This window comes from Pinus tabuliformis, chromosome J (assembly GCF_031772625.1).
Source record: "Pinus tabuliformis cultivar Carrire ecotype Pingquan chromosome J, CPIR1, whole genome shotgun sequence".
NCBI classification, from domain to species: Eukaryota; Viridiplantae; Streptophyta; class Pinopsida; order Pinales; family Pinaceae; genus Pinus; species Pinus tabuliformis.
This window is the reverse complement of record NC_142295.1, coordinates 1,483,766,467-1,483,838,555: the sequence shown is the minus strand read 5'-3', so window position 1 is coordinate 1,483,838,555 and position 72,089 is coordinate 1,483,766,467. Positions and strand designations below refer to the sequence as shown.

The 72,089-nt window shown below is 36.1% G+C and overlaps 2 pseudogenes; one reads left to right on the top strand and one right to left on the bottom strand.

Moving 5' to 3' along the window:
* Positions 1–18,418: 18,418 nt before the first annotated feature.
* On the top strand, positions 18,419–33,704 carry LOC149232997 (U-box domain-containing protein 34-like; annotated as a pseudogene).
* A 4,663-nt stretch (positions 33,705–38,367) lies between these two features.
* LOC149232996 (putative pentatricopeptide repeat-containing protein At5g52630 pseudogene) lies at positions 38,368–41,134 on the bottom strand (annotated as a pseudogene).
* Positions 41,135–72,089: the final 30,955 nt, after the last annotated feature.

The window sequence follows — 72,089 nt, the reverse complement described above, 5'->3', positions numbered from 1 at the left end:
CTAGAGAGACACATAAGTCTTTTATGAGACCTAGACACTTGACTTGGCTGGAGTCAAAGGAAAACAGATCCTTGTATGGTCTTGTTATGTCTAAATTCAATCTCTCCATGACTGCTTTTGGCATAAGATTGTGAGAGGAACCTGAGTCAAACATTGCATTATGTAGTATTTTGTCATGAATATGTAAACTGACATAAAAGGGCAGTACCCCTGTGACTACTGTTTTTCCATCCACTTCTGGGCCAAACAGGAGTTCTGGGGTGTCATCCAGTACATTGACATCATCTTTGTTGCTAGTGAGTTGAAGGGACCTTTTGATTTGCAATTTATCGCTGTCATGCTTGGCTAATTCCAAGAGAGGAATAGCTATTTTTATTTTTCCAATTTCTGTTTCAAGATCAAAAGGTTTCTCAGATTGGGTCTTGGGGTTATAGGTTACAGTTCTTTCCTTTTTCATTAAGTCTCCTTCTAGATTTTTATCTTGACTTTGAGATTTATCCTTTTTACTCATCTCTTGAGGAGTAACATTTAAATTAGGATGAGAAGATGAAGTGTCCAGAGACTGCTGTCTTAAGGACAGTGGCTTAGTGATTTCTTCAACAATCACTTCTTCTGTAGGTGAATTTAGTTTGTCACTAGGTTGCGTGACTATAACTCTTTCAGGCTGCTGATTATCCTTTTTCTTTTCAGGCTGGTTGACATTTACAGTTCTGCTCCTTAGCTTGTACTGTTTATGGACTTCATAAACAGCAGTGTCATAGCCTTGTTTAAAGTCAAAGGATTCACCTGATTTAGTTTGGAACAGTTTGATTTCCTCATCCTCATGATCTTCTTGTGTTAGGAAAACTTGACTTTCACCATCCAGCCCTATTAAATTAATCTCAGGATCTTCATTGGGCTCTGCTGAAGTGGAGGTTTCAGCATAATTTTCTTGGAAGGGGGGTCTGATTTCTGGATCAGGGTTTGCCCTGCCAACGTTCGGGTTTGGATTTCTCCTAAAATTTGGATTCCTAGGAGGATTGTTTTGTGGTGCTTCCCATGATGCTTTTCTTTCAACTGATTCCACCCTGTCGCCCAATCTTTTCATGCTGTTGAGTATGGCATCAAGCTTTTGATCAAAGGCTGTGGGTTCTTCTTTGTATATGCTTCTCTTTTCTAACCTTGCCTTGTTTCTTTTGGCAATCAGGTTTGCTTCTACTGTGACAGCAGCCTTTTGAGCATCTTCAAGGGTTTCAGGTTCTCTTTCCTTCAACTGATATGCCATGTCAGGATCAAATCCATCAGGGAATTTGTACAAGGCCAAATCAGGAGGAGGTCTGAGGTTTTGTGGTATTGCATTGTATACATTGTTGAATCTAGCACAATACTCCAGAACGGTCTCTTGAGGACCTCTCTTGATTGTTTCATATTCAGCAAGTATGTGCAGGGGATCTTTCTTCTTCTCCCATCTGGTAGTAAAGGCTTGATACAGTTCATCAGGAGTTGCAATGGAGTTTGCATTCAGGGATCTAAACCAGGTTCTTACATCCCCAGTTAGGCTTTGAACAAACATCCTCATTCTGACACTGTCATCATCTATTTCATAGGTCTCAAAATGGTCTTGCATCTTCTTTGCATGCTGGACAGCTGTCAGAGGGCCATTGGAGTCAAAATATGAGATTTTGGTTTGGTAGTCTTGAGGTAGAGCTACAGCATTAGCTGGTATTCGCAAGGGTGCATATCTGTTAGCCATATTTGGAGGGTTGGGTATATTAATAGGGGCTGCTGGGATAATAGGAACAATGGGTACCACAGGGGTAACAGGTGAAGCTGAACCTAAAGTGTGGTTCAAGGGGGTATGTGCAGTGGATGAAGGTATGAGAGGAGAGCTTTGAGATGTAGATGGTGAAATAGGGGAACTTGGAACAGACCAAAAGAGGACTTTAAGTGGAGTAGAAAGGTTAGGAAAATCTGTAACTGAGGTCAAAATAGTAGGCTGATCCTGCCTTTGTTGCTTCCTGATGTTTCTAGGGATGGTATTTGGATTATCAACAATGATGGGTGGGTTTGGGTCAGGATTAGCCCTAGTATGCCGAGGATTTTTCTTAGGAGCCAGTTTCTAACTGTTTTTTAGGATTTTGTGGGAAATTTTTATATCTGAAGGGACTGGATGAAGATTTTTGGAATGGTTATATATTCTCAGAGCTAAGATGAAGATTCCCAAAACAAGCTCCTCCTTAAAGCTGTTAATGTAATACAGAAACAACTTAAAGGCTTCTTGACTTATTTCAGGCTTGATAGCAGCTTAAGGAAGATATATAGTAATTTAAGAAATCTCAAGCACTCCCCAGTGGAGTCACCAATTATGTTAACACCCAGGTTGTTCCCTATGACTCCCAAGGGAATACGGCCGGGGTAACCACTAACCAATCTTTGGATCACAGTTTCTAGCCAAACTGTGATCAGAGAGGGCTCTCTCTTTATGATTTGTCTATGTTATGATGGTGTTTTTAGGCTAGCTATTATGCTCAGGTTTTGGTTTATGTTTTGGTTGAAGGATTTCTTTCAGGTCTTATGATATAGTGTTTAGATAGTGAAATACCATTGGGCAATGGAGTCTGGAGTTGCGAAATGATTTGATACGCTGGATTGGTGGTGTTCAAACTGCAGGGCCTATTGTGTATTTTAGACAAACAAAATTAGCTTAAATGGTGATGTATGTCAACCAACAGAAAGCAATTAAGAATTTTCTATTAAGTTGGTGAGGTGAAGGTGAACACACTGCACAGGAGCAAAACTTGAATTCCTGTGACAAAGGCCACTGTGAAAGGTGTATTCTGAAAGTGCAGCAATTAAGAATTACACTTATCTAGATTACAGCTGAAGAAAACATTCATAAACAACATAGATTGAACTCAGGGTATTCAGTGAATAAATCCTGGAATTTATTCTTTTTCCTTGTTGCTTAGTATTGAAAATCAGATAACATATATGGAATTTAACAAAACAAGTAAATAACAGAGAGAGTTACAGAGACTTATTGTATGGTGAAATACACAGGAATCCAGCAGTTATCAACAGACACCAGAACGCATTCAACACTTCAGAAATCCGAGAAATTCCATCACTTTCTTTATTAAACTTCTGAAAGGATTACAGCATAAGTTTCTTTAGGAGAAATCAACAACAACCTTGCAAGCTCAGGCGAAGGGGACTTTATAGCAATGTTTATACAAAATATCTCAGGTATTGAGTCATCTGAGAGAGAAAATATCTTCATAAATGCGTACAGAAAGTAGGAAAAGAAGTTATTGCAACTTTGTATGCAGCATAAATGCTCTTTATGTCGGTCAGAGGGTAATTTGACCTTTGGAGGTCATTGAGTCGGTTGAGCCGTTTTGCTTTAACGCTAAATAATGCGTCTTTATTTCTTGCTGCGCTGTATTTTCTCGGCCCGGCCACCTGTAGTCTTCTATTTCTGCTTTGTTGGCCGATCCATCTGCTGAGTTGGCTCAGCTTTAATCCGCCGTGCATGCTGATTTTGTTAAACTTTGCTTTGCATGACAACTGATATTTTTAAGAAACAAAATTGTTAAGTGACTCCCTGTTTACAAAATCTTCTGTATTGCGTTTGTCCACCATTCTTGCGTAGGGAGTTGATGCCTGAGAATAGCATCCATTGTCTCCTCTGCCTCTGTGTACTTGAAGAAATTGGGAGCCACCCCAAACAGGTGATTGATCTCATTCATTATAAAAAACAGATTCTCGACTCTGTTGTAAAGAGACTGTCCTGTGGCTGGCCCTGTTTCCTCTGAGGTGCTGGGCTTATCACTGATCTGGCTAGTGGAAAATGTATTGACCCTTTTAGCATACTGGTCATGTGTGAACAATCTCCCTGCGCTGTTCAGTAAGCCAGGGAGTCCTCTGCTTTCTAACACTTGAAACTTTTCTAAAAACTTGTTCACCTCAGTCTGCATATCCTGGGTTCTTCTTTCCAAGGTCTGCACAAAGTTTCTCAGTGTGAGAACCCTTTTGACCATTTGGATAGTGTCAGTTATGTTTGTAATTCCCATGGCAGCTAACTGAGAACTTGTTCTGTGGTTAAGTACATTGATCATTCTAGTGGCTACTTCAGGCATATTGCTCAATTGAGCTCTTGATCTGTGAATCTCCCTCTGTGCCTTTGGGATGAGCTCTAGTTGCTAATGGATAGTTTCAATATATGGCCACTGCTCATTGATAGATTGACCAATGTTAGCCCATAGCACTATTTTCAGTTCGGCCACCACTTTATCTAACTTGAGCTCATTCTCTAGCTCTTTTATTTTGTTTTTGAGGGCTTTCACCTCCCTGTCCTTCTCTGCCACAGTTTGTTTGGATTTATCATATCTATCATTGATTTTAGCCAAAGATTCTTTGGCTGAATTGAGCTCCAACATTTGAGCTTCCAGGACTTGGATTTCGTTCTTCAGCTTTTGCATATCTAGGCTTTGGGCCTGCTCTGTAGTTGTTGGCGCTGCTGAAGTAGATGTTGCTGTTTGTTCGGTCTGTTGAGGAGGAGGTGTAGTGATAGGAGCAGTTTCCTCAAGATTGATGATCGGAGGAGGAGGCTGAGAAGTCTGCCCTTCTTCTCTTTGTTTCAGAGATGCCTGTAATGCTGCCTTTGCAGCCTCTGATTCTCCCAACTTCTCTTGTGCTTGAACCAGCTGTTTATAAATGGAGATCAACAAATCTGTGGTGTCCTTCTCATGCCTTTGTTGGGCTACCTCATCTGTCTAAGGGTGAATGGTAGCTGGGATCTTGATTTTCTTTCTCATGGCAGCCATGTCAGCATCCCTCAACTTCAAGATTTCCTGTATCCCTGAAATATCTTTGGGATCATGCCCAATTTCAATGATTATGTCTTCCAGGGACCTTATTCTATTGTCCTTTGCCTGGGATGATGCCTTCTCCAATTCCAGTTGAGAGGCTGTGGCATTGAGGCTGCTCTTTAGCTTATAATTTTCCAATGTTTCATCTGCTAAGGAGGCATACATCATCTCACCAGTTTGTTTGTGCAGTTCAATTTTGTCCATTGGGTGTATGTCTTTGGCCATGACCTCCAGGTTGGTCCTGAGGTAATCTGAGGCAGATTGGGGCTGCAGTGCTGTGGGCAAAAAATGGCTCATAATCATTTTGCCTTCACCTACATCACAGGCAGACATAAGTCTCTGCTGATTAGTAGGAGCCATGTTTAGTAGATGATTGTACAGCTGTATTTTGATAGGCTCATTCCTCCTTTTGATGTCTATGAATTGCTATTTGATGCTTACTTGTCCTTCTTTTTGCTGGCTGGAGGAGCTGACCTCCCCTCCCATAGTCCTGTCCTGTTCCTGCTGGAAGGAACTTGCTGAAGCTTCTCTGCTGGGTGGGCCCATGCCCAATGCCTGTCTTATTGCTATGTCCTCCTCTAAAAAATCATTTAATCTTTGTCTCTTTTCTCCCTGGTTGATAGATGAAGTGAGGGGAGTTTCTCTATCCCTTTTTCTGCTTAAGTCCTCCTTTTGAGGAGTTTGGAGGACCGAGGCATTGGTGGTGACTTCTGGCCTAGGAGGCACTATGTTCTGAGCCTGTTGCTCAGTGGAAGTTGGAGTATCAATCACTCTCTCCTGCTGTAAGGGCTGCTGTCTGTCATGTTGCCCTTCTTCTTGCTGCAGATCTTGTTGCTGTTATTTCTCTGCCTGCTGCTGCTCTTCTTTATCTGTCTGCTCTGTCTCCATTTCCTTTTCTTTGCCTCTGCTGGATATATTCTCAGTGGCCTTGGTAGTTTGCTGCTTGGCAGTTGAGGAGGATTCAGCTGCTCCCGTTTGTGTGCTTGGAAGTGTGAATACCTGTGAACAAAGCTCAAGGTCAGCCAACTTCTTTAGATTCCTTAGTGCCCTCTTGTTCAACTCTTCTTGTGACAAGGGCTCTTCTAAGGTCCCTCTCCTCCATTTGTCTTGGTTTGCATATTTTTCAATGTGAGGGATGCTATGGTGATCATAGGCAGATAACTTATATTTGAGCCTCCTCATGGATATGAAATGATTAGGGTCATAGTGTACCCATATGAAACTGGTTTGCAGGCCAAGGGCTTCAAGCATTCTCTCTGCTTCCCTCCATCCTTGCTCCCTCTCGTTATAGATAAAATGGCCAAGTTGGCTTTTGACTTTCAACTGTGCTTTTTTGCCTTTCCCTGAAAAGTGAAGCACGTCAACTCTGCCAAATTGCCTAAAGTACTCTAGGGCAAATAGCCTCATAGGCACATACTTAGGTAGTTTGAAAGGAGGTAGATCACACCCATATATCCTGATGACAGTGTGGTTCTGGTAGAAGTACCAATCCCCAATGCTGTAAACTTTGGACAGCTGAAGAATTCTCTGCATGTCATCAGTGAGTCTCGGAGGAGGTGAGCTCATCAGCATTGCCATACCTGGATGGATGAACAGGTCCATGAATTCACAGTAAGTGTATGGAGACTCAGGTCTAATGTGGAAGACAGATGACCAGTAGACCACTGATCTGGGATTGCCTTGGGCATCCATTCTTTTGATTGAAAAGTGAAACTTCTCATGTTGATGGTACAAGATCAAATGGTAGATGTAGGAGGTGTATCTGAACATCCTATCTCTCCTCAAATTCATCAATTGCTCATGAATCTTGTCTGATATGTAGGTGGCATAGTCATAGCAGATTGGTGACTTGCCAGGAGCAAACATAAGCATCATTACCAGCACAGTTGCATCAATATGCTCAATTGAACTATATCCCAAGATGGGAGAAATCATATCTGCAAGGTCTCTGCCCAGCTCATTGAGGTATACATGAAGAATTGGAGGGCCCATCACAATGTTAATTTTGATGTATAATTGATTAAATTTGACAATTTGAGCATCTGTGAGTTTATCCCCTTGTTTTATCAGGTTTACCAGTGATAAAGGAACCAACTTCTTCTGAGGGTTGAAGCAAAGCATGTCTCTGATAGCTTGAGGGGTAACATAGAAAAGTACTAAACCAGATGGGTCAACAACAGCTCTCTGAGAAACATCATATTGTTCAGCACAGAGGTGGATTAGTTCAGGGAACTGGTTGACCTGAGGGAGCTTAAAAATAGGGAGGAAAGAGTCCCATAAGCCCAATATATCTGTCCCATTTTCATGCTTGGCTTTCAACTCATTCAACAGATGAATGTGGAATTTGCTGCTCATAAGCTTCTCTTCTGTAATTTGGTAATCCATATCTGCCAAGGTTTGCCATTTCAAGTTCTTTTGAGGGGCATTCAGAGGTTGAACATTTAGTACTACAGGTGTCTCCATTGCACGGGAGGATTTTGAATCAAGTGCAAAGTGATTTTGATTGAGCAGGACAGTACAGAGGAATGCCTCTGTACCAGGGAGGTGAGATTATCAGGAACAGAGAGTGGTTCTAGGAAATAGCAGTTGAAATACTATTTATAGTGCAACTAGGACCAATATTTGGCCTTTCCTTGTCTCTCTCAGTGGTTAAATTTGGTTTGAATAAGTCTGCCGCGATTGCGCAGACAGAACTTAGTTTTTCAATAAAATGTAGGTAAAACAAGGCTTGGCTATTAGTTTTCGAGGTGGTGGTTGAAAATTAGAGGCTCTGTAGAGGAATTCACCGGTGAATTTATAAGTTTTATCGTCTTTTAAGCTTTTTGAGTGATTTATAGAGAATTCCAGGCGTACGGAGGATAAATGATGAAAAATACCTGGTAAAACAGCGAGCAGAGGTTGTGTGAGCAGGCAGGATTGGTGCTCTGGAGGTCTCCTGGTTGATTTAGCAGGTTGGCGGTAAGTCGGACGTGAACAGCACGCAGCAGAGAGAATAAAAATGAGCGAAAATAACGTAAAAACATGTTTTTCGGCCATAATATAGACTTTTTGACAATTTGGCGCCTTTTCTATGATGACGTCAGCATGACGTCATTGGTGGGGTCAGGACCGGCTGACGTCATAGGTGAGGTGGCGGGCTCTGATTGGTCCACGGGGATGGTGAAGTGGCATGCCAGGTCGGCAGGTGGTCGAGTGCAAGGGTTGACGTGTCGGCATGGTGGCAGTGACGTGGGATGACGCGGAGGTGACGTAGCATAGGCGGAAAAAGCCGAAACCGGAAACAGCCAGCGGTTTCATATCGCACCGCTTATGGTACGGGGGGGAATCTGTCAGACGTACCTCCGATGAGCTGTGGCGAGGACGCGTGGCAGCCGAGTGACGTAACCATTTTACGGATATCGGACGATATCCGTCGGACGTGAGGCCCGCTCCGATATCGATGCTGACCGTCGGATCTGGAGGGCTTGATCCAACGGCCATCGGGGAAGTGACGTGACCGGTGTATACGGCGGGTAAACGGCGGACGTCGGAACCGCTCCGATGTGATAAGAGCTGTTGGATGCTCTGGATCAGATCGGGCGGCTGTCGGGGCGATGACGTGATAGGTGGATAAGGCAGCGGGCGGAGGCATCAATACATATTTTTAATGTTTTTTCTATATATTTCGAAAATCGAATATATGCGCAAACTTTGGTTAGGAAACAGAAAGTGGGTTTTTTCGGGATTTTTGGTAGTTTCAAAGGGTTTTCATGGGTAAAGGGGTTTTATAAGGTTTTTCTTGGCAAATAGCAGTTTAGTGAGTGGAATGACTTGAGGAAAGGGAGGGTAGATGAGGTGTAGGTTCATCCAAGTGGCCAGATGTCACTTTGATCCCTGATAGAGAACTTATTGGCTATAATGCCAAAAGGAGGGATATTTATACAAATTTTGGGGTTTATACACCATGGTGTTTAATACTAGTAGGGGAAAGGTGATATAGGGATTTACATAGTAAAGTTAAAGTCAATATGGATGGGGGTAAATGAAGGGGGAAAACACTGAATTTGTTTGCAAAACACTTGGTTTAAAGAGTAGATCAAAATGAAAAGATTTTTACACAAGAAATGTGGCTTTTGAATGAACAAGAACCACCATGAAACCATGATTTTCTTCCATGGATCTTAGCTGAAGAGGGGATGTTAGCAATGAAATGAAGGGGGAGAGGGAGGTTAGTCATGCTCCTTGTTGTAACTTGATGAAGATGAACACCTTGTCCATTGATAGATTTTGCCTTGGAAAACACAGTTCACAAATCTGTAATGGTAAAGATAACCTTTCTGCAACCCCCAACTACTTACCCCAGTATTTGCCTAACATTTTTTACTTCTTCTTGGAGGGTGCACTTGGACTTGCAGACCCTTACTTGCCTTTTCTTTCCTTTGGCTTTTCCTTTGTTATTTCTATCTATTTCTACCCTTATCTCTTCCAAGGTCCCAGATTAAGCTGTTGGGAGCCTTTTCTTCTCTACCTGAACTACTTGTCTGCCAAGATTAAACAGTTTGGACAGACTTTCTTCTCTAATCTACAACTGCAAATTTAAACCATGGAATGATCCAGATTAGACTGTTGGACCATCCATCAAAATCTTAAGTCCATACCAAGCTATATACATAGATTGGATTCTCTTGGAAATATGTGATCTTTGAGTTATCAAAGCAGAGCATATTTGGTCCTTTCATAGCCAATCATGAAATATGAAACCTATTGGTATAGGTAGCTAACAGAAGGTATTGGAGATATAAGGAGAAAAAATGTGATATCCGTGGTTGACGTGCATAGTTCTTCACAAGATGTGTATGAGATTCAAATCGGGTGAGTTGTCTAGCCAAATTCAACATGTCAAGTAAAATATTTCTGCCCAAGACAAGTGACATTCATTGTTGGCGTGTGCAGTTTTGGACAAGACATGAATCAAATTAATATTCGGTGAGTTGTCTAGGAAAATTCAACGTGTCAGCTTTGCCAATCCCGTAGCTGATGACTCGAAGAAATTTATTGGTGTGATGAAGTGAATTTTACGCGGATAGGTATACCATTTTACCCCATAGACCTACATAATTTTTTTTAATAAAAATTATTAACATTATAGATTTAATAATTTGCAATTTTTTTTTAGGGTATATGCATACATTTTAATGGATGAAACTAATGGTTTGTAAATCATTTTTTTCTTTAGCTCACACTGTTAACTCAATTAAAATTTTTATGTTATGAATTAATATATATAACATGAAATTCAAATTTCAAATTCCCTATATCAAATCTTAAAAAATAAAATTAATTTTCTCTTATAATTTCCAAATCATATTTTTCTAAGTCTTAAAATTCAAAGTTTAAATCCCCAACATCATGTAGAAAAACTAAAATAAATTTTCTCTTTCAATATGTATACTATATTTTACAATTTCCACTTCGATCTTGGAAATTATCTTGTACTAATCATTGAGATTATGAATTAATTTAAAATCATTATGAATTCACTAGGTGTTCATGCTTCTTATTCCTTTCTACTCTAACTCCTCTCTCGACGAGTCACTGTAATCTAGATTAGTATCTATCGAGTAAGCAACCATCTCTATCACGTCCCCTTCGCCTGACAGCAAGTGCACATTGCTTCGACCTTTGTTGTTTCACAATGTTGGCTATCGAACTTCGAGGTGAATTCAATTTACAAGGATTTTCACAATGGGGATTATTAGTTCTAGGGTTTGATTTTCGCTGCTATGAAGCCCATCCCATTGAGTTTGCAAGAGTCCTATGAATGGAATCTTCTAAAATACAAAGGAGAAATTATTATATGTATATATCTATATATATATATATATATATATATATATATATATATATATATATATATATATATATATATATCTTCAGGAGGAAGGAGGTTTGTTTATTTTCGAACGGATAGCCACGATTTATTTTTTAAGGAATATATTTCATCTTAACATCTATCTACGGTGGAGATGGCCTAGTAAAATCGGCGGCGAAAGGAACCAAACAATAGCCCAAATCTTGTAGTCTAGATGCCATCGAATACTGGTGACGCGTGTGTAAATTGAATTTACGAATAACAACCCAAATCTTGCCATCTAATTGGCATGTAGATTATAGAAAAGGATTACAAGCATCGGTGGTGGGTAGGTCGACATTTTCGCAGAGGAGAAGCACTTCATCCCTCATGATGCCTCTCCTATCAGACTGAATTTTCTCTTGGACCGCAAAACAATTCGTTCTCTTGAAAACTCGACCACCACAATGTTGTAGCTGAGAATAAGTCAGGAAAAGTCCCAACGGTTAGAAAGCCAAACCAGTTATGCCTTGTATCGGTGTCACAACCAATGTCAGTGTCATGAACTTCCAAAAGCAAAGGACAAGTTGAAAGTCTAATAAAACATTTTTTAAAATTAGCTTCACTTGTTCTATTGTTATGAAACCAACTCACAAAAAGATAGAAAAGATAGATCAACGACTTCAAAATAATCCTCTTTGAGGGGGCAACCTCCTTTACATTACACAAATGAACAATTATTAGATGATTCAAATGACAATGCCTCCTTTCTATATATAGGAGTCTAAGTGGTCTCAATATAATCAAAGCCTACATAATAATAATATTGTAGGGGCACAACAATAACAATAGTGGGCTTCTAATGCTTTTGAAATACATGAAGATTTTGGACCAGGGACCGACCTGATGCGCCGTATTAGGTTTTGAGAGAATAGGGCTTTCAGAGCCAAGGAGAACGGAAACGGAAGCCTGGGAGGCGAGAGAAGGGTTAAACAGGTGCAGAAGGAAGATTCGCAAGGGTAAAATGAAATGTGGAAGGGAGGAAGAAAACAGACGGGGCTGAAGGTCTCCATGGAAGGAAAATAGGGGAGGGGAGAGATCCCCTCCTTTAGGAACGTAGTAGCACGCGAAACAAATGGAAGTGGACTGCAAGGGACGCAGAAGGAGATCAACAGAGATGCGCCAGTGCTGGGGAATCGATGGCAAGCAAGAATGGGAAGCAGGTGTTTACCTAGGGCACAGAAAAAACCAAGGTATGTAATCCCAAGTAACAAACTTGAAGATTATAGATGCTATATGAGAGATCATGCTTTGATCTGTAAGTTTATAGGGTTTTGGCCATCTGAAAAGGATTTAACAAAATGGATACAACAAAGATGGAGGCCAAAAGGGCATATAGATCTAAAACTAGGAGCAAAAGGCTTTTTCACAGTCATTTTTGCAAACCTAGAGGATAAGGAAAGAACTTTTGAAGAGGGGCCATACTTTATGAATAATGTAGGCTTATTTATGAGGCACTGGGAGGATAGATAGAACCCAGATAATGAGAAACTGCTGGCAGCTCCCATATGGGTCAGACTATTTGGATTACCAATGGAGTTTTGGGATCATGATATATTGGAAGGGACTGGTAACTTGATCGGAAATTTTGTTAAGGTGGCAGAGTCAACCAAAAGAGGGAGGTACACATCTTATGCAAGGATATGTGTGTACATGAATATAGCAGAACCTTTTCCGGAGTATATAGAGGTGGAATACCATGATGAAATATGGCAGCAGCTAATAGACTACGAGCATATTCCCTTCAGGTGCAGAAGATGCCACGAGTACGGACATCTATTTAGGCAATGCCCACAAAACAGAGAGGCGGAAGCAATAAGGACACAGGAGGAAGAACAGAGGAGAACAGAAGGACCGGATACCGGGGATGGGGGATTCAAGGAGATCCAAAGGAGGAAGAAACCAAGCGTGGAGGGAATGAAGATTCAACTAAAAGAGAAAAATATAGCAGTCGAAAACCAAAACAAGTTTCAGGTCCTTCAGGATGAGGAAGATGAAAACGAGGGAGGAAGGATGGAACAGGAGGATAACGAAAATGCACCAATGGATATCATAAAAGAGACAACAGAAAAAAGTATAAGTCAGAACAGAGAAGTGGAAGAAGAGATGGGTGAAAGTCAAGGGAATATAGTATGACAAACGATGACTGGATCAGATAGTCAAAAAGATAATGGGGGCGAAGAAGAAAGAATAATGAAGAAACTGCTTCAAGAATGGAAAAACCTAGATGAAAGATTCATTCCGGAAACACAGAAACAACTATATAAAGATACATTCCAGAAATATAAGGAGAAGAAAGATAGCACCTCAGAGATTCAAATAGATCAAACAGGATCACAGGGAAACCAAAGCCTGGGAATGGATGGTATTGGAAAGGGGGGTAGAAAGAGAGGAAGACAAACTATAAATGAAAAGATTCAAGTAGTAGGAGAAATATTAGTTAAATCAGCAAGGGTGATACCTCTCTCAGAGGTATTTCAACAACCATCAAAAAGTTATAAATGATAGTCACAAGCTCTAATATCAGGGGACTCAACAGTAAAGGTAAGCAGAGTTATTTAAAGGAAAGATTGAAGAAAGATAAACCGAGCATAATGATAATCCAGGAAACAAAAATGGGGTATCAGCAGTTGGTAGAAATTATGAAAAGGACTAAGCCACAATACGAGGTAATGGCCCAAGATCCAGATGGAACAACAGGGGGTCTGGAAATCATCTGGAATCCTGAGGAGGTAATTTTTGAGAATTGGATTAGTTTTCCTAGAATACTGACAGGCATGTTCAGGCTAACGGGATTGGAGAAGCGAATTCTTATTTCAGGGGTTTATGGACCACACACACCTAGGGAGTGGAAGGAATTCCTCAAGAATATGCAAGCCATTAGAAGAATTATCCTTGGAACTCCATGGATAACAGGAGGAGACTTTAATATGATTAGAACGATAGGAGAAAAGAAAGGTGGTGTAAGGAGATCGGATCAGAGTATGGAAGGAGTTCAATGAGATGATTACAGAACAGAGGTTGGTAGATATTCCTACAATTGACGGTGTCCATACATGGAATAATAGGAGGGGAGGAAAAAACCAAATTGCCTCGAGATTAGATAGGTTTCTTTTATCTGAGAAAATTTTGAATCGGGATGTGTTTATAGAAGCTAAAATTTTGCCAGGCCTAGGTTCGGACCACTGGCCGATCAGATTGGAAATTGATATTAAGAAAAACAATGGTAAGAAACCATTTAGATTCGAGGCCTTCTGGCTTAGAAATCCTCAATTCTTACACAAAGTGGAAGAATGGTGGACTCAGAGTAAAGTTAAAGGGAAGGGGAAGATGCATACCATCCAGTTAAAACTCAAAGAAATCAAAGGGAAAATCAAAAAATGGAACAAGGAAGAGTTTGGGAACAGCATGGAGGAAAAACAAAAATGAGAGAGAGAGATGGAAGAAATACAACAAAAATAATTCTGGAAGGGAGGGATGAGGAAAGAAGTAATGAGGAGGGAAGAATAATCGCCCAACTGGAAGAAAGAAGGAAACAGGAAGAGATTTTGTGGAGACAAAAGTCAAGAATAAAATGGCTGTGCGAAGGTGAAAGAAATACCAAGTTTTTTCATCAAGCTATGGTTCAGAACAGACAAAGGAATCAGATCTTCTCTATCAAAAGTGCAGAGGGGGAAAGGATAGTAGAACAGGGAGCTATTGAAAATGTTTTAGTGGATTATCACAAAGGGATCCTCACAGAACCACAAAGAGATCGGGGAGAAGCAATAGAATGTATTTGCAAGGAAATTCCAAGATTAATAACAAATGAGCAAAATAAGGCTTTGATGAGGGCAGTAACCTTGGAAGAGGTGGAAGAAATCGTGATGAATATGAGCAAGAACAAAGCACCAGGGCCGGATGGATACACAGTGGAATTCTATCAGGCAGGATAGTACTTTCTAGGCCAGGAAGTCTTGGAAGCTGTGGAGGAATCAAGAATGAAGCAAAAGATATGGCCAGGTATTAACTCGACCTTTATAACCTTGATCCCTAAGAGCAATAATTCCGAGGATGTTCAAGGTTTCCGCCCAATAGCCCTGTGCAATGTCATATATAATATTATAGCTACTCTGATAGCGAAAAGATTAAAGCCTTTACTTCCGAATATTATTTCACCAGAGCAAACTGGCTTTGTGGAGGGTCGACAAATACTTGATGGATTAGTAGTTACTCAAGAGATGATACACTCCCTAAATAAAAAAAAGCAGAGAGGAATGATGATGAAGTTAGATATGTCAAAAGCCTATGACCGTTTAAGCTGGAAATATCTCAGAGCGGTCCTTGGAGCATATGGATTCGATAGTAGATGGATCGAATAGGTCTACAGCATGATTTCAACCCTGAATTTCTCAATTCTAGTGAACGGTGTTCCAACGACCACCTTTAATGCAACAAGGGGAATCAGGCAGGGAGATCCTATCTCCCCATTCCTATTCATAATGGCAGTTGAGGGTTTAGGGAGAAATTTCAAAAAAGAGCTAAGAGAAAAGAAAATCAAAGGCTTAAAACCATGGGGAAACAATCTTCCCATCACCCATCAGCAGTTTGTAGATGATATTATGCTATTCGGTGAGGTATCAATCAAAGAGGTGAGGAACATCAAAAGAATACTAGAAATATTCATGGAGGCATCAGGTATGGAAATAAACAAAGAAAAATCATGTACATTCATATTTAATACTCCTGATTTAATCAAGGCTCATCTTACCAGAACTTTAGGCTTTAGACAGGGGGAACTTCCTACTAAGTACCTGGGGAATCAGCTAGATATAAACCTGACTCGAATGAAAAATTGGCAGAGTACTATAGAAAAGATAAAAAACAAATTGGCGAGCTAGTCTTTTAGATCGTTGAACATTGCCAGTAGAATTGTCCTTTTGAAATCGGTCCTTCAATTGATACCTATTTACCCTCTATCCATTATGGCTGCGCCCAAAGGAGCGTACACAAAAATGAAAGAAATATTTGGGAAATTTATATGGGGTGGACCAAAACAACAAAGGAAATGGGCTCTCGTTTCATGGAAAAATCTAATGAAAAGAAAAGAGGAAGGGGGGCTAGGTATGAGAGACCTTGAAATGCTAAACAAGGTGCTAGGAGCAAAATTATGGTGGAGGTGGGTGCAAGGGGGAAATGATGTATGGAAGAGAATATGGAATCGGAAATATAATATGCCTAATACAATAGAGGGTAGATTGAAAGTCGAAGAAATCCCAAAAGGATCTTCAATCTGGGAACTGGCAAGCCAGAATAGGGACATTGTAAACAATCATGCCTTCTCGGAAATACGTGAAGGAAGCAGTGCTAGATTTTGGGAGGAGGGTTGGCAGCAGAGAGACAAACTGACAGAGCTACAAACTTTACAAGAAGTTCAACAGAAAGCGAAGGGGGCAGGATTGGAATATGTGAGGGATTATTGGAAAGACGGAGAGACCAGTGAAATATGGAGGGTTTGGAGGAAGCCAGAAGAATGGGATGAAAATATAAACCAGGATCTAGGGAAAATATATACTAAAGAGGTAGAATCGAGGAAGATTACAACCAGATCAGGAATGGACATTCTCAGATGGGGAAAAAAATGAAAGGAACCTTTACAGTAAAAGAAGCCTACTATTTGACAACGCAACAGGAAAGGGAGGAAGGATCTATAGACTGGAGAGTGATATGGGAAGGCAAGTGGTGGCCAAAAATAACAATATTTGCATGGCTGGTGAGCAAAGAACGGATTCTAACATGGGATAAAATCCAGAAGAAAGGTTTTAATGGACCCTCGAGATGCAGTCTATGCAACAGAGAAATAGAAACTCAGGAGCACATACTGAATAATTGTCCATATGCTAGATGTTTATGGGAGGAAATCAGAATACTTTTTGGAAAGACAAAGAGAGATCCTAATAGCATTCAGAATACCATTATGCAATGGGGCAAAGGACAATTCCTCTGCAGAGTAGTGAGGAGAATATGGAATTTGTCAGTGGGCTTCGTAATATGGTCTCTGTGGAAAGAACGAAACAGGAGGATCTTTCGGGAGAAAAGCAATCAACCTGCAAGAATATGGGAGGAATATGTAAATCGATGAAAGAAACAGTTTTGTCTGAAGCATGGGAAGAGGAGGATTAGAAAATGAATCAGGAGGAAAGGAGAATAGTATCTAAATTAAATATGGAATTTGGTATGATCTACCCCAGAAAAGAGAATAGGACAAGATCTCAAACACAGAGCCCTAACCAATTCAGATATCTCGGAGAGAATTTTATTAAACTGAACTTTGATGGGGCGTCCAAAGGAAACCCAGGGCCGACAGGCCTTGGGGGTATCTTCAGGGACAGTAAGGAAAATACAAGGTGGGTGTTTGCGGAATGGGGAGGTGAAATGACGAATAATGAAGCAGAGCTGTGGGCGGTACATCAGGGGTTAAGGATAGCAGTGAGGAATAGATACATGAATTTGGAGATAGAAGGAGACTCGCAGGTAACAATAGAGATGCTCCGTAAACTAAGGGATGGCAAGAGCTAGGAGCAAGTGGCTAAAAGTTGGAGGACAGCGGGGATTATCCAAGACATAGCGGGGCTACTAAGGAGAATTGAATATAAAGTTATAAACCATGTGAGGCGAAAAGGGAATAGGGCTGCGAACCTATTGGCGAATTGGGGGAGTAAAGAACCGGTTAGAATATTGGACAACAACTGGTCCTCAATAAAGGATAACCCAAGCTGGGTAGAACTTGAAAACATAATCACCCATGACCATAATGAATCAATTACCGGATAAGGGGATGATTAAAGGATTCCCGATCGGGATGAGAATGACAGCGCATAGGATAATAAATGCTCGGCAGGTTAGCATGTAGGACCGAGCAGGCGGTGATCAGGTCATGATGAGCGAAGTCAAGTGGATCATGGCAAAGGATATCATCTCAAGGCGAGGAGATGGTAGTGTACCGATGGAGGAGGGTAGATATGTCAGGGTGTCAGGGATTAGACAGAGACATGATAGCACGGAGGAAATGGGCAGAAAAATGAAAAGGGAGGCAGATCACAAGAGGCGAAGGAGGAGGGGAGGTATAAGTGAGAAGAGGTGGAAAAAACGAAGGAACAGGAAAGGTGCATGCAGAAGAGCGAGAAAAGCTGGCATAGCGACGACGAACACAACACAAAGAAGGAGAACGATTAGGAATCTGGAAGAGAGAGCAGAAATTCACAGGAGGAAGTCAGAGTGTAAGGAGATTATGGCTGAGGGGAGCAGAATGACCGCAAGAAGATGGACTAGGAGTAAGACAGAGGGAGGAAACCAAGGCCGAGGGGACCGAGAAGCAAAGGGAAAAGGTATAATGGAGATGGATACAGAGAAGGAAATTCTCTCAATCGATGATGACTCAGAGGACGACGTCGAGATGTTCGACTCTGATAGGGAGAAAGAAGAACTAGCGAATGAGAGTTTCGGCAGGACCGGAAAGTCAGGAAGGGCCAAGGTTATGAAAAGAGGAAAAGATGGCGCAGAGGGCTACCAGGAATAGGAGGAAGGAGAGGAATGCGGAAGTCCGGCAGGAAGAAGAAGAAGATGAGGCAGGGGAGGATATAGGAGAAGGGGAGGAGTTGGAGAGAGAAGTGGGAAAGGAAGAAGAGGCAGAGGAGGAATGGCAGGAATCAGAGAGGCCAACATAACAGGGAATGTCAGGAGGGGGAGGAAATCTATAGGCAAGAAAGTGCAGTTCGCTAAAAGGGCTTATTGCGAACAGACCAATCCAAAAATTAGGAGGATTATCGAGCAGCTGGAAGAGGAGGCTATGCAAGCTCAGTCGGAGTCGGAATTAGAGGACTGGGAGTATCTTCTCCCGGATCCGGGCAATACGCTCGGTCGCATGACATTATACAAACAATCTCTTCACATCTATTGGGTTATGAAGAGACTGCTTGCCAAGGCTATGGAACAAGTAGCCATGGAAATGGCAGAATTATCCCAGGGGATTCCAAATCTGAAAAAGGAGCTAAGGAACATCCAAATCACCTTGTTCATGCAGGATAAGAAGATGGACGAAATTCAGCAGCAGTTACAAGCGAGTGGATCAGGAATCAAGAAGGAGAAGGAGCAACAGGCAGGCACAGAGAACCAGTAGAGAAAGCATGATAATTAGAGGTTTCTATAAAATCTCTCTCTAGTTACAGTTAGTTATCTGTAGGACTTTTGTTTTTCTAGTATGCAAACAAAAAACAGTTTTAGTAGCTATAAGGATGATGTGTATAAAGCATGGAAAGACAGAATGAGAACCTATTATTTTTGGCTTGATATTAAAAACTTAAGGTGGTCAAGAAACCCGGTTTCCCCTCAGGGCGGGTTGAGATCACCACAAGCATGTAGTGATTTCAATTTGCGATAATAGAAAAAGAAGGTCTCTCCCTAGCTTACAAAAAAAAAAACCAATAGTGGGCTTCTATGGGGCAAAATAATAACAACATGGGGACTACATGGGCACAACAATACCATAAGGGGGTTTCACTGGTAACAATAAGGGGCTACACTAGTAGTGTAGGGACCTAACATGCCCCTCTCCTTCAAAAAGTGTTGTCCTCAATGCTTGAGTAGTTTTGGATGCTTCTGTATAAAATTCTCATCCTCCCATGTGGAATTTTTAGTGGGTAAGTTCTTCCACTTGATGAGATACTCTGAAATTGATCGATTTTGTAGTTGTCGAGTTCTCGTTTCTGTGACTGTTTCAAATTCAAATATGATTTTTCCTTCCTCTTTAAGTTCTGACAATATTGTTTGAACTGTGACCTTGTCACCTATAACCTTCTTTAAGCATGAAACATGGAAAACTGGGGGCACTCGGGAAGATGTAGGAAGATCCAATTTGTATGCCATAGTACCAATATTTTGCAACACTTTATAAGGACCATAGTATTGTGGTGATAATTTATTATCCTTATTAGCTTGCTTGAAGGACATTTTTTTGTAATAATGGTTGTAGTCGTAAAAATACCCAGTCACCTATGTCAAAACTTCTTTCACTGCGATGTTGATCTGCCTGTTGTTTCATTCGATTATGTGCGAAAGTGAGGTTATCCTTTTTCTTCTTGATATGTCCTTCTATCTTGAGAGTTTGAGGAGTGGTAATTCCTACCAATGCATTACAAGATATGGTCAGATTCATTTCTTCTTTCTCTGGGGTTGGTTCTTGGTGTATATCCTCTTCTTTTGACGTTTCTTGATCCTTTTCTTCCTTCTCTTCACAATCAATGTAAGATAATTTATTCTCAGCGCACATTTGACCTTTAGTGTATTTTCTATCACAACTGTAACCGAGGTCATTCTCTCCTTTTTCTTCCAATTTTTGTGGTGTCAACCTTGTAGGTTGTGGAAGGTTAGGAGCAACAACACTTCCATCTTTATAATTGTGAGTGGTAGGATTTCTTGTTGCCATAATTTTTCTTTCAATTTTTCTTGCCAACCTTAATGCCTTCTACAATGAATCAGGCTCCCAAAGACGATCCTTATGTTGAATTTTATCCTTTAAATTCCCTATGAAGACATCAATCCTATGATTCTCATGGAATATCATTTATCCTTTAAAGAAGGTGTTTCTCTTTGTACCCTCATAATGAACTATCATTTCCTCTATGAAAATTGACCAGGTGATAAGTGGTTTACGAGAACAAAGGCCTTTATACTATAAAAATTGATTCATTTCTAAATATAAGATGCAATACGTACCTTTTGTAACAATAGCACATCGTGTAGATCAAAATATTTCTCCATCTGTGGTATCCATGTTATGGGATCCTTGCTATCAAACTTCCTCATATCGATCTTTGGAATATGGTGGGTCTTCAATTCAATGTTAGATTCTATGAAATCATGATTAACATTTATTTTTTTCTCATCATGAGTTTCCTCTACTACCTTTTTGTCATTAGCAGGTCTTTCTTGTAGCAGCTTTGTTCCACCTTACTTCAAACCTTCCATGTATTTCTTCAAATATTCCATGTATTTCTTCAAATATGCTTCCCTACCATCAATATTAGCTTCCATGGCACATATAAAACTATTTATATTAGCTTCGATCGCATTCTTCAAATCATTCATCCAATTTTTCTTACTAGGTGTTTATATTTTCTTAATTCGAGTCATTCTTTTTCTTGCTTTTAGTAGCTCGATCTTGAATCTATTGTATCTCTAAAATTTTGGATCTCCAAGGTCTGAAATTTCTACCTACAGTAACCCTCCACGTCCTCTTTCTAATGTCACCAGTGTGATCGAAATTGGATTCTCCAAGAAAGAGCTATGCCCAATATCCCAAGATGAGCTGATTATATATGTTTTCAGTAGAGAGAACTTGTACGAAGTGCCACATGTCACTGTCTCGACCTTCAAACTTGAAAACAATACATAGAAAAGTAGATTCTGTCCTCTTTTTGTAACTTCTAACTAAATTTCAATATGATGCTCAGAGAGAATGTTATGATGATTTTCGCAAGGTCACCTATTTGGGATGTAATTCGAGAGCCTGCAGAAACCCTAAATGTCTTGGATTGTATCTCCAAAAATATAGAGAAAAAAGATCTGAAATTTGGGCCCGAGCGTCACCACGATTTTCGATCAAATGGGTTCTAATTTCAAAGTCTTAGCCTTTGTAGAAAAAACATTATAGCAAAAATTCCACGATGACCTGTTTGAGATGGAATTCTGGAGCTTACAAAAACCTTAACTTCCTAAGATCATATCTCCGAAAATACAGCTAGACAACATCTTAAATTCGAAGCCATGGTTCAAAATATTTCGGCTCAAATGGTTTTTTTTTAGCTTTTGAAACTTCGTACAGAAAAAGTTAGAGCGAAAATTCCACGATAGCCTGTTTGGAGCAGCGAAACCCTAGAATCCAAAGCTATGATACCAAATGTTATGAGACCAACTCACAAAAAGATAAAAAAGATATATCAATGACTTCAAAATAAGATTCTTCAAGGGGGAAACCTCCTTTACATTACACAAATGAACAATTCTTGGATGATTCAAATGATAATACCTCATTTCTATATATAGGAGTCTAAGTGGTCCCAATATAATCAGAGCCTACATAACAATAATATTGTAGGGGCACAACAATAACAATAGTGGGCTTCTATGGGGCACAATAATAACAACATGGGGATTACATGGGCACAACGATACCATAAGGGGGTTGCACTAATAAAAATAAGGGGCTACACTAGTAGTATAGGGACCTAACCTTTATTGACATACTTCTGCAACAATGATGAACAATAGCGCGTTCAGTTCAGTGTGCTAATGGCTCTCCCCCTCCTTCGATGACCAAGACTTCTAATATTTCTCCCCCTCTTCTTAATAATCTTCATTCTTTTTTCTATTTAACCAAGGACATTATTTTCGTTTCATTGTTTTTATTTTTAACTGGGATGATGATTTTATTTTTAACTAGGGCGACATTTTTCTTTTATCCTTCCTCTTATTTTTTGACTAGGACATCATTTTCTTTTCTTTCAACTTTTCCATGGGTATATTCTTCTTTTTCTTTGGATCTTGATATACAAGCCATCCTTCACCGGTTATGAGCTATCCTAGTCCTTAAGTGTCCATTTCATTTTCTTCTTCTATTGCAGGTCTCAGATGATATTCTTATCCATCTACTAGTTGGTTTGCTTCTCAAGTAAGATTTGATGATAATACCTTACATTATTCTGCTCACCCTTTGAGTAGAAACACAAAAAGATGACTTTCTGGTGGCACACAGTATAAAGAAGGTCGTCGTCATCTCCATTTTAACCTTATTGTGGGTCTCAGATAAGATTCTAAATGTTATTGATTTTGCATGTGAAAGAAGGGAGGCATTTCTTTTCTAAGGTATCTTCTTGTTATCTTTTTATGTCTTCATCATCGACCATCCATCATTGGTTAGAGTTGAACACATTCTGCATTTCCATAGTCAATCATCTTCTTTAAATTTTTATATATACTAGCATTACTACATGTAAGGGGTTTTAAGACAATATTTAAGACAATTTTCGAGTCAATTGTCTTAACTTGAGACAAAAAGAAACTTGTGTATTGTCTTAAATATTGTCTTTAAGCGGGTGTCTCAAAATTATTGTCTCTATAAATACAATATAGAACACATATTATTATTGTCTCTATAAAGACACATGAATCATTGTCTCTTAATAGACAATGTCCTTTGTCTCTCTAGAGACAATTTCATTTGTCTCTATAGAGACACTTTCATTTTTGTCTCTTTAGAGACAATTACATTTTTGTTGATTTAGGGACAATAACTGAGATTAAAAACATATTGTCTCTATAGAGACTATATGTCCATAATTTCAACTATTTCTCTCTAGAGACAATATGAAAAAATAGTTTAAAAAAATAAACAAAATAATTTTAAATGTTCTTTTAAGGTGGTTTCAACATTCAAAGTTCCCAAATAGTGATTTTAATTACCTTAAATCTCTTAATTTATGGAAAAAAAAACAAATTCCGTTATTTTAAAGATAACAACAAAGTCACTTTAAATCTAAATGAATTTTTTTTTTCCAAAAGTTAACAATTCTAGAAAGAAACCTTGAAAATAATAAGGCATACACTTATATTTGTTGAAAATACATTGATGTCATTGAATTTGAACATGCAAGATCCTCAATTGGAACTTCATTTTATGACATATTATGAGGCAAAACAAAAATTTTCAAGGTTTCTCCATCTTACAAGAGAGTTTACTCTCTAACATATAATTCCAAAGCTTGAATCACTTTAAACAGTGGAAAATTAAATTCATATCAGTGGTTAGCCCACAATTTCAATACCCGTGTATAATTGGAATCGACTTCCTTGATAACAAAAAATTGTAAGAATGTATATGCATTTGAATCTACAATTGATTGGCAATCCTGTCTTGATGAAGGTTTTACAAAAGATGGAAAATTGACACAGGTCCTCGCAACATGATATAGGTCAATTCTCAATATATTGGTGACCTACAAAGTTATCTCCTCCATTACTAGATTTCACAATTCAAGTTGGTTCCATCTCTTGTTTGTAGCCCGAGAATTGTTGCAATTGGTATCCAAATTGGTGGTGATCTAGTTCCTGAGGAAGCTTCATATCCAATGAATCTAATTCAGGTAATGAACTATTCTGATTGACTTCATAGCAAGCTGAAGTTGCAGAGAAGTCCCTATCACTAGATTTTTTATGGGAAGTTAGTCACTTCTTGGAGACACAAAAAAACCACCCATCCTTCTTCCTATTAAGAATAAAATAATAAATTCTTGTCAGGCAAATTTTTATACCATTGCTCAACCATTTCCAAGAGAGATACTTACTGAAATGAAATAAAATAAAATAAAAATGAAGTAGTGCATACCTGAAATAAAAATGTGTGCACTCTTAGTATTTCTTCATTATCACTTTCCTTGCCTTGCATGATTCCCCCGTAGCACCTGAAAATGCAAGAGTAGAGTCCTTTCATGCTACCATGGAAATATTAGTTTTGAGATATATGTTGGGTAAGTGTCATATATGTTCACAATTAAGCTTCTTTAATCTTATATATCGTCCATGTTGAAATATTGAAATTAGCATCCCAACATAGCAGCTTCTGGGTTGATATGAATTTGATAAATAAACAATTAGTTGTGTATTTATGTGGAGATTAAGAAGAGAACCAAAGAGTTGACTAATATCCCCTTTTAAGAGCAAAATGCATGTTAATATGAAAAAAAGAAAGAGAGAGAAAAAGATAAAAGGCACAGATCTCTATTTACATCCAAAAAGAAATGATTTACATTGATATGCACACACTGTGAAGTTTGACATATGTTTGAATAGAGTTTAATATCTATGGACATTTGATAAAATTCTGTAACAATTGAAGCTAAAAAAATGACTATTGGAGTCAAAATTGTTGTATGAAGTAAAGAAGTGAGAGCTAAATTTTTTATATGGAGTGGTTAAAGATGTGATTCTTCAATGCTTATATTCTATTGGATGACCAATTGAGTAACTGCATGAAATTCATTGTGCTTTCTTCATATTCATGTAGGTATGTGACAGTTAGTGAGGTTACTGGAAGAGAACTTTTCTACTATTTTGTGAAGTCAGAAAGAGATCCAGCAAATGATCCACTTCTTCTTTGGCTTACATGAGGTCCTAGTTGCACCAGTTTCACTGGATTTGTCTATGAGATTGGTTAGCTATGAGAACTCTTTCTCTTATTGTCTGTTTCAATGCTCAAAATCGCTATTTACTGAATGAATTTTGATATTGTATATATTTAGTTTTGAAATTGAGTAATCTAGGAAATGGGCATGTGAACTACTTGTTGAAATGGCCATGTGTATGTTCATTTTTGGCCATGTTATTGTAATTGGCACCCAAAACCGAGTCAAATTCTATTATAATTAGGTTTACACAATAGTAAGATATCATTGTATTTTCCTGTTTGACTGGATTTGCCTATGAGATTGGTTAGCTATGGGAAATTTTGCTCTTATTGTCTGTTTTAATGCTCAAAATTGCTATTACATGAATGAATTTTGATCTTATATACATTTAGTTTTGAAACTGAGTAATTTGGGAAATGGGCATCTGAACGACTTGTTCAAATGACTAAATGTAAGCTCATTTTTTCCCATGTTGTTGGAATGGCACCTAAAACCAAGTCAACTGCTATTATAATTAGGTTTATACAATACTAACATATCATTATAACCCAAAGAATAACCAAAATCGATAAATTGTGGATTTTATTCTCTTGAACCTTTACCTATTCAATGTTCACCTCATCTGATTACCTTAAAGATAAGATTGTGAAAAGCTAATTGTCAGATCTAGCTCTTATGCACCTGCCATACTTGCAAGGTTGGGCAAGGTGAGAGGCTTATTTGATGTGATCATTGCTTAGGAGAAAAGAGAACATAATAGTAACATTTAGAAAATTTATAGAAGAAAATGATTGCTATTTTTGATGTTTATCGCAATTCTTTTCTCTTGTTGTAGGTCCAATGAGTTTTGATCTCAAGAACAATTCTAAGAATTCACCCATGCTCATCCCCAATGAGCAGTGTCTAGTACAAAGACTCAAATGGTAGTCTAGAAGATATTTTGTGGAATATCCAAAGACACTTGCTTAAACACCTTTATGTCTACCTGTTGTTAGTTCTTGTTATGCAACCAGCTCACAAAATAGAAGAAAAGATAGATCAACGACTTCGAAATCAACCTCTTCGAGGGGGTAACCTCTTTTACATTACACAAATGAACAATTCTTGGATTATACAAATGATAAGACATCCTTTTTATATATAGTAGTCTAAGGGGTCACAATATAATAAGAGCTGACATACCAATAATAACATTAAAAATAGTAGGCTTCTATGGGGAACAATAATAATAATATGGGGACAACATGGGCATAACAATAACAATAAGGGGCTAGAATGATGATAATAATAAGGTAATACACTAGTATTATAAGGACCTAACATGCCCCTCTCCTTCAGAAAAGTGTTGTCCTCAACGCTTGAGTAGTTCTGGATGCTTCTGTATAAAATTCTCATCCTCCCATGTGGAATCTTTAGCGGGTAAGTTCTTCCACTTGATGAGATACTCTAACATTGATCGATTTCGTAGCTGTCGAGTTCTTGTTTATGTGAATTCTCCAGGTTCCAATATGATTTTTCCTTCCTTGTCAAGTTCTGTAAATATTGTTTGAACTGGGATCTTGTCACCTATAACCCTCTTTAAGCATGAAACATGGAAAACTAGGTGCACTCGGGAAGCTACAGGAAGCTCCAATTTGTATGCCATAGTACCAATCTTTTGCAACACCTTGTACGAACCATACTACTTTGATGATAATTTATTATCCTTCTTAGCTTGCTTGAGGGACATTTATTTGTATAGTTGTAGCCATAGAAATACCCAATCACCTACATCAAAACTTCTTTCCCTACAATGTTGATATGCCTGTTGTTTCATTCTATTATGTGCCAAAGTGAGGTTATCCTTTAAGAGTTGGAGAACTTCTTGTTGATGCTCGATGTGATCTTCCACTACTTGAACCTTATAATTTTCTCTTAAATATGATGTGATGGATGGTGGATGATATCCATAAAGTTCCATAAATGGGGTCATTTTTTTGCTACAGTATGGAAGGAAGTGTTATACCACCATTCAACTAGAGGCAACCATTTGATCCATTGTGTATATTTATCAAATACAAAGCAAAGAAGATATCCTTCCAAACATTTGTTCACTATATCAGTTTTCCCATCAGATTGAGAATGATAAGATGATCTATGAGCTAACTGAGTACTTAGACATGAAAATAATTATATCCAAAAATTTCTAGTGAAAATGGGATCTCTGTCGCTTACAATAATCTTTGGGTTTCCATGTAGCTTTGGAATTGTTTCCATAAATGTAGTAGCAACTATACTGGCTTTAAAGGGATGAGATAATGCACAAAAGTGTGCATACTTGGTAAGTCTATCAACTACCACCATGATGACACTCTTTCCTTCGGACTTGGGTAAACCTATGATAAAATCCATTGAAACCTCCTCTCATTGTTGACTTGGAATGGATAAAGGTTGTAATAGACCTGGGGTCTTAATTGTTTCAACTTTATTTTGTTGGCAAACCAAACATTTCGCCACAAACTTTTGAATATCAGATTTAAGGCCATCACAAAAAAATTCCTTCTTAACCTCGTGGTAAGTTTTTAAAAATCCTGAGTGCCCTCTTAAGGGAGAAGTGTTCAATTCCATAAGAATATTTTGTTTGAGTTGGGAATTCTTACGGAGGTATAAGGGATCTTCGTACCATAACAAATCATTTTTCCAGCTAAATGTACAAGATTTACTGGGATCTTGTTGTAACTTTTGAATGAGTGCCCACACTTCTTCGTCATTCTTCCATTCATCCATTCATCTCTTGCTTCATTTATCCAATTCGGTTGGATAATATAAATGGCGCAGAGCAATGCTTCCACATCCTCATCCTTTCTTGAGAGTGCATCTGCAACAACATTTTTCTTCCCTTTTTTGTAGATGATTTTAAAGTCATAACCCAACATCTTTGTGACCCATTTTTGCTGCTCTTATGAAGATAATATTTTTTCTAAAAGGTATTTAAAACTATCATGAACCGTTTTTACCTTGAAGTGTCTTCCCATTAGATAAGATCACCATTTCTTAAGTGCATGTAGTATTTCCCACATTTCCTTCTCATAAATAGCTTTGTGTAAATGCTTTCCTCTGATTCGATGACTTTCGAAAGAAATGGGTCTTTCTTCTTACATTAAAACAACACCAATTCCATCTCCTAAGGCATCTCCTAAGGCATCACATTCCACAATAAAGGTTTTTGTGAAGTCTGGCGTAGCTAAGACCAGTGCTTGGCACATTGCCTCTTTAAGATGTTCAAAGGCCTTCACTGATTCTGGAGTCAAATAAAATGCATTTTTCTTCAATAATGTTGTTATAGGTGCTGATATTCTCCCATAATTCTTAACAAACTTGCGATAATACCCTGTCAACCCAAGAAATCCTCACAGATGTTTTATGGATCCGGGGATTCTCCATTTCTTAATGGCTTTAATTTTTCTAGGGTCTACCTTAACACCTTCATGAGATAAACTATGACCTACATATTCCACCTCTTGTACTCCAAAGAAAAATTTGGAGGTTTTTTCATATAATTGTTTCTCCTCCAATAGTTTGAGCACCCTATCAACATGTTGAACATGATCCTTTCATGACTTGTTGTAGATTAGTATATCATCAAAAAATACTGACACAAATTTTCTAAGGAAGGGTTTGAAAATGGAATTCATCAAAACTTGAAATGTAGAATGTGCATTAGTAAGGCCAAAAGGCATGACCAAAAATTCATAATGACCCTCATGAGTTCTAAATGTTGTTTTTAGAATGTCTTCAATCTTCATTCTAATTTGATGATAACCTGAACAAATATCCAACTCGATGAAGTAAATTGATCCATGCAATTCATCAATGACAGGAATGGGAAATTTACCTTTAATAGTGAGCTTGCTGATCTCCCTATAATCGGAACACATGTGCCGTGATCCATCCTTTGTGCACCAATATTACTGGAGCAGAGAAATAACTTTGACTAGGTTTAATTATACAACCTCTAGCATTTCTGCAACCATACGTTCAATTTCACTCTTTTGGGAATAGGGATATATGTAAGGCCTGATGTTTAGAGGAACACTTCCTGGAATCAAATGAATAGCATGATCATGATCATGAATAGGTGGAAGGCCTTTGGGAGTCTCAAATACCTTCGACTGATTGTCCAATACCTTTTGGAGATCTAGAGAAATAGATGATTTCGATGTGGGAACCTCTAGCGAACATAATTGTGCAATTACGCCTCATTACTCTTTCTTTAGAAGCTTTTTCATGCAGTTAGAGCTTATTATCTTTCCTGGTTTCCCCACGATACCCCTTAATTCAACTTCCTTTCCTTCTGAAAAAAAATTCAAGAAACGTTCTTGAAAATTAAAATCTATCGTACCCAAAGATTGCAGCCATTGGACTCCTAGTACAACATCAGCACCACCAATTGGAATGGAAAGAATTGGACTATTCAATGCATATTCTCCCATGGATAGCTTGATATTATGTCACTTTCTAAAGAAATTTATGGTTCCTCCATTTGCAATCATCACTTGACACTCTTGTGCTGGATATAGGAAGCAATTCAATTCCTTGGCTATCTTACAATGAATAAAATTATGGATACTGTCCGAATCAATCAACACTATTACCTTTTTCTTCTTGACATGTCCTTATATCTTGAGAGTTGGAGGAGTGATAATTCCCACCAATGCAATACAAGATATGGTCTGATTCATTTCTTATTTCTCTAGGGTTTGTTCCTGGTGTATATCCTCTTCTTTTGACGTTTCTTGTTTCTTTTCTTCCTACTATGCACAATCTATGTAAAATAATTTCTTCTCAGCACACTTATGAATTTTAGTGTATTTTCTATCACAACTGTAACAAATCCCTTTTCTCTTTTTTCTTCCAATTGTTTTGGTGTCAACCTTGTAAGTTGTGGAAGGCTAGGGGCAACAACACTTCCATTTTTGTAGTTGTGAGTGGTAGTCTTCCTTGTTGCTATAATTTTGCTTTCAATTTTTCGTACCAACCTGAATGCCTTCTCCAATGAATCAGGTTCCCAAAGGTGAACCTCATGTTGGATGTTATCTTTTAATGTCCCTATCACCACATCAATCTTATGCTTCTCTGGAATATTTTTTACCCTTATATTCAATTTTTGGAAGTCCTCAATGTGCTCCACCATTGAACCCTTTTGTTTGAGATTTATCAATTAGATAAAAAAAGTGTTGCTTTTTGTATCCTCATAATGTGCTATCATTTATTCTGTAAAAATTGCCCAAGTGACAATTCGTTTACGAGAGAAAAGCCATCGATACCATACAAACTGATTGGGTTCCAAATATAAAGTTGCAATGCGTACCTTTTGAGTGTTTTGCACATTATGGTGATCGAAATATTGCTCCATCTGTAGTATCCATGTTACGGCATCCTTGCCATCAAACTTCCTCATATCAATCTTTGGAACATGGTGGGTCTTCAATCCAATGTTAGAGTCTATGTAATCATGATCAACATTTCTTTTGTTCTCACCATGAGTTTCCTTTACTACCCTTTTTCCATTAGTAAGCATTTCTTGTAGCAACTTTGTCAAATCTATCTTTAAATCTTCCATGTTGCCTTTCAGTTTTTTTTTTTTTGTACCATCCATCTTATCTTCCATGCCATCCATCTTAGCTTCCACACCATTCATCTTAGCTTCCATGCCTTTCTTTAAACCATCAATTTTAGCTTCTGTTACTTTTTGTGAGAGTGAAATTTGTTTCACTTGGTCTCGTAATTTTGATATATCATGTTGCATTTCTTCCTCTTCTTCATGAGTCATGGTAGAGATTTCAGGTTGCTTACTAGGTGTTTCCATTTTATTTCTTCGTGGCATCAATTAATGATAATTATGCTTCACTATGTCCTTTGAATTCCTTCAAACTAATTTTTCAAACCGAACTTATGTAAAAATTTGAAAAGACTACACACTTTTTTTCACTTTGTAGGAGCTCAATATGGAATCTGTTGTATCTCTGTAATTTCGGATGTCCAAGGTATGAAATTTTTTCCTATGGTATCCCTATGAATCCTCCTTACAACCCCGCAATTCTGATCAAGATTAGATTCTCCAAGGAAGTGTTATTCCAAATCTCCCATGATGGCCTGATTATAGGGTTCAGTAGAGAAAACTTGTACGAAGTTCCATGTGTCAAATGATACATAGAAAACTACAGTCCATCCTCTTTTTGTAACTATTTACGAAATTTTGATCTGATGCTCAGAGAGAAACATATGAAGATTTTCCCTAGGTCACCTGTTTGGGATATAATTCGGGAGCCTGCAAAAACCCTAACTTCATTCGATCATATCCCCGAAACTATAGTGAGACAATATCTAAAATTCGTACCCGAAGTTCATCAAGATTTCAGAAATGGGTTTTAATTTCATCTTCTGAAATGTCGTAGAAAAAAAGTTATTGTGAAAATACCACGATGACCTGTTTGCAGCAGGGACACCCTAGAATCCAAAGCTTTGATACCAATTGTTATGCAACCAACTCACAAAATAGAAGGAAATATAGATCAATGAATTCAAAATCAACCTCTTTGAGGGGAAACCTCCTTTACCTTACACAAATGAACAATTCTTGGATGATACAAATGACAAGACCTCCTTTCTATATATAGGAGTCTAAGGTGTCACAATATAATCAGAGCCGGCATAACAATAATAACAATAACAATAGTGGGCTTCTATGGGGAACAATAATACAATATAAGGAAAACATGGGCACAACAATAACAATAAGGGGCTACAATGAAAATAATAATAAGGGAATACACTAGTATTATAGGGACCTAACAGTGCTGCAAAAAGGCCCACAACTTTTAGAACCAAGAAAAATTTAGAATGTCAGTAAGTAACTTAAGAGAAAACTATCAAAAGGAACGTGTCTCAAATGAGTTTTCACAATGACCATGAAACAAAATGTTTCCTCTCCTTGGGGGGATACATGGCCTTGTCCACTTTATCGGTACCACCATCAATAATGAATTTCAAAAGTCCAAAGTCTACTACCTTGTTTATCAGAATGTCATCCAGCAATACGTTGAATGTAATGTGGTTGGAAGGGTGAGCCATGTAATGGGTTTGTTCTGAGCTAATATGATTTCTTTCTTTATTTGTTCAGCACGACATAATGATCGAGCTAGAAAGGTTGAAGCATGAGCTAAATCATACTCTAGGCATGTTTGTTGTAGAGAGGGAAGACGCAATGAAAGCGAAAATCATGGTGAGTTTTATCTGTCTATCTTGCTTTAAAATTTCTAGTCGATTTGAATGTAGGTATATGCAGTTGTGGGTACTAGGTAGTGCACTAGGCGGTCAATGTTTAGGAGCTTAATGATAGTGATAGGCCAATGAACTATGTCTCCAACTGATGAAAGACGTGAGAACAGTCGAGGAAGCAAAGAAAAGAGAAGAGATAGCGAAAACAATCACTGCATAAGAGAAAAAAAAGAGTGAAATGGTCATTAGGATGGCTGAAACAACTAGAAAACTTACTAAAAGGGAGGCCCACGAAAGAAGAGATGCAAAACTAAGAGCCACAATAGAAACAAAAGAGAGAAAGAAAGCACATGAAGAGCTTGCATCTACCCATCAAGGATACAGAAGATACTCAATAGAAGAAATTCAAACTGCCACAGATTTCTTCTCTGATTCACTCAAGATAGGAGAGGGAGGTTATGGTGCTGTCTACATGTGCACTTTGCAACATACCACAGTGGCAGTCAAGATTCTTAAAAATGAAGCAACTCAAGGAATACAAGAATTTCAACAAGGTATTAAATCTTCAAAGCACTACCTATGGTTAATGCCCTTAAAATATAAAACTCAATAATGAATCTGCAGAAGATTTTTAATACTTGGGTTGCTTATTTTGTTTTTAAATCTTTGGTTGGGTGTTTTTCTTTTCCTAAATTGTTTAGATTGAGATTTTGAGCTGAGTTCGTCACCCTCACATGGTACTTTTGCTTGGAGCGTTCCCTAAGCATGGGTGTTTGGTATATGAATATATGGCAAATGGTAGTCTAGAAGACCATCTGCTCTGCAAGGGCAATAGTGATTAGAATCATTCGGGAAGTGGCATATGCATTTCTTTTTCTTCATAGTGCAAAGCCAGAGCCGATTGTTCACCGTGACTTGAAGCCTGCAAATATCTTACTGGATCACAACTTCGTTAGCAAAATCAGTGATGCAGGTCTTGCCAGGCTTGTGCCTGCAATGACCACAACCATGCTAACCCAGTACAATAGCACAGTCCCTGCAAGCACATTTTGTTATATTGATCCTGAGTACCAAAGGACTGGTATCCTTGGCCCCAAGTCTGATTTGTATGCTATGGGAATAATCATTTTGCAATTGCTGATAGGAAGACCACCCATGGTTGTAACAGATGCAGTTGAAGCAACCATTGAGGATGGTTCATTTTAGGAGATCTTGGATAAAAATGTTGGAGATTGGCCTCTTTGTGAGGCTTTGGAATTAGCACTATTAGGGTTGAAATGTGCAGAGTTTCAGCACAGGGACAAACAAGACTTGGAAAAGGATGTTCAACCAAAACTTGAGAGATTCAAAGCCCTTGCTGTTGCTGAAACCAGACATGTCAGAGAGGAAATTGATGTTATGCTCCCACATCACTTTTTTTTCATATACTCTAGGTTAGTTTTTCTCCCCCAGGTTTCTTGGTTTCAAATCTGCCATCCTTACTAGAAAATATTTCCCCTCAAGTACACCATCAACCAAGATTTTCAAAATGTGAACTCAAAATGTGAGTCCAGACCAGTGAGAGGCAGGAACCTTGCAGACATCCAATACATGCACCTTTGACAATAGGACATACGTACAACTAAATAGATGTAATCCCAACCCTAAGAAATTGAGCCCAGTTCTATCTTAACTTTGCACTAGAAAACATATCACAAAAAGGCAGCAATTGAACAACATAAATAACATTGCACCTAGATAGAACAATGGTGGGTGTTCCATTGACTAAATTTTTTTGCGATACATGAAAGTTAAAATCATATTTTTGTGCATGCCTTTGGGCAACACTAATATATGATTGACAAATAAGAGTGTCCTTCCTTGACTAATGAAGCGGGTACTTAACAGATCCTTGACTTACTAATTAAGAATCAAGAACATGTTAATTATGTAATGAGGGGACTGATTTGGACTGAGCACTAATGACCCACAAATCATGAACCTTAATTTATTCCATAATGCCTAATCACTTAACTAAAAAGGTCTTTTCTATTGAAATTTCAGCGAATTGTCCTCAATTTTAGTGTGCTGAAATTTCAGCACATTGTCCTAAATTTCAGTAAAGTGGGATTTCAAATAAATATCCTGAATTTAAGAAAACTGAATCTTAAACATTGCTGGCTATAGTTCTAGAGATTATCCAAATTTTCAGTAGACTACCATTTCATCAAACTGTTGATAAATATTGGCAAATTGTACTAGCAATTGCCCCTAAAGGTGCAAAGATACACTGAAGGAATAGAACATGCCTATGATGTTACTACAAAAATGTTGCAGCAAAGGAAAGATAACAACCTAAAGGGTGGAGGATGGAGGGGAGGAAATGTGTTCAGGCTTGCAACAATCTCACACTTGTGCCAATACCTGTCTGACAGATATTTCTCGAACCACTGTTCTCGGTTAAATCATTTTTTTCCAATCATATCACTATGTCAAAATATTATATACATATTATATCCAAGCTATAACATGCAGGGTAATGAGGAGAAATATTAGTCTTTAGATACCTAATTAGTCTATAGGGCCTTGGATAGATGGTGATTGGGCGAGCTATTGAGGCACTCCTAGATGCTAAGTTACAAACTCCTTATTCAGGGCTGAATTTAGAGGCAGTTAAATTAACATTCTTTACTTTTTCTTCTAGCTGAGAAAATTTTACTATTTTGATCATAGGAAACGGTAAACTGAATAAATATAAGTGCAAATAAAATCACCTCTTCATAAAGTCACTCCACAACTCCTTTAGCATCTTTTCTAATGACTTTAGTTGCATCTGCCAATAGGTGGATGAGGCTAATTTTACTTTAGCTCAACTTTAAACTTTCTAAGCTAGATGAAACTGACTATAGAAAGGGATCATGTGACAAAAATGCAGATCTAGAGAATAATTCCAATGTCACAAAGTACAAGATAATGTGTATTTTAGTGTTTTGGAGCTTGACTATAAATATTTTCACATGATAAGCATTTCAAAATTGGAGAAATAAAGCTTAGAGAGAAAATGAAATTACACAATCAAAACTTCATTTCAAAAGGCTTAATGTCCAGGCAATTTCACTTCTTCACATTAGTTAGGTAACTAAAGAAAACTCTTGTTCTTAAGCTGTTTTTCCACAGCTATATGTCATTTGAAGACAACAATGAAATATTTATTTCAACTATCTCTAGTAGTGTAAAATAGAAAACATCTTCACATTACCTGTGGGCCAATTGTCCAAAATCATCTTCAACCTCATCTTCCTCATAAGGGGCACTGGAAGATGGTGTTTGAGAGCTGGAAATCACAAGTTGTTGTGGTAAAGGAGACCCTGAGGCTGTAGCATCATGTTTTGCAAGCACACTTTGTAATTCATCATTTAATAAAAGACCTTGCCGAAGAAGCTCGTCATCCATATGGTCATAATCAATAATATATTGTCAATAAATCAAATTAAAATTTCCCAGAAACAAACTTAAAGAACTCAAAAAACTTCATACAGTGTCTCAAGACCCATATGTTTTTAAGCCTGCCTCTTAATAGCATTTCCATGTACTACAATGATTTTAATAACTAAATGAAAAATATATAATACTCATTTCATGGACTTGAATGTAAAGAGCAGAAAACAAAAAAATAAGGCATTCAGAATAAGATTAGCTTTTGCAAGAAGTTGAGATTGATATCAAACAAATATTTCAATGGGTGTGCTATAAAAAATAGTACTCATGACGTGAACATGGACCTAAATCCACTTTATGATACAAAGGCCATTTTCATTCCATATTATAACTCTATATGGAGTTGACATTAATAACAAAATAAAATAATATTATTAAAAAGTAATAACTAACAATAGAATATGCTCATATAGTCTGAAAACGTTCAATTCAATGTTGATGGTGCACAAAGATTAAAAATAAATAAACTCAAATCTTAAATAATAATGCATTGTGTGATATAACTTTTGAATCAAGCCAACATATAATCGCTCCACCTCAATCGAGACCCACCAGTGCTCAAAAACAGAGATGTACTAACACTAATGCAGGTGCATCTAAGTGGATTCAATGGTTGACCCTACGAAGCCGGATTCCAGAACAAGTTGGACACAATTTGTTGATTATTAGGTGATATTGAAAATACCCTTTCGAGCTCTTCAAAGAATCAATCAAATCTCATCTTCCAATCTCCAATTTAAGTGGATAGCTTGGGGTTGTGGAGGGAACAACAGTCGAGACACCATGGTTGTTGCTTGGCACAAATGATCAACTCATCAACCTCTCAAAGGGCATGGTGCATTATTTCAAACATTTTTGGATGGGCCCTAGGAGCATTCCCTATTTCTATTGGAATTGAATTGAATTTTAATAATGGCATAAAAAAATCCCCATATGGGTGAAGTCAGTATCATGATCACCAAGCAGATGATCGAAGCCTAATCCATTGAAGAAAAAAAATCTAAGGCTTATTGTTTAAGGTGAGCTTCTGAACACTAGCTTTCCTTAGAGTTTAGAATAGATATCATTACATTTGGAATGAACAATACAGTAGGCTACGAGATCTTGGTTGTCTCAACTGAATTTCAGATAGATTGATATGTCAGAGCACTACAAAAAATTAAATAAAACAAGGAATAATAAGTTTCTTAGAGTGACTCATGAGCAACTTTAAGAGAGTGTTGAAATTTGCACAACTTTGGTTTACTTGACATTGCTCCTAACTGACAGCATTAACAAAATGCTATGCAATGTAGATCTAATCGTAGAGGAGCCTATTTGCACAGACAGAAGCAAGGTGCATTCTACAACCTGAGTGAGTGTGGTGATACATCAACTCTTTGAACTTGTGGAATAATTCATTTAATTTTGATGGTACACTGGGCACTATTGAATATGCACACAAACCTAGACACATCTAAACCCATATTCAATAAGCACCATGTGAAGCTTGATGCTACATCTCTTGAGTTCGTAAAAACCAATGGATCTTGAGCTCATACAAACAAATAATTGATATATCAAATACTGTAACTCGAGTATGTAACCTACACTAGGCTAGATTAGTTCCCTGTCCTACTTCAAAATCCAGATTCCTGAAGTGGAACTGTAACTCCTTCACAAAGTTTTTATTTTTATTTATATTTTTTATTTTGAGCCGACTCAGCTCAGGGCTCAAACACAACTCATGGTTATTAGGCATCCACATTCTCACCATAGATTGAGAGGTCCACATATGTATTTTAATAAGATATCTTTAAAAAAGCATGAAAGTATAGATCTCAAATTGATCAACAAAAACAAAGGTGCAGTCTTTAAAACTCCAATTCAATTTTCCGGGGTTTAAATTGAACACAAGAGCTGTTTAAAAAATTGGCCCACAATTTCTGATCAAACGAGCTCCATATTTTGAAAGCTTGGCATGTGAGGGAATTCAAATCTATTTTAAGGAATCAAAAACCCAAAATTTTGGAAGAAAACCAATGGAATGAAATAAATGTTGTTAAATCCGCAAGCACATTCACCTTTCAACGATTGAAGGGTGAAATTTAAATCCATATTAAGGATTAAAAATCCCAAAATTAATAAACATATTGGAGGAACACAACTTCCATGCAATCTAGATTCTCTACTATTAAATTCATAAGCACATTCACCATTCAGGGGTTCAAGGGTGAAATTCAAATCCATAGTAAGGATTAAAAAGCCAAAAATGAATAAACAAATTGGAAGAAAACAAATGGCATGCAAGAAATGCTGTTAAATTCACAAGAATATTCACCCTTTAGCATGAGAAAGTATAATAAAATAACAGAATAAGAGAGGAACAAAAGAATGTCGTTAAAAAAAAGCCTAATTTGGTTCTTTTTCATTAGATGCACTGAAGAGAAGTATACAACACACCTGTACAGAGACAAATCATCCCAATCAATGAAGGAAAGTTGCCTCTTCTTTTGGAGGAAGCACAAGGGAGTTTGTGGTTGAGATAGAAAATATCATCTGTCATGAGACTTAACATATTCCAAGATCTCAGTTGGAGCACTGGTAAGATTCAATTCCGGCAACCGTCTAGGCTCTGAACACAGGAGTAGGTGTAGGGTTCGAACTGTCCCACTGAAGCGGACGCTTGAAATCAACCTTCCTGTAAACATAGTACATATTGTCCATGGATTTCAGCTTGAACATACTCCATCCAGCGCCTTCCATGACTCTTGCAGGAACAAAGCCCACCATTGAAAACATGGAAGCGATGAGTATCCCTCACAATTAGCTCCCTCCCAACAATCTTGGAAATGAACTTGATGCTACTATGGGAGTCATCACAAACACGAAGGTTCTTTTTTATTCGGATGGTTGCTCTAGGAGGTGAGGTAATAAGCCCAAAAGCAAGGGCCAACTTTTCACTGTGGTGTTGGAGGATGCGCTCCTTCTACTCCTCCTCAACATCTTGTAGCACACAGTTAGTATCACGTGAATATCCTGCATCCTTCATTTGTTGAGTTAATGTTTCCAACATTGCATAGATCCTTTCTGACTCTGGGTGCAATGAGTCACCAACAACAAATGCATGGACTGTGTTCCTTACCTCAATCCAGCTGACTCCAGTCTCCTTTTTCACTCCCCTGTCTTTCATCAATTTCCACACCCTTGCCACATCATCCCACCTACCAGCTGCAACATAAATGTTCGAGAGAAGAACATGAGTTCCAACACATTGTGGTTCCAACTTAAGAAGGTTTTTAGCTGCTCTTTTTCCTAGTTCCATGTCACCATGGACTCTACAGGCACCAAGAAATGCCCCCCAGACAGAAGCACTAGGCTCAACAGGCATCTTGTTAATCAATTCTTCAGCTTCCTTGATTCTCCCAGCACGACCAAGAAGGTCCACCATGCAGGCATAGTGCTCAGACGTGGGCATTATGCCATGATCACAAAACATAGCATCGAAGTAATGACGACCTTCATCCACTAAGTCAACATGGCTACAAGCAGACAATACACAAACAAAGGTAATGTTATTTGGCTTTACTCCCCCCTGTTGCATTTGTTCAAAAACTTGAAGGGCTCCACTTCCATCCCCATACTGTGCATATCCTGCAACCATGGCAGCCCATGAGACCACATCCTTTGTTGGCATCAAATCATGTATTTGTTGGGCATCCTTCAGGCACCCACTCTTCGAATACATTTCGATAAGAGAATTCCCTACACATTTCTGTGATTCAAATCTAATTTTCACAATGTGGGCATGGATCTACATTCCCTGTTCCAAGGCTGAAATACTGGCACATGCACTGAGAATGTTGGAGAACACAAACTCATCAGGTTTGATGCCATGAAAGGGTAGCTGGAAATAAAGCTTCAGAGCCTCCTTGAAACCATTACTCTGCACATACCCAGAAATCATGGTGGTCCAAGTCACCACATTTGGTTCAGGTATCCTATCAAACACTTGACGTGCATACTCTAGCTTTGCACATTTTGCATACATATCGACAAGGGAGCTTCCTACAAAGACGTCAGAATCAAACTCAGTTTTAACAATATGGAAATGAACCTGCCTACCCTCTTCCAAACCTACCATAGTAGCGCATGCCTTTATAGCACTGGAGAATGCAAATTGATTCAATTCCACACATTCCACTCACATTTGCCTGAAAAGCTCAACCTCAACAAGCCTGTTCTGTGAATATCCTGCCAGCATGGCATTCCACAAGATGACGACCACTCTCAATGCATCTCTTGTGACTTCTTATGTAGGTACGAATACCAAATATAGGAAACAAATAAATGCTTAACTTACATTCCCACCCCCCACCGCCAGAAATGTCAGCACCCAGGAATAGTAAATAATTCTGCAATTTACAAAGCTAGGCCCTTTGCTATGGCTAGTAATGCAGAGAGATATCAGTCAGATGCTTATCACTTTGGATGTGTAAATAATCTTCTTTCTCTTTGATGAATTGTTCTCAATAGTTAGCACCACCTTCCCTGGCTCTCTAGTTTTCAAAGAGTGATGGAACATATGTCAATTAGTGATGGAACATATTTCATTTAGTGGGCTAAACAATAGAGGGAAAAATGTCAAAAGGAGATGAAAAAGGTAGACAATGCCTAGTCTGACCAATTTCAAAAAGAGACACCTTCGGTGTAACTGGATTTCAGTAAAAGCAACAATTATACTTCATTTTTTTTCCAAGAGAGTTATTTAAAAAAAAATATTGTCTAAGAATATACGTGAGACTGAAATTTTGTAGACTTGACCAAAGTTTTGAAAGAACTGTTGGAATTTTATAGAGAAATACTCCTACAAGTATAGATAAGGCACCAATTTAGTTATATGTAAATATAACATAATTGTTTTTTTTGTTTTTTTTAGAAAACCACAAAAACTTAACTTTTAAATATTAAAGAAGACAATAAAACATAACAAACATGTTGCATCTAAGAATTTGTATTAGTTTATAGTCAAATGTAATTTCTATATAAATATTGATTTAACATACATCATTGTTCCTAAAAAATAACAGATGAAGTAAGAAGCCAACCTGCTGAGGTAGGAATAGTAAAATTCTTACACTCTCATACTTCAAATACAAATGTACTCGAACACATTAAATGGAATGAAATTGAAATTTGTATTAATGTCTAAAGACCAAAATAAGACAAGGTGACTAGTGATTACTACCAGCAATAAAGAGTAAAGTAAAAGAGGGGTGCAGAAAACAAGCAAAAACACCCCTAGAGTAAGAAGAAATGAAAAATGAAATGAAATGAGATAAAAATAGGCATACAAATAAGTTATTTCAAGAAGGAAATGTCTAGAAAGTGAAGGAAAGCCAGAAAGGTGTGGCTGCTACGAAGAGAGGAGAACAGGAAAGTGCCCTAAATTTACCCATCTACCCCGTGATCCTAAGAGAACAAGGAGTACATTGATCTTGAAAAGAAAGAATATGTAACATAAATATCAAATTAATTGTGATCACTTAATATTTGTATCATTCAACAGATTATAAGTGTTTGGTCACATTGAATAATCATTTTGTTATTTTAACAACTCATTACATATAAGTAGCTTCTTTGTCTTTTCTATTATTTCCAAACCTACATTCAAATGTGTATTTATTCATGCTCAAACACTAAGGATGCCTCACTCATACCACTTCTGTTATTTATTAGTAAGTTTAATGAAGTTGGTTTATTAATAAATATAACGAAGTTAATCAACCCCATAATTGTGGGTCACTTCATGACCAATAGGTGGCCAAAAACTTGCATAAGAGTTATATATTAAGTTTTAATTTAATTATACAAATTGCCAACGATGAGTTGGTTTCACTTATGAGGTTGACAGAGTGTCAGGCCATTTACCAAGGTTTCATTGGTGTTGTGTTTTACCTATTGATTTTTGGTAGCTTGGGAGGTACTCCAAGCCCTAGTGTTTAGAGTTTGGAGGGAAAAGCGCCACAAGTAGGCTTGTGGGATTGGAACCCAAGCATGGGGTTTTTCACCCATTGGGGTTTTGGCCAAAACCATGAATAATTTGAGCATAAGAAAATTTTAGGTGATACAGCTTAGCGTGGTGATTCCAACTCTTCGAAAATCACCTAAATCAGAGCTCTAGAATTTGAGATATGAATTTTTAAAGTTGACAATTAATTATGGGGAGTCAAGTCATGTAGGCTTGGTCGAAGAGACATGTCTCTTCAAAAAATTCGTGGAGCCCTTGGATTTGGTATAAATACAAGGTGAGGGAGCATTCATTTAGTCATCCATTGGAGCAACATTCATAGCGAAAATAATACCTGTGGAAGCCACAACTCAAGGAGAGAAGGTCGAGGAGCATATTGGGCAGATGTGAGACCTTTTATGGAGGCCGAGTAGCAGAGGAATCCGAGAAGTTCTGGGTCATTTTGGTGTTGATTCAAGGGTGGTTTATCCCTTTTTTTGAGCCGCAAGCCCCGTGGTCACATTGGAGGAACCACAGGCCTATTCTGGATTGTTAGGAGGGTTGTAAGGCCTATTCCATAGTGCTGGAGTAGAGGAACATGCAGCGTGGGTAGAGGGCTTAAGGAGGGGAAACTACAGTGAATGAGGGCATTGTTGCAGGGTTTTGTGAAGGTTGTTGGGTCTGCTATGTTTCCCTAACCAGAATGTTACCCTACAATAGTGCACCAACCCATATGTACAGGTAAGTTGGTATTTTTCTATGTTGAATTGTTGTTGAGTGGGTGTTGTCCAAGTGTGGATAGTTTGGGTAGCCTATGGAAGTCAAAGAGGAGGGGAAGACTTGATGGTTAGATGCCCTAATCAGGTGACAGATTCTATAGTGAGGGATCAGTTTGAAGGTGTAATCTGCTAAGAGGCCGCATTGGAAGAAGAGTTGTTCTGGGCTAGATGTGGCATGGGAATTAGTCCAAGAAAGTGACAGACCTATGGTGAACTAGCCGCAGTCCTTAATGAAATGTTTAGAGGGCTAAACAAACTTAAAAGGGGTGCAGGAGTAGTCATCTAGGAGAGCAAGTTTCCAGACTTGGTAAAGGGAAGAAGCCGCAACAAATTAGGTGAGTTTTGGTTGGGTTAGTGGGTTGTTGTAGGTTTTAGTGGAAGCCCTAACCAGTAATCAAAACTTAGTCCACAAAAAACTGTGAAGAGAATTACATATGAAGCCTATATTTGTGCAATAACTCCTCTATTGTAGAGCAAAGGGCAAATGTGGAGAATTCTACTGGAAGCCAATAGAAAGGTCTCTTAGGTGTGAGGATTACCTAGCTAGGTGCAGATGCTACATCATGGATTGGCCACTCATGGACTGTTATAGGGCAGCGTGAGAGTGGACCAAGTGTGAACGTGAATTGGGCACTTATTATCTACTGGAGGACAACTTGATAGTGTCGAATTTGGAGCCCGATGAGGAACACCTTGATGGAAAATGGTAGTTGTGAGAGAGGCAGTTGATGAGATCAAGGGTCTGATCAACTAGGAGCAGTTTGTGGAGCCCGAGACTTGTGTGTGGAGAAGGACTTCTACAGTAGATGACGGGAAGTCCTCCTAGCCCATGTTCATTGTGGGAGATGGACATCTTGCAGTGATAGGTGGTAGCCCTCTGTGCCCTATGTTGGTCTTCATCGGTGCAGCACAAGAAGACCATAGTGAGTTGAAGTACTTGAGTAGCTGAGGAGTAATAGGGATCAGATCGAGAGTTGTTCACAAGTGGAGCTGTGAACAACGCGACAAGAGTCTTGATGTGTTTTTCCCTTGATGGACTAAGGCACAACTAATGAGCAGATTGATAGTCGAGGATAAATGGCTAGATGGAATTGGAGCATTGATAGAGGCAGAAGCAATAGATCGGTAGCTAAAGGACTGGGCAGGTACAAAGTATGACCGAGAGAGGATGAGAGATCATGCAACAACCAGATGGTCAGAGTACCTTGTTGAGGGAAGATTGGTTGTCTATGTACTAACACCAAGCCCCAATTTGTATTCTTGTACTAGTGGATGTATGAGGGTCATTATCCCTAGTACGGGAGCCCTACACTGTTGTATTATATTTTGTTTAATATAACGAAGTTGGGTTGAAAATTGTAAAAAATTGTCCATAATGGAGTTCTTGTTTTTGACACCCTCTCAGCGGGCAAACAAAAACGGCAAACTTTAATGGCACTTATTAAGACTACTTGCAATTTCATTGTCAAACTGTCCCAACCCTCCTTTATGTCACATCCATCAAAGGCAAAGGCTGCTTCCTGGAAAATATGATAGTCATCTATGGAGTGAGTGGAAGAAAAATCAATGTATATATGACTATAGCGAGTCACTAGTCAATGATTGCTTTAGCAGCTAGTTGTTAAAATTTACAGTTAGATTATGTATCAGATAACTAAACGTAAAAAAAACTCACAAAAATTCTTGTAAAACATATGTTTTAGATTACCAAGTTTGGGTGGAAAAATCAAGTTTCATTTAGAGTTTCTAATTTGGACTGTTGAGACATTAACATAAAACAAACACGTAAAATTCAAGGGTAAATTTTCTACATCAAACCATGTAGCTTAATAAACTCATAGACTTAGTGTCAGAAGAAAACAAAGGGGGACATAACCAGAGTTGATGTAACATATTATTACATGCTTAATCGAAGTTGTGTAAAGTCCACGAAGCATTTAAAGAAAAGATTAATATAAAAAAATTAGGTTTAGGAGATGTTATAAAAAAAAAATTATAGACTAATAATGATTTTATAACCATATTTAAATTTAATTAATAAATATATTAAAAATTAATACTGACAATAAACTTATAATATAACAAGATTTTAATCATGGATATCCACTCTTACTATGGATAATATTAACCTGTAAATAGGTTTTGTTACAATATCATGCTCAATACCATGAATTATCAATACCATATGCTAAAAAACCTTAACTCATTTCAAAATCAAAATATTTTATTTTAACTTAATTTTATATCATTTTTTAAATTAAATCTAAAAGAAAAAAAGTTATACTTTTGATATATATCTAAACCCTCTACTTTCATCACTACACAAAATATTTCATGAATATTCCATAGAGATTAAATCAAGGTTTTAATAAAATTAAACATTAGAAAAATTCTATAGAGATGTGAAATTTATTTAATATCACTTTATATTCATTTAACTCCAAATCTACCAAGTTCAGAGAGATCTATTTTCATTCTGAAAATAGTTTACCCCTCAAGATATTTGATCCCTCTCGACACTTGATAGATTCCCAAATTAAAATAGATTTAAATTGATAATTAATTGAAATCTTCTTTTAATATTTAATATATTGTTAAATTTATCCACCAATATATATTTTTAATTAGAAAAATATTCAAACAAAATATATATAAAAAATTGTCAAATAAATTGGTAACTTTATTTCAAATCCAATTTGAATTCATTCTCTAACCTATATTCTAACTAAAATAAATAAATTAAGTTCGTGAATTCAAGAAAATCATGTGAATATAATATGTATAGATATGTAATGAAATGCGCTTATTGAAAATTTTCACAAAATATTTTGGCCAAACTATGTGAAATTGGACTTTATTGGTAATAAAGGTGGTTTATGTGCGTATAGGTAAATATTTAAGCTTATACTTTACAAGCGTTAGGTCTTATTGAATAATGTGTTCACTTGGCTAAAACATTCATCCAAAAATTTATTGGTTGGTTTACAATTTATATGTAATGACATGTTTGCAGATTTTTATGACTGTAATGCTATTTTGTGTTTAGTTTGTTTCAATCTAAATAGCATATGTCTGCATGGTCAAGTTTCAAAAGGCTATCCCGCCTAAGACACTCCCACGATATATATTCATATCTCTTGAATATATTGATAATTGTTTTTGGAAAAATAAAATTCTAGAGTTGTTACTATTTAATATGATAAAAATATTAAATTTTTTTAATGTGAAATTTTTTTGAAAATAAGTTTAAAAGAAAATGATGATTGAAATATTTATATCTGAGAATTATTAGCATATATTTATTTTAATTATGCATTTAATATGAGTAGTGAGTGGTCAAATTTCTTTACGTGCAAGTTTTTTTAGAGTGCAAAATACAATGTGTAATTTCTTGTTGTTTAAATTGTATTTTTGAATGCTATATAGAATATATATAGAACTAAAATAAAATCGAGTTGTCTTTACTGCGATTTTTGGAAGTTTTTCCAGTGGATTTTTCTGGTATAATTTCTCTAAAATAAGAGTTTTTCAAGGTGCTAAATCCATATACACAGTCAAAAAACTACTTTAAATAGCACAAATCAAGGTTTCATCTCAAAATTTTCTACGGATCCTCGCACCAGAAACTCCAAAAAGTCGTAGTGAAGACAACTCCAAATAAATATTTTACATAACATATACATGGAAGAGAAAGTTAAAATGGTTTTTCTATTATTAATATATTTTAAAATGTATGTCAATATTAATGAGTAAAAAAATATTTAATTGATAACCCATATTGAATATTTTATTATATACAACATTAAAACATTTTATTTTAATAATTTTTTTTTTTTTCTAGATATATATGAAGTTGACATCAAGATAATTGAAATATTTTTGGAAAGTATAAGGTTTAAACATTTTACTCACACAATTTTTTACTTCTAATTACTTTAAAATAAATTCATTTTTTTATTACAGGGACATTATTTTTCTATTTAGAATATAATTTATTTTTATACTCACACAATTTTTTACTTCTAATTACTTTAGAATAAATTCATTTTTTTTATTATAGTGGACATTATTTTTCTATTTAGAACATAATTTATTTTTATTTTAAATGGACACACAACTAATAGAATTACACATCTCCTCATATTTGGCAACATAATTTATTTTTATTTTAAATGGACACACAGACCAATAGAATTACACATCTCTTTTTCTATTTGGAACATAATTTATTTTTATTTTAAGGAAACATAACCAATAGAATTACACATCTCCTCATATTTCGCTGTAGGTCGAGACTCATACTGGGTTGTAGAATAAGCCTCTTAACTCAATGAAATTAAGAATCACTAATAATTAATTACAGATATATAATATGAATTTTATGACAAAAATATTATTAAAACATGAGATTAATGTTGAGGAAAATCTATACCATGTAAATATTACCCATATTTAATTAAATATAAAAAATTATAATCAATTCATTTTTTTTTATACTATTAGTTTTATTTGAAAATTTTGATAATAAATCTGTATTTATACTTTGTAATGAAAAACACTTCATTGTTTTTATTTTTATTCACATTTCCAAAATTAAATGAAGTAATTTTGGAAGACCGAGTTCAACCGATAATATATAACATTCTCTACCATGAATATTATCATTTCTTTCCGTAAGAATCTCACCACCTTCCGATTCGGAGTGGGCCGCATTACAAAAACTATTTTGACTGTCATTTCTAACATTTAGTTGAGTGACTGAAGATAGCTTCTTGGAGTGTTTGAAGATCTATCCACCCCACTCGCAATCTCGTATATAATATCAACATCAAGTTGTTGCCACCTCATACCGTATGGTACGGTTCTCACTTTCCCAACTTCGACCTGCAAATGTGCATGTGTATACCATTCCACGCGGATTCAAGTGGAAGGCCAAAATTAATAATTATTAGTCCCTGCCATCTGGCATCCGGCAGGGACTATAGTAATCGATATGACCCCTACTTAACATTACTTCACCCCTTTCATTCTCTGTTATACGGCGGTTAGATCAAGTTTATATCAAAGTTTCAAGGCTGTCTGCCCTCCCCGCCAGGATGCCGAAGGACTGCCATCTTATTTGGCCTCTTCCCGAGGCGGGAGAGGCCAAAACTTAGGCTATTTCGGAAATTTGCGACCTGTTCATTATCGTTAACCGTCACGGTTTGGCATTAATGTTAACATTAATTCGTTTGCAGGATATGCTAACGGGTATTATTTCGTATTCTGCAGGGGTATGATAAGGTTTCATAAGATTTGGTGTTAAGCTGCAGGTGTCCGATGCGGGCAGGTGTCATGGCCACTGCATGTACTGTCCACATGGCCACTGCATGTTTCGATTAATAACTTTGGGGTTTTGTGTGTATTTACTGTAACAGGTTCATACGATTCGGCAGAACGCGAAGCAAAAGCTTACGATGTTGCAGCGATTAAATTCTGGGGTTTAACTGCCAAAACCAACTTTCCAGTATGACTTCTTTCTTGGTTTCATTGTATGTGTATTTACTGTAACAGGTTCATACGATTCGGCAGAACGCGCAGCAAAAGCTTACGATGTTGCAGCGATTAAATTCTGGGGTTTAATTGCCAAAACCAACTTTCCAGTATGACTTCTTTCTTGGTTTCATTGTATTCAATGTTGTTGTTTTGGTTTTATTATATCAAAATTTTGGTATTTTTTGCATTAATCTTCTTTATCCCTCTACATTGTAAACTCCAAACCTCTGATCTAAAGCTGTAAAGCCCGGATGGATGGTTTTTATATCATATTAGTATTTAATATGGATTTTGTTTACAGGGGAGAGACTATGAACAAGAGATCAAAGAGATGGAACACATGACTAATGAAGAACTGGTGGGGAAAATAAGGAGGTAGCGACGGCGTCTCACTAAACTGTATATATTAACAACTTTAAAAATTTATTTGCACTAAACTAACTAAAATGTATATATACTAAGATTGCAGTGGTGTTTTCGTTACACAGAACAAGCCTGCAATTCTGTGGAGGCACGTCCAAGTATCGCGGGGTTACCAGGTTTTTGAAAAGCTCTCCTCTAATTCTAATTTCAATTTCATAGTGAAAGACTAGTAATATCTAATAATTACATGCTTGCATGGTGTGTCATTTTATTTATTCCACACCATTAAAGCTCTCCTCTAATTTCAATTTCAACTGTTGCAAGCAATATCTGATAATACCTCTAATTTCAATCGTTTGTCATTTTAATTATTCTGCAAAGACGCCATGGTAAGTGGCAGGCGCGGATAGGAAAAGGTGCCCACAACAAAGAGATGCATTTGGGTACTTTCAGTAAGTGTACTTCTATAGTTTCTCGTGTTCTGTTCTGTTCTAATCTGTTCTAATATATTTGTATTTGTAGTGTAAGATACAAATCTGCAGGTTATTTAACTTTCCTCACTCTCCAGGCAACGATCGTTGCAGGCACATCTCTCCTATTTTGTGGCAGGTTACCTACCAGAACTCAGTCAATATCCAAGCTCAGGTAATTCTCGTCCACGTTCTTTTTTGGTGTTATATTCGCAACACTCTGCATTCTTTTTTGGTTCTTTATCATGATCATGCGGCCCTTATGGCATATGAATTTCAGACAGTTAATTTGCTAAGGATACACGAATGGCAGCCATTACTTACATGACTTGCGCAGGTTCTTTCTTAAAATCCCTATTATCCTTACGATTCTGACTGTAAAATAATAAATTCAACAGTTCTGTATGTGCCAATTTAATAATGTTTCCTAGCAAATCTGAAATAATCTGAAATTATTTTTTCGAAATTCAATTGAATTTACGTAATTATTCTTCGTAAAATCTTTCTGCCAATACGCAATCTTTGAAATGAGGGAGCGACCTATAGAACAGACCGATTATTGATGTTAATATTTCCTACTGTGTATAACTGGTTGATTCACAATTACAATACTCACCGCAATGTCATAAATTGATGCAGTTAACCTGGAGTCAGAAGTAGCCCTGCCAAAGCCTACTAAGGATTTCTGAGTCGTCACTCCAGAAAATAAGCTATCAAACCATGCATGAGGTTCTTCTCCTCCTCTGGTGTGAACTGATACAACTACAGTGCTATTCATCAATGCAACAATCCATACGTTTTAGCGGCAGAAAACGGTGCTGAAATGTGATATGGTTACCTCTTGCTTAACCATGAAATGGCTAGGCTCACGAATCTTCTTCCGTCTCCTTCAAGGGAAATACAGGATTCCATACAAGATTATTTTCACCTTCAATGAGATTTTGTATCACAATGTTGTAAATTTGCAGCTTTATGTTGACGTGCCTTCGGACTTTCAGACAAGACTCAAAGCGTCGTATGCGGGTATCAAGCCTCTCTTCTTCAAAGGGGTAACTACAGAGTTCAGTGCCACGAAATCCTTCACAAGTTGACAAATCTCAGCTCAGAAGCATACACCATTTGGTAGACATGCAGGTTGTGGTTCAGCATGAGCGATACGTGGCTGTGTTTATCATGAAAAAACAATCATGTGGGTGCCTTATTGCTTTGACACTAGCACAGGACGGTGGGACCTTCTTTTGTGACGTGGCGTCTCTTGCCTTGCGTGATGTGGCTGGATTCAAGAAGTGCCTTATCCAAACTAGACCCAGAGACCTCACAGCGAACCCCAGATTGAAACTGTCCGTTCAACCCAGTTGACCTAGCGCACTGACTAGATATGGTTTACTGTTGCTCTATGTGGTTTGGGGAGTTTAACGTGCAAATTAAGAAAAAACAGATCTGTTTTCTTTTTATTTCACTACCAGAGTATGTTCGCCTATAACTTATTGGGAGTCTTCCCTACGTTTTCTTCAGACTCTTTACGTCTATAAAATGCTTATTTCATTGTTTCAACAATAACGAGAATGTCTCTATGTTTATGGAAGATTGTTCTAGTTTTTTTTGTCACTTAATTACAGTACTTTGTAGCTTCATATGCATATATTAAGCATATGATGTGGTCTCTTCAAGGACGCTTTGCTGAACCCACGGAGGTGTTGGCCATCTTTTAATGACATGCACTCTCTACGGTTTTCATTTGCTTTTTTGATTTCGTACATTAGTTTGGATTACGGTTTTCATTTGCTTTTTTTATTTCGTACATTAGTTTGGATTCTCACATCTGAGAATTTAATGGAGTACTACTTGATCTGGTTAATCTATTTCCAGAGCTATGATAGTCATCTAATGGATATTTCCAAGTTATGTTCGACTCATGCATTGCTGGTTTTTACAAAATTTCTGTGTGTACTCTATCTCTTACTATAAATCAATACATGTGATAGTTACAATGTAGTTTAAATCAATACATGTGATAGTTACAACGTAGTTTAATTATGTCATTTATAATCGCCTCTATATCATAGGATTCTCGAATGAATTGCTAATATATCAGATGGGACTAAATCCGGGTAATTCAATGTATATACAGTCTTATAAAATAGTTACCTGCATGTGGATTTAATTGCATTTGTTAGCTTGATTTGTTGAATCTATTTGTAAGTTCGATTTATGATAGATTGCCTAGTTTTATTCTCCCCTCCCATAGCTGCATCTAGGAAGTGGCATGAAAGACTTTGCTTTCATTTACTTGCAAAACGCTTCTCAAATTTCCTTCGCTATCTTGTCCATCAATGTTCTAGTACAATGAAATTTAGCTACTAATTTCACTGTAGACTTCACTAGTGCACTACAGGTTAGAATTTAGGTTCGCGCGATTTTCATCAACTTTCCGTTGTTGAAAACTACCTAATTTCACTAACGCACTGACTAGATATGGTTTACTGGTGCTCTATGTGGTTTGGGGAGTTTAACGTGCAAATTAAGAAAAAACAGATCTGTTTTCTTTACCCAGCAAAAAGTCATAATCAGTGCTGAAAAATGGGGAAAATGTCTTGTTTTCTTCTCTGTTCTACATAACATACCCGGCGTTAAATATTATGGGCGGAAGAAGATACATGAAAAACACCTCCTTGCTGAATATCAAAGCATGCGAGTTTTTTCCTTGGCTAAATAGCAATAATATTAGTCCAGTGCACAAACCCTGTCATCACAGAGAAAATCAATATAAACAACTCATGAAAAATACTCTTATCGTCAAGATTTCTGAAGTAGATAATGAAATATCCCCAAGCATGAAGAAAAATTGTAAAGTCCTCAGTGCTGTAAAGCAAATCTTCTTTTTAATCCTTCGAAGCTTTGATAAGTTTCTCTTTGTTCTAAGACAAAACTGGATCTTCCTTGTAGTCTTTCCTTGTAGTCTTGCAATGCAGCCTCTCTTTTTGAGTTTGAGAGCTAGAGTTGCTTGCCAGCATAGCTATGACACATCACGTATTATGCAGGCTCTACTTAGTGCAGGGACTCGCTGCATCGCAGCCTGTCTTGTTTAACTATAGGAGTTATGTAATGAAATCTTTGTATTAAAATGGTGATTGTTAGAGAAGCTTAATGTAACTTGGAGATTCATTTTTAACTAAAGCAATAAAAATTCCAATCTCTTGCCCCGTGGAGGTTTCTTTGACACACTGTTAGTGTTTTACCACGTAATTTCTTGTGTTTCTTGCTATATGATTCGGTTTCTATTCTTTATATATTTATTTCTCAATTAGATGTTAAATGGGCTCAAAATACTAACAAGTGGTATCAAAGCTGAGGATGAGAAGAAGTTGAGTGTGGTTGCATAAGAAATCCAAGGCTAAGCCACAGAAAGGTCGAAGAAGAGCCTGGGGCCCACAAGGTCAATTTTTTTTTAATTGTGAGCAAAGTCGTTGTTTTATTTTGAAGGGAGGATTCATCAATTTTTTTTCTGCCATCGTGCCATTAGAAAGTTGGTAACACGATTGTTTGCAATCAAGAATTTATGAAGACCATTTTCCATTGAGTGATTAGGGAGTTGCATTCTTCAAATAGACCAATTGTCGCATGTCTAAAGTGTAACCCGAGACACTGTGTGTGGAGACCCTTGTTTTTCTTCGAAATTTGAGTTGTCGCAAAGACAAAGAGATACAAGAGCCACCGATTGATTAAGGGAGCGGAGCCGTCGGTTGATTGAGGGAGCAGAGTCGTTGGTTGATTGAGGGAGTGAAGCTTCCTGTCGATTGAGGGAGCAGAGCCGCCAATCAACTGAAAGGAAAAGAGACAGCTCTGCACCAGAAAGACAGAGATAAGTTGTCGGAAAAACTGAGAGAGACAACCCCGCACCAGAAAGATAGAGAGAAGCAACTAGAAAAATAGAGAGAATCTGTCAGAAAAATAGAGAGAATCCGTCAGAAAAATAGAGAGAGACAACCCCGCACCAGAAAGACAGAGAGAAGTCATTGGAAAAACAGAGAGAGACAACCCTGCACCAGAAAGGCAAAGAGAGACATGAGCCACCAGAGACATAGGGAGACTGTACCAGACTTCTAGAAATTGAAAACCCAGGTATTTTTGGTTTGGCAAGAGAAAAATTGTTTGTTGAAATTTTTTCAATTCTGAAGAGTTAAGTTGGGTTTCCAAAAATAAAGTGGGATTCTGGAAAATTATGACATAAAATTATTGAATTTTTTGGTTTCTTGAAAGAAAATTTGATAGGGGGTTCGAAATTTTTAAAAATAGAAACCCTAATTAAAGAAACCAAAACAAAGAAATTCAAAAAAACCTTAATTGAAGGAAAAATTAAAAAGGGAAAATCTTAGTTGGAGGACCCAATAGAATTTTATCATTAATAAAGTTATTTTAAAGAGCCCATGTAGGTAGTAACGGAAAAAAGACTAATGTTAAGTTTGAGGTGGAGAAGTTCATTGGTAAAAACAATTTTACCTTGTGGAAACTAAAAGTAAGGGATTTGTTGGTGCAACGAGGCTTGGACAAAGCTTTATATGGGGTTAGGAAGAAACTTGTTTGACATGACATATTTGGATTAGGAGGAATTAGATCCCTGAGCTCTTAGTACCATCAAGTTGTGCCCGACAGATGAAGTTTTCTTCAACATTGTTCAAAAAACCTCAGCAACAGGTTTGTGGAAGAAGCTGAAAACATTGTATATGATGAAATATTTAACCAACATAGTTTATTTGAAGAGGAAACTATATAGCCTTCGAATGGAGGGTATTAAAATTGCAGAACACTTAACTGTTTTTAATACACTTATTTTCTAATTGTTGGATATGGATGTGAAATTTGAACAATAAGATAAAGTTATTACCTTGTTATGTTCCTTGCCTGAGTCTTGGGATCATTTTGTGACTTCTATCAGTTTGAGCAAAACTGAATCTTTGGAATTTGATTTTGTTGTGGGAGCTCTGTTATCTGAAGAAGTACTGAGGAAGTATAACATTGAAACTTCCACAATAGAAGCCATGGTAGCCAGAGGCCAGTCCAAGGAAGGAGGGGATAAAGAAAGAAGTTATTCCAGATTGAAATAAAGAGGCAAGAAGTGTAAAGCTAAATGCTGGTACTGCAACAAAATAAGGCATCTCAAGAAAAACTGTTCGAAAAGAAAGGAGTTGGTTAGAAACTCAAATAATTAAGAAAGTCAAGTTGAATTTGGTATGATTGATGAAGTTTTATCTACTGAATTAGGTATGGTAGATGAATTTTTTCCTGTTTGCAATGTTTCTTAGAATTATGAAAATTGGTTGTTAGATTCTGGTGTTTCTCATCACATGAGTCCGCATAGAAATTGGTTCACTTCATATCAAGTTGTGAATGGTAGTTTTGTGTTTATGGGTAATAATGTACCTTGTCAAATTGTTGGAATGGGAAATGTCAGAATTAAAATATATGATGATACAGTTAGAACATTAACTGATGTTAGACATGTACTTGAGTTGAGAAAGAATTTGATTTCTTTGGGAGTACTGGACTCGGAAGGTTACAAATTTATAGGTGAAAATGGAGTGTTGAAAGTTTCAAAGGGTGATTTGGTTATTATGAAGGAAGAGAAGATTAGAAATCTTCACAGACTTAAAGGAAGTACTCAGGTTAGTGAGGTAGCGGCTGTATCTAAGAAGGCAGAAGAAGGTACTCACCTATGGGATCAGCAAATGGGTCACATGAGCAAGAAGGGTATTCAAGTACTGATGAATCGTAAATTGCTTCCTAATTTGAAATCCTTAAGTTTTTATTTTTACAAACATTGTGTATATGGAAACCAATGTAAACAAAAATTTAAAACTGGAAGTCATAATAGTAAAATAATTTTGGATTATACTCATTCTGATTTTTGGGGACCATCTCCTACTATATCTTATGGAGGTGAACTATACTTCTTAACATTTATTGATGATTTCTCCAACAAAGTCTGGGTCTATATGTTGAAAAGAAAACCTGATTTATCTAAGTATTTTAAACAATTTAAAGCTATGGTGGAAAAGAAAACAAGAAAATCAATTAAATGTTTAAGAACTAACAATGACAGTGAATTTACTTCCTTATAATTTGAACAATATTGCAATGATGAAGGAATTGTTAGACATAATTTTTTTTATTATTCTTAGCAAAATGATGTTGTTGAACATATCAATCAGACTCTTATGGAAAGAGCCAGAAGGATGATTAGGAATGCTAACCTGCAAAAGGAGTTATGGGCATAAGTAGTATCTACTGCTTGTTATTTGGTAAATAGATTACCTTCAATTGCCATTAATGTCAAAATTCCTAAAGAAGTTTGGTCGAGTCAGTCTTTTGATTATTCACATTTAATAACCTTTTGTTGTGATGCCTATGCACTTATTCCAAAGAATCAATGTTCAAAGTTAGACTCAAAATAAAAATTATATGTCTTTGTTGGGTATGACTATGCGGTGAAAGGATACATGTTGTGTGATCCTTCTCCACGAAAAATAGTCATTAGTAGAGATGTAACATTTTATTAATCTTCTCTTCTAAAATTAAATTTTGTAAAAGTTTAACAGGAATAGGTATTGATGAATCATCAAATTTAGTTGGAGGCTAAACCTTTTTCAGAAAGTCGAAAGGAATGAGAGACTTCTGAAGAAAAAGGTGAAGAAGATGCAAAGGAAACTATATAAGTTCAGGAACCAGTCCAACAACCAGTCACTCTAAGGAGATATACAAGAGAAAGAAGAACACCCAAAAGTTACGAAGATTTTGCTTCATCTATTCCATTGATTACTGAAGATAGGGAACCTTATTTTTATCAAGAAGTAGTAGGTGATGTGGATAGCGAAAAGTGGAAAAAGGCTATGGATGAAGAAATTGATTCCTTAGCCAAGAACAAAACCTGAGATTGTGTAGAACTTCCTGAAGGGAGAATTTTTGTCCGATGCAAATGGGTCTTCAAATTGAAGCAACATGTTGATGGAAGTATCAAAAGGTATAAGGAGAGGCTAGTATCAAAAGGGTATTATCAGGTTGAAGGTATTGATTTTCATGATATTTTTTCACGAGTCGTAAAACTTGTTTCTATTCGAACTGTGTTAGCACTAACTGCATTACTTGATCTTGAGTTAGAACAATTAGATGTTAAAACAACTTTTCTTCATGGATATTTGGATGAAGAGATTTATATGGAACAACCAGAAGGTTTTGTACAAGGTCACAACAAAAGATTAGTTTGCAAGTTCAAGAAATCATTGCAAGTCTTGAGGCAGTCTCCCAAGAAATGGTACAAGAAGTTTGACTCCTTCATGGTGAGCCAAAAATTTACTAGAAGTGAGTATGATAATTGTGTGTACTTTAAAAGTTTCAATGGTATATTCATTATCTTGGTCTTGTATGTTGATGACATGCTTATTGCGAGAAAAAACATGGAATAAATCAACAGGTTAAAGGCTCAACTTTCTAGGACGTTTGATATGAAGGATCTTGGAGTAGCAAAACATATCTTGGGCCTGGAGATACACAGAAACAAGAAAAATGGAAAGCTCTAGTTATCGCAGCAGAAGTATGTGGAGAAAGTACTTGAAAATTTCGGTATGAACAATCTGAAACCTGTTAATGTTCTATTAGCTTCCCATTTTAAGCTTTCTTCAAGTTTCAGTCCTAGAACTGATGAAGAAAATAATTATATGTATTGTATACCATATGTAAATGCAGTAGACAACTTAGTGTATGCGATGATATTTACAAGACGTGACATTTCAAATCTGGTTGGAGTTATTAGCAAATTCATGGAAAATCTAGGAGAAGAACATTGGCAAGTTCTGAAATGGGTGCCTTGGCATTTGAGAGGCACAAATGACCATTGTATCATCTTTAATGGTAGTGAAGATTCATTCTACAGATATGTGGATGTTGATTATGTAGGTGATTTGGATAATGGGATATCTACTACATGATATGTTTTTACTATTGCAGGTGGAGAAATTAGTTGGATCTCAAAGCTTCAAGAAATTGTTGCTTTATCCACTACTAAAGTAGAGTATATAGCTGCTTCAGATGCCTATAAAGAGGCAATCTTGTTAAGAGGTCTACTTGATGATCTTGGAAGGACATAGGAGAAAGTGAATTTGTTCTGTGATAGTCATAGTGTTATTCATTTGGCTATAAATCCAGCTTATCACAACAAGACTAAGCACATTGATGTAAGGTACCATTTGTAAGACATGTGATCGATGGCGACAAAGTAGCTCTCAAGAATGTCCATACACAGTAGAATCGTGAAAACATATTCATGAATCCAGTTTTGGTAGAGAAGTTGTGATGATGTTTGGTTTCTCTTGGCTTGCATAAGAGATGATGAATGGTGATGGGAAAGGGATTAGGAAAATTATTGTCAAGGTGGAAATTGTTAAAGAATGACAACAATTAATGATTATATAAGTAAATTTAGTTTTATAGTTCAAACAGTTGTGTAACTATAAGGAGTTATGTAACGAAATATTTGTATTAAAATGGTGATTGCCCAAGAGGCTTGATGTAACTTGGAGAGTCATTTTTAACTGAATCAAGAAGAATTCCAATCCCTTGCCCTATGGAGGTTTCCTTGACACACTCTCATGGTTTTGCCAAGTAAATTCTTGTGTTTCTTGTTGTATGATCCAATTTATGTTCTTTATTTATTTATTTCTCAATTGGATGTTAGATGGGCTCAAAATACCAATAATGCCTTGCACAAAAAATAGGAAATGAAAGCATGGTACCTATGAGGCAAGCTTGTAGGATCATAGTTCCTTCCTATTACTCTCGATTATACCCAATGCCTATAGCCATGCGCCCTCTGACCTCCATCAAACTTTTATTCACCCTTGCATCCTCACCCTATCGGAAAATAACCTATAAATGGTTATTACTGCTCTAGCCCACCATTTCTGAAAGAGGTCCTTGTGGATCCCCACACGATCATGCTCCAGACTAGGTGTGCATTTTTTTTATTTGAATATGTATCTCAAATTTGACATGTCAGAAGTTGAATTTATAAGATGGATTATTAATTTACATTTTATTTTTTCATATAACGTATTAGAACCTTTCATATTGATTTTAATTAATTAATAATTTTTTAATTTTAAATTTATTAGAAGGTTTTTTTTTTTAAATTAAAATGAAATCAAGGAAAGGTTTACACTGTCAGGAAATTTGATTTCTCTCATCACACGATATATCCAAAGTAATAATAAATCTATATTAGTTTTTTATATGTACGAGTGTATGTGCTACTTGTCAAATCTATATTAAACATGAAAATAATTATACATTTTTTTCATACTAAAGAATTTATCTTAAATCTTTATGTATCATACTATCAAGCACTTAAAATTACATATTTTTGGATCTAATTAAATGTACAAATAAATATATAGGTATCTACACTAATTATGTATGGACCTTACACTAATTATATACTGACTTACACTAATTATATACAAATAAATATATAGATATAAATATAGATAATATATTAACAAATAAATATATAGATATGGTTAGAGATCATATATCAATTCCATGTTGAATAAAAAAGAGAATTACCCATGCATATCATAATAAGAAACATAGTATTAAAATGTTTTACCTATAATTTTATTTATTTATTTGCAATGTATATACACACACACACACACATATATATATATATCCATCTTAACCACGGATCTAACATTAGCCGAGAGGGATCAATTTCTTCATGTGCAAACATTTTTTAGAGTGCAAAATTTAATGTGTTATTTTTCATTATTTAAATTGTATTTTTGAATACTAAATAGAGTGTATATATGACCAAATTATATAGATATATATGGAGTTGATATCGACATAAATTAGTTAACATAGATCTTCAAATAACTTATTTAAATCTCTTGTTGAAATATTTTAAACATGTTTCACACAATTTTTTACTTCTAATTACTTTACATCATATTCATTTTTTTTAATTATACCCAACATTATTTTTCTATTTAGAGCATATTTTTTATTTTTTATTTTTATTTTAAAGGGCACAGACGAATGGACAAACTTACACATCCCCTCATACAAGGTTGTAGAATGAACTTACACATCCCCTCATACAAGGTTGTAGAATGAACCTCTCTGCTCAATAAAAGATGCAATGATTTGTCTTGTTGATATTAGGTTTGTATTTTGAATTTTGGTTATTGTGTAATTTGTATATAAAATTCAAACATTTAATAATATTATTGTCTAGCTTTTCAAAATATCCACATTTACATTGCTATATTTAAATTTCAAAAATACAATAATTCGTTTATATTTTGAATTTTAGTTATTGTGTAATTTATATATATAATTCAAACATATAATAATATTATTTTCTAACTTTTAAAAAAAGTGAATTTTAGTTGTTGTGTAATTTATATATAAAATTCAAACATATAATAATATTATTTTCTAACTTTTAAACAAATTAACATTTGCATTGCTATATTTAAATTTCAGTTCATCTCTTCCATACCGATTCAAATTCATTAACTAATATTTTATTCTTAATAAAATTTGTCTACTTAAAAAAAACTTGACTCTTTTAAACCTGCCTCTTCCTCCGACTACCCAATATTATTCCTCTTCTTAATCACTAAATAAAAAATGAAACCAGTCTGTGTAAAATATACACATTGAGATTTTATAAAATACTATTAACGCTAATGTAATTGTCATTCACTTTATTACAATTAAATTAATTACTAAATAAAAAATGAAACCAGTCTTAATAAGATATAAACATTGAGATTTTATAAAATACAATTAACGCTAATATAATTTTCATTCAGTTTATCACAATTAAATGAGACTGCTATATATTTAAGTGCCATCTAATCTCTCTCTTGCATATCTAAATTGTTGTTTAAGTTCTATATAATATCTAAATTGTTATTTAAGTTCGATCTAATTTCTTTCTTGCACATCTGAATTGATATTTGGCAACCTATATACAATAGTTTCTTGCTTAGTCCAACTATTACAATATACATATAAACTCAACTATATACTATATGCAGTTGAAAATAATTAATATTATTTTGTATTAATGGAGAAATGGTTACATAAGTTGTAACGTATCTCCTTAGTTTAGGATTTTTTCCTAGATTTTAGGAGTTTGTTTGCAACTACTTGATTTCTAGTGATGTACTTAATGATGTAATCTTTCATTCATGAATAGTAGAGTGTACGGAGAGAGTTCTCTTTGTATGAGTGCAGTCTCCAGGTGCAGTACTCACCTGTGAGTTGTAACTCCTTCTTTTTAATTCAAATCTGATTTTTATCTTGGTATCAGAGCTCAGAGTAGGGATAGCCTTAATTTTTTTTTTAGGATGCATCATTGATTACAGAACTGTAGTGGGGCATTTGTAGAATCAGGTGGACTGCAGTAACACCTGGAGCATAGGTCTCAGATGACTGATCATCTCTGAGCGCAAGAAAGTGTTGGCGTGGTTTTGACGCGAACAGTCGCGCCATTTTTGAGCAGAAAGAAGAGCTGGTGTGGGTTTTTAAGGAACAGTCGTGCCATTTGGCACGGTTTTGAGGGTGATAAGCGCGCCAACGCGTTAGAAAGTACAATTGGCGTGGAAAATCAAGGATTAATCGTGCCAATTGCGTGCCTCACATCGATTTTGTTTCTGGCGCGGGTATTTCGCCGTCGAAGGAGCGCTAACCTCTTTCCCTTTGAAAAATCTGTGATTTTTGCAGTTCGGAGTTGCCCGGTGGTGGCACTTTGAATTTCCGGCCCTGTTCGGTGGCAACAGAGCAGAGTAGCCCGATGGTGGCGTATTGGAGTCCCTGATCTACTCGGTTGTAGTAGATCGGACTTGCCCGGTGGTGGCGTATTGGAGTTCTGGATCTGTTCGGTGGCAGCAGATCGGACTTGCCCGGTGGTGGCGCATTGGAGTTCTAGATCTGTTCGGTGGCAGCAGATCGGACTTGCCCGGTGGTGGCGCATTGGAGTTCCGGATCTGTTCGGTGGCAGCAGATCAGACTTGCCCGGTGGTGGTGCATTGAAGGTACAATTTTTTTTTCAGCAAAACAGAGGTTCGGATCTGGTATAAGTCAATATAAATAACAATTTAGAATCGTATCTCCACGAGTCTGGAAAACTCTATGGATCAAATTTCAACAACTGGAAATTCAAGATGCAGACTTTACTTGAAAGTGCAAATGTGTGGTCGATTGTGACGGGAAATGAGCTGAGATCGGGATCAGCCACACAAGAACAAGATTGGGATAAAAGGGAGACAAAAGCAAAGGTCATATTGAAGATGTCCATCAAGGACAATGTTATCCCACATATTAGAGACTGTAAATCAGCTGCTGACATTTGGATGACCATTAAAAACCTATACCAGATGCAAAATTCAAACCGTGTCCTTTCACTCAAAGGCAAGCTGTTTGCATTGAAGATGGAGGAGAATGAATCCACTGTTGGATTCATTGCGGGAGTCAAAGACCTGAAGGACAGATTGGGAGATATCGGAGAGAAAATTTCTGATTCAGATCTGGTCACGATCACGTTGAATGGAATGATTGATGATTACTAGACATTTATCACAGGGCTGTCAGCAAGGGAGAAAGCCCCTTCATTTGAAGAGCTGACAGGGATTCTGATACAAGAAGAAGAGCGACGACAAAATTTGAAATCTCAAAGCAATGACCTTGCTCTGATGGCAAAAAGGAGACAGTTTAAAGGGAAGCAGCATCAGCAACCGCAGCAGAGAGGAGCCAACACATTTCAGAAGAGACCGTTTAAAGGTATGTCTGCTAATAATTTTCCCATCAAGAAATGTTTTTACTGTGGAAAACCTGGACATGAGATTAGAGATTGTTATAAGAGGCAGGCAGACGAAGGAAGAAACAAACAAAGAAAACATAAGGGTTACTTCATTAAGGAAGAGGAGGATCATAGCCACGAACTTCGACTATTTATAGTCGATTGTGCTCTTTCAGCTTCAAAGGAAGATGAGGATGACATATGGTATGTCGACTCTGGCGCATCCTCACATATGACTGGTAAGAAGGATTGGTTTGAATTTCTTGAAGAAACTTCATGTGGGTCAAAAATCTATTTAGGAGATGATAGTGGACATGAGATCAAAGGGCATGGTGAAATTCCTGTAAAATTACCTAGCGGTGACATTAGACACCTTAAAAATGTATTGTATGTTCCAGGAATTAAGAAAAATTTGGTCTCTGTCTCAATGATTACTGATCATGACATGCAAGTTCAATTCTTTAAGAATAACTGTGTCATTAAGGATAGCCAGATGGAAATAGTTGCAACAGGAGTGCGTGTGGGGAATCTGTACAGACTAGATGTGAAGAGTATGCCACAGCAAGCAATGGTTGCAGCTGGATCGACAACCGAAAATCTCTGGCATCAGAGATTCGGCCATCTCAATCTGCAAGACCTCATCCTACTTTAGAGAAAAGGTATGGTCGATGGAGTCCCTATTTTCCATAATGTTAAGCTGGATTGTGATGGATGTGCATTAGGGAAAATGCATAGAGAAGAGTTCCATTTGCATGTTAACAGAAAGGAAAGAGATATCCTAGAACTGGTGCATACAGACATTTATGAACCCATGCAAACCAGGTCATTAGGAGGAGCATATTACTTTCTCTTATTTACAGATGATTGCACTAGATTTTCATGGGTATACTTTCTGAGTAAAAAGATTCAAGCTTTTCAGTATTTTAAAGAGTTTAAATCCATGGTAGAAAACCAGACGGGAAAAAAGATAAAAATTCTCCGCTCAGATCAAGGGGGAGAATACAGGTTGGGAGAGTTCATGGATTTCTACAAGCATCATGGGATTGTGCAACAGTTTACAGTGCCTCACACTCCACAGCAGAATGGAGTGGCGGCACGAAAGAACAGAACCCTTGTGGAGTGCGCAAGGAGCATGCTTCAAGGTAAGGGTCTATCAAATGGTCTTTGGGCAGAAGCTATTAACACTGCTGTATATTTAAAGAATAGGAGTCCTACTAGATGTTTAGGCTTCAAAACCCATTTTGAAGCATTGTCTGGATTCAAACCAGCAGTTAGTCACTTAAGAATATTTGGGTCAAAAGCTTATGCTCATATACCTAAGGCAGATAGGAAGAAGTTAGATCCTAAAGCCCTGAAATGTATATTTGTTGGATATGGCACTGAGTTCAAGGCATATAAGTTATTTAATCTTGTGACTCGCAAGTTTTTTGCAAGCAGAGATGGCATATTTCATGAACAGGTTGAAGAAGGAAAGAATGAATCTAACAGTGATTGGCACATTCCATTGCTATTGGAAGAAAACAGTGAGGAAGATGAAGAGCAGGAGGAGAAACAAGAAGAAGAAGTAACAAACAATGTAATCAATGAAGATGCAAGCTCGGAAAAGGTTGAAATTGAGGTAAGTCCCCTACCAAGGAGATCAAGTAGGAAGATTCGATTATCTTCTAAATTGAAAGGCTATGCATTAATGTCAAAGACTTTAAACATTGTAGAACCTGCAAATTATGAGGAAGCAAGTAAATCTGATGCATGGAGGGGTGCAATGTATGAGGAAATTGAATCAATAAACAGAAACCATACTTGGGAATTGGTTGAATTGCCTGAAGGTTAAACCCCCATAGGATGTAAATGGCTGTATAAACCAAAAATAAATGTAGATGGGAGTATAGAGAAACTTAAAGCTAGACTGGTAGCAAAGGGTTACTCACAGCAAGAGGGAATAGATTTCGATGAAACCTTTGCTCCTGTAGCCAAATTAAACACCCTTAGAATGCTAATTTCCTTAGCAACAAAACACAAATGGCAACTACACCAGCTAGATGTCAAGTCTGCATTTAAGAATGGTGACTTGAAAGAAGAAATTTATTTAGTACAGCCTGAAGGTTTTGTGAAAAAGGGACAGGAACATCTTGTGTGTAAATTGAAAAAGGCACTTTATGGTTTAAAACAGGCACCCAGGTCGTGGTATGAGAAAATTGACTCATTTTTTGTTCAGCATGGCTTTCATAGGAGCTTGAATGATCCAAATCTGTATACCAAGTTTAATAAACAGAGGCAAATTATTTTGATTTCTTTGTATGTAGATGATATGATCATAACAGGGAATGCTAACAATCTGATCAAAGAAATCAAACAACAGATGTCACAAGTGTTTGAGATGAAAGATCTCGGAAACCTTCATTATTGTTTGGGATTGGAGGTATGGAGAGACTCTGGACAAACTTTTCTCACTCAAGGAAAGTATGCCAGAAGCTTGTTGGAAAGGTTCAGAATGGAGCAGTGCAGATCAGCAGCAACACCATTACAGCAAAATTTAAAGTTGAGCAGTGACGATGGCACTAAAGAGGTGGATGCCACTATGTACAGACAGCTAGTTGGCAGTTTGATATATCTAACTACAACTAGACCAGATTTGGCATATTCTGTTAGTGTGTTGAGCCAGTTCATGTCAAAAGCACTCGAAAGTCACTAGGTCGCAACAAAAAGTGTGTTTAGGTATCTTAGTGGTACTAGTAATTATGGAATTTTGTACACTGACACTTTTGATGTTATTCTAGCAGGTTTTTCAGATTCCGATTGGGCAGGTAACTTGGATGATCGAAGATCTATCACAGGTTATGCATTCAGCATTGGATCCAGGGTCATAGCATGGAGCAGCAAAAAGTAGCACACTGTAGCTCTATCTTCATGTGAAGCTGAGTACCAAGCATTGTGTGTAGCCACATGTGAAGCTATCTGGTTGAGAAGACTTCTCAACGATGCAGGAGAAGAGCAGAAAGAATCAACTAGTATCAAAACTGACAACCAGAGTACCATCAAGCTTGCATACAATCCAGTCTTTCATAAAAATACCAAGCATATCGACACTCAGTTTCATTTTGTTCGAGAGAAAATACAGTCAAAAGAAATATGTGTGGAATATTGTAAAACTTGTGATGACATGGCTGATATTTTTACTAAGCCTCTTGGGTGTGTAAAGTTTGAATTGTTTAGAGGGATGCTAGGATTTCAGGATAATCCTTTCTCCATTAAGGGGGGGAGTTGAAAATAATTAATATTATTTTGTATTAATGGAGAAATGGTTACATAAGTTGTAACGTATCTCCTTAATTTAGGATTTGTTCATAGAGTTTAGGAGTTTGTTTGCAACTACCTGATTTCTAGTGATGTACTTAATGATGTAATCTTTCATTCATGAATAGTAGAGTTTACGGAGAGAGTTCTCTTTGTATGAGTGCAGTCTCTAGGTGCAGTACTCACCTGTGAGCTGTAACTCCTTCTTTTTAATTCAAATCTGATTTTTATCTTATGCTTCCCTTTCTAGTCCAACAATTAGACTATACATATACTTCCCTACCTAGTCCAACAATTAGACTATACATATACTTCCCTACCTAGTCCAACAACCCACAATTAGAATTATTTCTTTACCCACAAAAAATTAGGATTATTTCTTTAACTAAAGTAATGTTAAGCATAACTCTATTATTCTAATTTCTTAAGAATAATGAAAAATATAATTTTTTTATTATGGATGCCATCAACCACCTAATAAACTTTTAAATCACTTTATCATAAATGCTATCAACCATATATAGTTTCATCAAACTCCGTTAATGAGATAAATACAAAGCAACACATTTCAGAGTGTGTTTTATTATATAAGATAGTTGTGTTGAAAGTTGTTATGGAGAGTGTCCATGAAATTAAAATATAATTAATTTCAAAGCATATATACATATATAGATAGATTTTGATATTATATTTTTCTATTAAATTATAATAACAAATTAAAATATTATTAAAACAGATTTATTAATACTTTGTTTGGAGAAGTTTTAGATGATAATCCAAAGTTTGTAACTTGAAGTGAAAATGAATTTAATTTTTTCATATTTTTTTGCCAGCAACTAATATTTATGGAGTTATAATTCCATTATTGCATTACTTAATATTTTTGGAGTTATAGCTTCATTAATACATTACCCAAATATATGTCAACCTTTTTATACTGGCCTAAACCCTAATATAAAATTTTGTACTTGCCTAAATTCAAAAATTGACATATACTAAGCAAGTGGAGCTATATTAATAACAACTCGACATGCCATAGTTCAAAGATATCATTTATGATATACGTTGATTTGAGCGCCATCCATGGCTGACATAACTCTTGTTGATGATGTATGTTCAAAAGACTTTGTAATTCCGGTTATATTTAGAGAAAATTTGGCAAGGATTTTTTTTAAATCCAAGTTATAGTTGTTAAACTTCAAAATTTTTAGTGTCCTACATGTTTTTGATGGTGCTGAATCCATTTCCACCATCAAAAACATGATTCAAACACTGCCTTTACAAGGTTTTTTGAAATTTTTTTACCCATTCCGATCCCTTTTAGCATCCAGCCAATTCTTCCTCCGCCTAGGTAGACAACTCCTTTCCCCACTGACACAACTCCGACTGGTGATGCATGTTCCAACGACGTTGTAAGCAGATATTTCCGCTGACGCGAGGCGTCAGGTTTCATCTTAATTCGGCCTCTTGGATACTCTTGCATCCTGACGAGTCTCCTTCAAGCGTGACTATGCATGGAAATCTCCTGCATCCTACAATGACTATTCAGTGGCCGGTGTCCCTTGAGCGTGTTTATGCATGATTATCTGCCCTTGGATATTCTCCCACCTCACTACCTTTGTTACACGAGACGCAACAGGAGCGTCAACATATTTTGACCTCAGAGCTCTTGCATGGATTACAGACACTAACAACACTGAACTCAGAGCTCTTGCATGGATTACAGAGACTAACAACACTAGAGGGCACAAGAATCATTATCTATAGACAGTCGACCTTTCCTGGAATATAAAAGTTCTTCTTGGAAAAGTTCTTCTTGATAGGCACGAGTTAGAAGAATTGAACATATTCATATTGGATGTGGAGGGCTTCTTGGCAGGACTGTCGCTGGGGTCTTCTCCAAGGTCTTCCATTCTTCCTAGCAGCAAAAGAGCAGACTAGCACATCAACTTAGATATGTCTGTGTCTACCTGATGCCAAAGTCTTCTTTCATGGTTATGATTATGTTGCCTACTCCTTTTTGCTGGCTAGGTCTACCAGAAAATCAGGCTCCCATCCATGGGACATATGTTTTAAGTCTTAGTTTTCCTCTAGACCGACCGTGATACATGTCTGCTTTTATGTTTATCTCTGTTTCCCCATTGATGGGCTAGCGACCATTTCTAGTCAAACACTATTAATGTTTGGTATGGTTTCCTCCCATCCATGGGACATATGTTTTAAGTCTTAGTTTTCCTCTGACCATAGCTACCAAATTCGTCCGTATCGGACAAAAAAATACGGAAATTCGGGAATTCGATTCGTACATCGAATAATTCGATGAAAATTCGATTCGGTTCGTGTAGCTTCGTTTAGAGTTAGTTTGCGTAGCTTTATGGTTTTTAGTTTATTTCAAGGATTTATTAATTTGGGTGTCTGAGAATTTAAAATAGTACAAAATAGATAGCTGCGGGATCGGAGGCAGGAAATGGAAAGTTTGTAAGATTGAGAAAAGAGTTGTAAATTTCAGTATGGTTTCAAAGAGTTTAAAAAGCTGAAAAAACGAAATAAGGAAAGAAATAATTTGAGCAAAATCTTGAAAATATAGCTGTGGGCAGGTAGGAAATGGAAAGGTTATCCGATTGAGAAAATTTCGAGTTTTAAATTTCAGTGTTGTGTTAAAGATGTTAAAAAACTGAGATCATAAAAGGAAGAAATAATTTGAGAAAATTTTGAACAGTAATTTTTATAAAAAATAATTGATATTTTAAATATTATGAAAAAAATAATAATTGATATTTTAAATATTATGAAAAAAATTTAGGAGCAAAATCTTGAAGAGATAGCAGTAGGAAATGGAAATTTTAAATTTTAGTGTTATCTTAAAGAGTTTAAAAAGCTGAGATAATAGAAAAAGAAATAATTTGAGAAAATCTTGAAGAGTAAGTGAAGAGTAAATTTTATAATAATTAATTGTTTTTTTAGATATTATAAAAATAAGTTTTCAATATTTCATTTTTAAATATGTATTAATTATAAAAGATTTTAGATGAAATTTGAAATTAAAGAATGATAGTTTTGAGTTTTAAATATTATTTTTTTAAATAAATATTAATTATAAAAAGATTTTAGATTGGATTTGAAAGTAGGAGGGAATTTTGAATTTTAAAACAGAGATAGATTTTGGATTGAAGATAAATGTGGTTGTAGTTTTGGTAGGTAAAGACTAATTTTAAAATTGTTTATATTGATTAAAATGATTTAAATATCAAAATGAATGGGAAAAAAATGACAAGACATTATTGTTATAAAAAAAATAGTATGTAAATTTAAATGCTTAAGATATATACTATCGAATTTTTTCCGAATTGAAATTTTTCCATCCGAATTTTTATCGTATCGTATCGAATTCGAATCCGAATTCGAATTCCAACTTAGTAACTATGATACTGACCGTGATACATGTGTGCCTCTATGTTTATCTCTGTTTAGCCACCATTCCTAGTCAAACTCTATTAATGTCGGCTATGGTTTTCCTTTGCAAATTTTTAGACATTGGATCACACAATATTTGATCTCTCCTCTGCTTGCCCTTGTGTCAAACGAGAGAAACAATATCTCTAGTGATTTGTAAAGTTTCTGCGCTAGCAATCTATGGAACTGAAAAGTATTATTAAATTGAATTATAATCATAAACTAAAACATCAAATAATATAATTTTTTTAATTATTATTACAAATTAAATAAGGTTGAGAATTTCACTCTAGGGCAGTTCACTTTTGCAATTTTTTAGACATTGGATCACACAAAATTTTATCTCTCTGCTTGCCCTTGTGTCAAGCCAGAGAGAGACAATATCTTTAGTAATTTGTAAGTTTTTGCGCTATCTATAGAATTCCAAAACTTAAACAAAGAAAATTATTATTAAATTAAATTATAAACTTAAATTAAAATATTAAATAATATAATTTTTTTAATTATAATTACAAATTAAACAAGGTTGATAATTTCTGTCTACGGCAGTTCAATTTTTAATGACATAATTCTTTAATCTTCAATCAACTTGTATCTTTGAATACTAAGGGCAGTTCAATTTTTAATGACATAATTCTTTAATCTTCAATCAACTTATATCTTTGAATACTAAACTTGCTTAGTTTTCCATTCTTTTATACAAAATGAAAAAAATAAAATTACATTACAAATTAATAATATTTAAAATAAATATTTATTAATTTTAAACATAACCAATAGAATAAAAAATAATTCCAAATACAATAGGTTGTGGAGTATGTAGTTACGTGTTGGAAATATTTAGTTTAAATAAATTTACAATTAAGCTAGACCAGATTTGAGAGAAATGAGAAACTATTTTTTAGGGAGATTGTTTTAATAGGTGTTGTTTAATTCTTATATGTTTTAAGTAAAAATCAAATATGAACAGAGAGATTAAATTTCTTCATGTACAAATTTCTTCATAGTATAAAATACAATATGTTATATGTTATTTTTTATTATTTTAGTTGTATTTTTGAATGTTATATAGATTGTATATAGGATCAAATATAAATTTTAACTATGAAAATTTAATATTTTCATGGTATACATAATTTCTTTTAAAATGGTATATAATATATACATAATTGACATTGAAATATTTTACATAACATGTACTACATTTTATAGTGCAATTTTTTTTATTATTAATAATATAATTTTAAGTATATGTCAATATTAATTATTATTAAAATATTCTATTGATAACACACACTGATTTTTTTTTTTATATATACAATTAAAATATTTTATTTTAACAATTTTTTTCTATATATAGATATATATGAAATTGATATAGACATAAATTAGTTAACAAAGATCTTCAAATACTTTATTTAAATCTATTGTTGAAATATTTTTTGAAAAGTATAAGATTTAAACATTTTACTCACATTTTTTTCACTTCTAATTACTTTATAGTACATTCATTTTTTCTTTTTATTATAGCTGACATTGTTTAATTTTTATTCTTATTTTGAAAGGGCACAAAGGGACGAACAAACTTAGACATCCCTTCATATTGGGTTGTAGGATGAGCCTCTCCCCTCAAAAATGAGTTTTTGAGTACACATTATGGATTCACCACCCTAAAAAAATTTGGAGCACTTAGACATCCCTTCATATTGGGTTGTAGAATGAGCTTCTCCACTCAAAAATGAGTTTTTGAGTACACACTATGGATTCACCACCCTAAAAAAATTTGGAGCACTTAGATCGTGAAGAGTTCACAACCCAACCTGCATTTTGGAGCAGTAAGATTGCGAAGAGTTCACAACTGAAGATCATGATTGCAAATCCTTGTGAAATTTTAAGAAAATTACCACAGTGAATCTTTGTGAAATTTTAAGCAAATTAAACAAGAAAATATGCTAGAAAAACGCACAAAATGTATAAACATAAACATTTCCTAAATATTATTAAAAATTGAAAATAATGGAAAAAATGTATTATTGAAAACTATTTATTTCACACTTATACATGTGTCCTAGATTAAAATTAATTCCTATTTTTTCAATTCTAATTTCCTTAAAATGATGTAAACTTATATATTTGTGGTTTTATTAGGCTCTCCCTCTCCACATGCACTTTACTCACATGTGAGCGGCTAATTTCAGAATATAATTTGTATCTTCCATTTTTTTTAACAATAATTTATAAAATTTTAACCAAATCTTTAATCTTTATTGTTCAAAATATTCCTTAATACAATTTTGAAGCATATATCACCGATCGAGGTTGTAATTTGTTTCGATCATTGTTTTGTTTTAAACAATCTTCTGGGACGTGTCGGGTGTCGGGATTCCCAGGTAAATTACGATGAGAAACGTCATGCATGAAAGTCGAACTTGGGCCATTCAACTGCATCCCTTGATATAAATATTTAATCTCAATCCAGCCGGAGGATATATTTTCTTTACATCAAACTCAATTATATATATGGGGAGAGGGTTTATGAAGGGATCGTCGATGAGGTTGGCACACCTCAAACACGATATATTGATTACGATAGAGTTCAATTAACGATATTACAAAAATAAAATATCTTTATATTATACTTTGTTATTAATAATCTATATCTTTAATAGCAAGACACATAATATGATATAGTTTGTTTTTGAGATAGCTTAGTGATGTAGTTTGTTTTTGAGATAACTTAGTGATGGGCACATTATTCCTTTGCTCAGTTTCAAAACTCAAATAAAGCATTAAAAAATATACATATGGTTTTTTATTTTTAATAAAATATTTATAATTTTATAAATAGAAAAGTATTTTATTTAATTATAAAAATATTTAATATATTGAAATATTTAATTTATATTTTAGAATATTTTTTTATAAATAAATTTATATATTTAAAAAATAATTTATTATTATAATAATAATAAAAAATATCAAGTTTTGACACTGTTATTTTTGAGTTGGGGGATTGCACCTTAAATGCACATAAAAAAAATTGATTGTTCTGAGGAGGAATGTAGGTGATTTTTATGAGAATTGGTTTCCATCAAGGTGACTAGTATGAATTTGATTGCTTTAAGACTCCAACCATGATGCTTCACATATTAATTATAATGTTTGGTATTATGTTTAAGACAACTCCCATAAGATGGATAGCGTTTCCATCAAGGTGACTAGTGTGAATTTGATTGCTTTAAGACTCCAACCATGATGCTTCACATATTAATTATAATGTTTGGTATTATGTTTAAGACAACTCCCATAAGATGGATAGCAAGGAGGAGTTGGTATGGAATAGTTTCCTATGTGAATGGCTCTAGAATGGTGTTATGCTGAGTTTGTTAAGTGTGAGAAGGGTGCTTGATAGGAAGATTATACAACAAGAGGTGACGACATTTACTTTTCTTTTCTTGAAGTAGCTAAGTTGGGAAGGCAACTTTCTATATCCCTCGGTACTTCCTTATGAATATTTTTCATTTCGTGGAGGCAAGTAGCACCAAAAGGGCATGCAAAAACAAAGGTAGTGATACAAGCATGTCACAGAAGGGTAATTGACATATGGCTACGTTTGCTTTGCGCTGATCATAACTGAAAGGAACTCAA